The sequence below is a fragment of the Netta rufina genome, assembly GCF_964035555.1.
Source record: "Netta rufina genome assembly, chromosome: 14".
In the NCBI taxonomy this organism is placed as follows: domain Eukaryota; kingdom Metazoa; phylum Chordata; class Aves; order Anseriformes; family Anatidae; genus Netta; species Netta rufina.
Window position 1 is genome coordinate 10,843,721 of NC_140137.1, and position 72,089 is coordinate 10,915,809.

Here is a 72,089-nt window from a genome sequence, read left to right on the forward strand (position 1 = left end):
TCCTTCCAGCTACAGAACCTTTAAGCCCCATGCAGAGTAGTTAGTCCAGCTTTCCCTTGAAAATCTCAAAAAGTGCTGCATCATGCCTCCCACGCTTCAAAACTCGTGTTCCACTGAGCCTAATTATTTCACACTCGCTACATAAATCTTTGAGCAGCCTCTTCCAAGAATAGTCGTGGTGACGGCTGAAACAGAAAGTTCTGACGAGGAGTCTAACATTGGGACAATAGTTCTGGTCAAACTTCACTGGAACCTAACGATGACTTATCTCATAGGAATGGGATTTTATTTGGCACCAAACAACTTCAAGAAAACTTCAAATGGCGGCGAGAACAGTGCAGTTAATATGCAGCTGACTGGGTGTACAGAAACCACAAGAAAATGTTGAACATATTTTAAAGCATTTTAGCCAGTGCTGTTGGTGTATCTGAAATGGGGTGGAAATAGGCAGAATTCCATCAGATCTCCCTCTCTTGTTGTAGTCAACATGCCCTGACCAGAGCAGAGTCACTGGATGTAGAAATAGGAATCTACCTTCTGCTGTTGCACGGTTATTGGGGACGGGGAGCTACTTACTTATTTTTTTCCCCCTAATGATCACTAACCTACAGCAAATTCAGGCAGGGCATGTATCAGGTACTCCACAGCCCTTAATTCCGAGAAGGAACTTCAGTGCTCTGCTATTGTTTTCCCATGTGCCATTTTAACCCGACGAGTAGTATCACTTCCAGCAACAATGTGGCTTTATTCCGTACTTTGTATTGCAATACAAATGGAGCTGAATGCTTGTCATAGTCCTCTGGGCAGGGCTCCTTACTGCTGCAGAGTTTAATATTGAGATTGGCAGCACTGAGTTAGCTGATGTAATCCCTTCCATTACAGATATTTACGGCACGCCATATTACAATACAAAGGCACAGCTTTAGACACTGGAAAGATGTGACAAGCCAAAAAAGCCAACCCATTCAGAACTGAGGCTGACACCATAGGGGCCTATTCCCCTCACTGTACATTCACAACAAAAATTCCTTTTAATGCCATTAGGAGCATACATGAAGCAAAATTCAGGTCAGGCATAAGCAAACGGAAACTCCACTAAAACTCCACTAAAGTCACTGTTATCCACGCCACATCTGACCTTAGATCTGTCTTTAACATTAGCTGGTGACTCATGATCACCAGCATGTATTGTCCAAAGTCACTCCTAGGTTTCCCCATTCTTTGGCCAAACATCACAAGCCCTGGCTGTATTGCAATGCTGGGGGAAGGAACATCAGAGAGAAATGTTTGTTCCTCTTTCTAGCAGCCTCGCTATGCTCCTGCAGTAGCCCAGGAGCTGACACAGTTGATCGGTGAGCTATTAGAAGTCAGGAGACTATGCGCAGCTGATTTATACTTTCAGAGCCCTGGGTATTTCCTGCTTGAATGTCTTGCTTGCCGTCAGCCCCCAGCTGAAAGCAAGGCTCGTCAAGCAGCTCTTTTAGAGTTGAGGGTAGAGGCTGAGTGACTCCCACCTGCTTAAGAGGCCGTTTCTTTCCTGCAGCACTCTGGCAGGAGCTGGGGCACGTTGTGCAGAATTACCACTTGCCTTGGTTTCAGTGGAGCCTCTTTGTGTGGAAGACACTGGAGAGGCTTTGCGCGTAGCTGAGGAGTTTCTATTACAGAACATCGAGGAGATATACCCCACGGTGCCTGCTGCTTGTAATTGGAGGGGGGAAAAAAAATCTGATAATGTGGTTTGAATGCAGTGCTGTGTTTCAGATGCAGATGAGCCCAATGTGGGTGCATCTTTGAATCTTTCCATGAATTTTTTGAAGTTAAAGGGAGGTCGGAGCCAAATCGATTAACTGAACAGTATCACTTGGTGTTTACTTTTATTTGTGAAAGAAGTGGTAAAAAATTGGCTGTATGAAACAAATGTTGTTTGCTATACCATTAAATCAATTTCTTGCCTTTTGCAATGGCTTCTAAGTGCTGTTGGTAAAATAATGTTGCTTTTCCAGTATATCATGTAAAGTGATTTCAGCTGCAGTTCTTCCATTCTTGACCTCTGCACTGCTTGTATTTCAGACAGTTTTATACATTTATTGATTACCTGATGTACTATTCTAATTTCTAGGAAGTAAGAACATAGCTCTTAAATCATACAGACTCTTTGAAATGCTTTAATTTCCTCAAGTAAATAGAGCATATTTTGCCAGGAGCCTTAAATGTATGATGCATGGATCTGATTCCACTTTTACACAGGGCTTATACTTGCATAACTCCCTTCACTTCAGTGAAATTACTCCCGATTAGCATTCAGAATCAGGTCTGAAGTATGGGGAGGAGGGTGGGTTAATGCCATTTTTTCCTGACATTGAGTGCTTTAAAAGCACTCTGAGACTGCAAACCATTACCATTTCTCTGCAAGTGCCCTCTGAGAGGATTGGGAAGGATTGAGGGGTTTTTAACCAACAAGTCACTCCAGGTCTTTTGGAGAACAGTGGAGATGTAATTTCTCGATACTGGCTATCTGGTGATTGTGGTAAGCTGGTGGTCTCACCAGGTCCAAGTGGACAAGTGTCCACACCAACCATAGCTCTTGAATTAGGTCCCTTGCTGGCCGTCTGGAAAGAGGGTGGTGAATGGGGCACGGGGTTGGTTCTTTTCCCAGCCTTTGCAAGTTTTCCTGTCAACCATATGGAAAGCATTCTATAAAAATGCTTTACGAAATTGCATTATTTGCCTCCTGCAGAATTGTCATGCTCCAGCAGCTAAATACACAGGCTGATATTCTCTCAGAACCCCGTCAAACTCCCACACTGTGGATGACTGCTGGAAGTTATAAGCACTCCCAAAATAGGGCTGGATTTTCACAGTGATAATTGAGAGCCATAACTTTCCACCAGGCAGGCTCTGTAGGTGGAAGCAGCAGCAGAGACAGCAGTATCAACGCAGTCAGGGCTTTTTACCAGGATGTTATCTAACTTTATTACAGTACATATGCCACAATCCTATCAACATATAGCCTTTCTTTACTGGATGTCTCCCGTACGTGTTCAGGGGCCCACCTTTTGCCAGTGTCAGAAGTCTTGGGGAGCTGAGAAAAAGACTTTGTCCTTACAGCTGCCCTAAGCTCTGGTTCAGAAAAATGTTCTTATTCAGGACAGCACTTAAGCTTTATGGACATTGCTAAATCCTCTTGGCCTCAGTGAACTGATGACTAGAAAAATAATGTTCCTGCCGGGTTTTGTTTTCCTTCCAAAGAACTGAAAATGTTAGTGCTGAAACCACCACCAACCAACCACTCATTAGCTCAGATCTGATGTAAATATCAGAGTATTTAAATGCAAGTTAAATAACAAGAAGCCAAGCAGAGCAATATCCTCAGTCACCGTAAGCAATATCTGTTGTTCTTTGGGGACTACATGGCTAGAAAGATTGAATCAAAGAACACTTATGGGTCACATTTTTATCTGCTACACCGCTGTCTCAATCAAATAACACCAGAGCTGTGTGGTGGTAGCTGCTGTGGAGATCAGAAACTGCATATAGATATTCTGTCTATCAAGTTCTGAAAGTGCTGTGATATTTCAAGTCAAAGAGCAAAGAAAGAGAGAATAAATAACACAATTTATTGCTGCAGATTATTTTTATGCCTGGGTGCTCCATTTAAAAGAATAATCTGTAAATGACTTATTATCAAGAAAAGTTATTTGTTTGCACTAATCAAGCCTTAAACTTGAAGGCATAATATGGATCTAATTATTTTTAACTAACTAATCAACATGTTTCATTCATAAGTTGGGATTTATCAATATAGCACATGAAAGGGGAGAACATATTATTATTTCAATTTAGATAATATGCAAAAAGCTCTGTGTTTGTAATGACCTGCTTTCACTGAATATAATCAAGCTCCAAAGCTCTATTACAGGCTGGAAATAGCAGCAGCTTACTTTAATGAGATTTCTGGCTCTGGGCCCCAGCTGTTCTACGCAAGGCTCTCCCTTTGCTCTATGACCTACCAATATGTGCTGTCACCAGTAATGAGACAGGACCTATTTCCTAACATGGGGAAAGACTGGAAAGCATGAGTTCATTCTGCTGTCGGTGGAAACACACCCTCTTTCCCCTGCAAGGCAGAAGGAGGGGAACACTGCAGATGCAACGTCCCCCCTCCCTTGCCAGGAGAATATAACGTGAAACCCATAAGGTAGAGAACTCAAAGGTGAGACTGAAACTCTCCTCTTAACTCATCGCCCTCGCACACAGCACCAGCATTCATTAGATACACACAGAATCTGTCTCTCCCCTGTGAAGTACCCCGGCAGAGGACTCCATCTGCGAGGGGAAGGGGGAACAGTAGTGGCCTCAGACTCTGAATTTTATGGATTTTGTGGAATTATGCTCATCTCAGAGCTGCACTGGGAATCTGCCAGGAGCCGAAGAGCTGCACTTAATTTGCCTAAAATGGAGCAGATTACCACTGCTCTCCTTTTCAATAATGGAGCTGCAGCCTGGAGACTCCAGATTTCAGCCAGCAGCGCTGCACAGCGAGCTGGGCGGCCGGGTTAGGTCCTGCGGGGCTGCCTTACGCTGTGCGGTGGCTCCAGGGGGAAAAGAGTTTGCATCTGGGTCCCCTTGGGACCCCTTGCATTTGGGTCACTCTGGGTTGGACTCTTAATATTGTTTTCCTTACTCTTTCTATTACAACAGCCCCCACTTTTCAGAAGTGGGGGAAAATTCAGTTCCTGAAAGTGTTTGATTAGTTACCATTTGTATTATTAGTGCTATTTTTATCCTTAAGCTGTCACTTGCAATCATTACCACTTCACACGTGAATCTCTGCTTTTTAGGACAAAAAGACACTTTTTTTTTTTCTTTCTTCATTTTTCCCTGAATAGCATTGTTAAGTATTTCAGGAATCAGAAATCCACAAACTATTTCTGTGCCCTGGATACAAACCTCTTTGGAAAAAGCTGATGAACATTTTAGTCAGAAAATTGGAAAGTGTGTGCTTAATGCACTTTGAAATTAAATGATTTGGTGCTTTTCAATTTGTCTTTTTGCCCTTCCCAAATACCCAAAGGCACTAGCCCACTTTGTAAATGAATAGGCTATGAAATCTTATTTTGAGAAATGAAGGTGTCACCGAGTTGCTGTAAAAATTACACTCAGCACCAGTGCACTTTGTAAGCCCTGACTAATTGGCCCTTGCAACTACCCTAATGCATTCCTCCTTTATTAATAGGAATTAAGTAGCCAGTTATTTTATTTTAGAAGTGGGAAAAAAAAAAAAAGTAAAACAACAAAGAGATTATTAGAAGCTGCCTCCTTCATACGAGCAGCTCCTTTCCCAGTAAAGCTACTGCTCTGCTCCTGCCACCAGACACCTCTCCCACTCCCATAAATTTGGGAAAGGGCCCCCTGGCTGTGCCCAGGGCCCTGCCTGTTGGCTGGTGGTGGTTGATGGCAGCCCGTCCGGTCTTGAAAAGGGCTTGGGGCAGCCCTTGGTGTGCAGACTGGGCACCAGAGAGGTGTCTGCCTCTTGCTTCCCCCTGGGCTCAATGCCGGGATGCAGTTGTGATTAACATTTAGGAACTTTCAGCTTCAGAAATCCCATTTTAGTACCATGATATCAAAGTGCTCTGCAAAAGCCCACGGTGAGCAGACTGATACCCTTGTCTCCTTTTATTCCTCCTACAATTTCAGAAAGAAAATTAGCTTTCAGATTTGCATTGTAAACCTCTCTTCCTGTAGAAAACTCTTTTGTCCAGCTTAAGGGAGTGGTGTTCTCAAGCGAAAAGAAAAAAAAAAAAAAAAAAGAATTTTCAAAGGCCACATCACCAGATGCTGAAGTACAGCAATAAGAACACCACTGCTGTCACAACACTATTTCCTCTTTTAAATTATTTATGTATTTATTGTATTTTACATGAGTCGTGGAGGCTAGAGGCATTTTTGCAGAGTCAGGTCATTCTAAAGTACATTCCATACAAAGAATAGGGCTGGAAAGTACAGTTGTACATAATATTGTTCATTAATATTACATAATTACCGCACACAGAATAGTTCTCTGGGCAGTGATAAGGATTTTCTTCATAAAGAATAAAGACTCCAAGGCAATGTATGCCATTAAGGGGTTGCTTAATGTATGAGGCTATATCAGTAGTATACGTGGTACCTTCATCCAGATGCAGAAATATGACAAAGCCAGCTTAGCCAAATGAAGCTATTAGCATGTATAATGTGTTTTACACAAGACTTAAATGGTTTACTGGGTTTATAAAATCATACTTTGATATTGCAGTGACCAAGCTGAGATATGATCTAGCAAACAGCAGTTGCAGCTGCATCAGCACAAAAAAGAGCAGTTGGATTTTCTCTGAGGCCTAGAGAACACTTTCCGCAGTCTTTGAAAATTGCCCTGAAATAAAAATTTTCTTTATGTGCAGGCTAATATTAGCTACTGACAGCTTGCTCGGAGTTTGTAGCTCAGCCTTGCTGGAGCGATTGTTGAGGATAAAGTGTTGATGCAGCTTTTTGGGCCTGTTGGTTATCTTTATTACCATTGAACATGAGCAAGTTCTGTGTCTTGTGTGACACATTAGACCTAAGGTAATGTGGAGGAACACCTGCGTGACTAATAATACCATAAATGATCCCTCTACATTTTATTACAGCGCAGTGCACTCATCCTAAAGTCCTTATTTTCTAAGTGTAGTGTTAATTTTGAATTTTGATTTAATTTAGTAAATTGTCTCCCAGTGCTGTAGAGTGTTGTATGGACATGACACGCCAATGTATATTAAAATAGAACTGGAGACTTGGACATCCTGAGAGGGCTTTTGGCATTCAAGAAAACATCAGGCCTCGATACAGCTTTTGCTGCACAAGATCCAGTTGATAATTCTGTTCCTAGAAAAACGACTTTCTTTCTCTTTTTTTTTTTTTTTTTGTTTGTTTGTTTGTTTTTTAATGTAGAAGATGACTTTAAATTTACAGCATTGAGATTTGAATTCTGTTTCCCCACCAGCAGTGTTCAGAAGGTGCCTCAGCCTGATGTTTCTGTAATGGGCAGTGTGTGCAGTGTGAACGCCTGAAGTTCACATGTTGAGTCACTGCGGGTTCACCTTTCTTTCCAGATGACACCATGACAGCTGCAATCAGCAGATGCATGAGAGTTGACACTCCTTTGATTAAAAAAAAAAAAAAAAAGAGCTTTGCTGGCAAGGCGTTTTCCATAAGGAGTTCCTTCTAAGCTCTGCAACTCATTTCTCTCAGCTCAATAGAGCCCTGATTTGCTAACACTGGGGTGTATCACACACTGCACATCTGCTCTTCTAGAGTCTCCCACGGAGAGCATTCTTGTTGGGGAATCCTCTTTTTCAGGTTTAGTTTATCTTTGAGCTAATTCTATGAAATTATCGCTAATGATTCCACTTGTTATGGCTCATATGATCTTTCCAAGGCTGTGCAGCCCAGCTGACAAAGTTGTTCTGTTGTGCACTGAAGATATTTACCCTTTGCTGTGTTTTACTCAGTGTAATGCTGAAAATTCAGATGGACACTATATTAGATCCAAGCAAACCATAGATACCATTATTGTTTCTGAGTAGATGTGAGCAAATAGATTTTTTACACTAGTTCTGCCATCCTTAATTTTTGCTGCGACCTAAATCCCAGTTGAGCATTTATCAGGTGATGTGTTACTGTCAGAATAAAAGTGGACAAAGAAATACAATCTTTGGCAGAGACCTGTATGTTCCCACTTGTAAGGTAGTCTCCCAAGGGCTTTGGGATCCTGGAGATTGGTTCTGGTAGGAGCTTGCTGGTGCCCCTATAGCAATCATCAGCCACAAATGCCTGATGATGCCACAGTGGCCTGGGAATCCTCTGCTGTAAGGTCACTGGAAGAGTTGTGTTGCTTCCAGAAATGAATCCATTACGTGTTGCTTGAGATTAGTGTGAGTTACCATAATGACTAAAAGTACTGCAAAGGTAAGTCAGTTTGAAAACCCTTGGAGGTGAGAGGTGTACAATACATGGCAGCCAAACTGCAGGGGTCTACTTGGAAGATGTGGCAGTAAATCTGGATACTGAATTTAAGTTGTACATGAGCAATGGCTGCTAGAAAAACTTTACCCTTTCCTTTCTTTTGAGAACATTTTTGAAAACATTTTTGTTGTTGAGGCAAAGGGAAACTCAATATAATTATTATTATTTTGTTTTAATTATTTAGTTGGCCAAGATTTTTATTTTTTAATTATGGATCTTATGTTTAAAGTTTCACCCAAAAGTTAGGCAGAGAAGAGCAACCAAGCTCGCATGAGGAGCAGCTGGGGAACTGGAGTTGTTTACTCTGGAGAAGAGGAAGCAGAGAGAAGCCTTCATTGCTCTCTGCAGCTCCTTGAAAGGAGGTTTTAGTGTGGAGAGTGTCAGTCTGTTTTCTTAGTTAGTCTCTTTCCTTCTTAGAATAGAAGGAAATGGTTCCAAGATATGCTAGAGGGGGTGTAGATTGGATTTTAGGAACATTTTATTCATGAAGAAGGTGGTCAAGCATTGGAACAGGCTGCCCAGGGAAGTGGTGGAGTTTAGTGATGGGACCTGGTAGGTCAGGTTGATGGTTGGACTCGATGATGTTGAAGGTCTTTTCTAACCTAAGTGATTCTATGATAAGTTACAGGAAAATCTGTATGTCACCTACTAAATGAAAAAGGATCAATCTGACTGCAAAATTTGAGCATATGGTTTGAGATTAAAAACACAAAACAACAACAACAAAAAACAACATAAACAACAGCTTCCGCTTTTAGCTATATATTGAAGTACAGCAAGAAGGAAGTTTTTAGGAATGCTTGCCACTATTTTAGTGTGTCTATAACAAAAAACAACAATAATAATATCTCCGTTACACCATGGAAACTAGCTCGGTTTTGCAGTTAGGCAGCTGTGAAAGACTCTCCCCTCCAAAAGAAGGTGGCAACTGAAATTCTAATGCTATTAATAATAAAGAATCTTAAAATGTTTGACAATTTTATATGCTAATCATGTAGCTGACTTGATGATTAGCTTCTGCAAGACTTATGTGGCAATTCAAAAAAGACCTTTTGGTTTTCATGCATTCCAAAAAAAACTCACGCATTATTTGAGACTCTCATTACATCATCAATTCATCAAAGTGGCAACTTTCTCACAGGTTGTTAAATGCAGTTATTTATAGACACTACTCATTTTCTTTAGTGATTTATTCTTTGCAACTAAATGTGGTGACTGCAATCCCTTTATATTGTTCATTTTGTTGGCATTTTTTCATCAAAGAGGTTGAATAAAATGACACAAATCCTGCTGGCAGCTGATACCATCAAAATGTCAGCTGTTAAGAAACCTCCCATGTTTTCAGCAAACCATGTTTGTCAAGTGAAGTGATTAAAGTCAGATTTTGGAAGTTCTGCTCCTATCACTCCAAGGGATCTGCATCTACCCTCATGCATTGCAAGGGTGTGCCTGAAATTAAGGCCATCCACTCAGTCTTTCCCAAACTATTCATGTAATAGCACTGTACTCCTGGAGCCAGGTTCATAGCTTCTTGACACAAGTGCTTGTTAAGTCTCAACCTGATGATGATGATAATAACAACACTATGACTAGAAAAGTACAGAAGAAAATAGTACTTATTTATACATGGGTTCACATAGGTTGCAAACAGTAAACAAAAGGGGAAGTTATAACCCAGTAATTATGCATTCACAATGATGTTTTCATGGTATGTAAAGAAGGCCATTTTCACATGTGGAAACAAGGTATAAATGACTGCAAAGAAAAAAAGATCATTAAAAAAAATGCTTGAGATGTACTAGGTTTGGTAAAAATGTCTGTACCATCCAAACTCACAAGCAGGTGACTGCTCGAGTTGGAAGGAGTCTTGGAGAAAGTGGTAGTGAGCACCTCCACTACTAAATGAAAAATTTTCAGGACTGTTTCTATTCTATGTTGATTTTTCTACTCGTATTATCTACATTTAGCTATTTTAATTTGTAGATGTGCAAAAAGGGCACCCATCTCTAGAAATGAGCTATTTTGCAGAACTGATATGTAGTAGACAAAAGTTTTGATGTCTGTGCTTGAATAATCCCCATTCCTGTGCAAAGAATCAATTTTAAAGAAAACAAGTGCATGTCAGTTTTGGACCTACGATTGTGCCCATAGAAGCCAATCAGATGTGCAATAGATGGTGTTATCCCTATGGTAACCGCAGTTGAAAACTGGAATTTCACTACGTGTTCTTGGCAGGCAGAAACAACCAAGACCATTGCTTTTATACAGATTTGCTAAGCAAGGTGAAATAATAATCACTGACTATTTAGTAAATACCATAGCTGTATAAAATACACACCGAATTGATATTTCAGACTGCACAGCTTGCTGTAAGCTTTTTCAAGCATTAGAACAGGCAGCCTAGGGAAGTAGTACGGTCCTCATCCCTAGGGGTATTTAAGAGACGTGTGGCCATGGCACTCAGGGACGTGCTTTTGTGATGGGACTCAATAGGTCAGGTTGATTGGTGGACCTGATGATGTGAAGGTCTTTTCCAGCCTAAATGATTCTATGATTCTATGAATACACACTGACTTTCAGTCCAAAACCTTTTAAAGTACATCATACTCAGCCCAGTGTTGAGGAGTGTGACAAAGGGGCTTCTCTGCAGGCCCTATGCCATGCCTTCTCCTTGCCTGCCTTACACTGACATGTCTAAATTGGCTTCCTTCTGGCACGGTGTTGTTGTCTGTCTGTAAAGCAGTTGCCTTCAGTGAGAATAGTGAATATTTAAAAATATCTACATTCAATATAAGCTTTTTCAGGGGTAACTCCAATTTATTGCATATTTATTTGCTTCTGTACATATCTTTCACTAGATTTTTTGCCTCTTTTAAAATAGAACTTTCTTGGAAAATCCTTTACAATATGTGAGATAGAGTTTGAAAACAGACTTTTAGATCAACCATCTCAGAATTTTTTTTTATTTTTTTTTCCCCACATCTTTTTATCGTAACTCTTTGTATCCCATTCCCATATTTCAAAACCTAAGATAACAAGTAGAAGTCAGGTTCTGTGGTATTCTCCAGGTCAGTAGCTCTGGATGCTGTTACATTATTTCACTGACTTTCCCTTCCACCTGGGAGATGGCTTGGAGGCAGCAGCCTAGGGCAGGACAGTATAGGGAGGGCAAGGTCTAGTTGAGGGGACTCGGATCTTAATTGTTAAAAACAGGCAGCATTTCGGATGTGATTTAATGCTTAGATATTAGACGCGATAACAGAGGAGGAAGCAGCGTCAGCGGATATCAGAATGGCCCGACCGGGCCCTCTCTGCTCCAGTCCTGCAGCAGAGAGGACACCGTGCCCTCCACAAAGATGGCCGCACGGGCACGGCAACCTCGCTCAGCCCAAGATGGCCGCCGCGCCACCACCCACCGCCTCAACCCGCCCGCAACAAAGATGGCTGCTCGCGCCGCGGCAGTGGGCGGAGATCGAGGGGAGAGGGGAGAGGGGAGGGGGCAGCGCCCTTACCCAAAATGGCGGCGCGAAGCCGGGGAGGGGCGGGGTCGGGGCGGGGAGGCGGGGTCGGGGCGGGGCGGGGGCAGCGCCCGGCGGCGGAGCGGAAGTGGCGCGGTGCCTCCTCCAGCTGGTTGTCATTTCGTGCGGCGGCTCGCTCCTGAGGAGACCGGGCTCGGCGGCGGCCGGGCGGGGAGCGGCGGCGGCGGCAGGAGAACGAGAAGAAGAAGGAGAAGAAGGAGAAAAGAGGAGGAGAAAGGAAGGAGGAAGGAGGGAGGCACCGGCTGCGGCACCGAGGCAGGAAGCGGCTGGGGGGGGGGGAGGGAGGGGAAGGGAAGGAGAAAAAGGGGAGGAGAGGGGGTTTGAGGAGAGAGAGAAAAAAAAAAATAATCATAATCATAATAAGCAGCACGGCGAGGCGAGCGGCAGCCCGGGACCCGTCGCGGCCAGGCTCGCCGGCTGCTGGAGCGCTGCTGTGGGTGCGTGGGGCGCTGCCCTGCTGCCGTCGCCTTCCCCCCCCTCACCCTCAGGAGGCAGCGTCCCCCCGCCCGGAGCCCGGCTGGTTTACATGAGGGGGAAGGAAGCCCGCCTGGAGCCCAGAAGACGCTCAGCAGGGGAAGGACTGCTCCCAGGAGCCGCCACCGCCGCCTCCTCCGCTCCCCGAGAAAGCCGGCGGCCGAGCCCCTTGCCCTGAGATCTGCGGGAGAGCCGCTTAAACGCCTTCCATGGGGGAGAGAGGAGCCCGGCCCCCCGCCGCCTGCACCTTCCCCTCCTCGCCGGAGGCTGCTCCTCTGCTGAGGTAAAAGAAACAAAAAGGAAAAAAGGAGGGAAAAAAAAAAAAAAAAAAAAAAAAAAAGCTACCCCCACTGCAGGACACTCGTGAGGGTGGGGGGGGACACCGCGGGGGGAACCCCACAGTGAGCCGGGGCCTGGAGAGCCCAGCCTGCCTGCACCCAGCCCAGCCTGCCCGGCTGGATGAGGAGACCCTGAAGGGGGGAAAAAAAATAAAAAATCACCACGTCCACGCACATCCAGCCTGCCCAGAGGGAACCCACAGATCCGGCACCAGGAGCACCCTCCCAGCTGCAGAGAGAGAGAGCAAAGAAAATCGCCTTCCCCTTCCTCCCGCACAGCTCGCTGTCCCCTCCCTTCCCTTTTCCCGAACGCTGAATGCTGATTTCTGAGATGAAAATCTTCCTCCGCGGACGGCCAGGGCTCATGTGAAGGACACGCAAATATTGGATCATAAATAAGAAGCGAGTCTGGCGAGCTCAGAAACCCAGCCCAAAAGGAGCAGCATCAAGAATCCACCCTTCTCCTGCACAACTCACTCCCCACCCAACACACACAGAATACTAATTTCCTGAGATAAGATCTTACCCCTTCTAAACAACCACACGCACACACACACACAGAGTGTATATTATTGCTACACATAATAGGTTAAACACAGCAGCACGGTAAAAAGCCTCCTCTGCAACTCACGCCTCTTTTTCACCCCTCTGAATGCTGAAATCCTGAGGTAAATTTTTTTCTTACCCACAGCAAAGACTCTTTTTGAACAGGACAAATATATATTAGATTATAGAGATGTATTAAATTATTCCAGATTTAAATCTATTTTTTTGCTGCCAAGGGGTCGGGGGACCAGACGTCATTGTATATTTTTTTTCCTCTTAACTCATTTATGGGCGAGTCAAGGCTGCTGAGGAGGAAAAAAACAGGATAGTTAGAATCTCTTTATCCTTATTCCCCAGAAGCTTTTTCTCTCATTGCTGTGCGTTTCGTTTAGAAAAAGGAAACCTCTTATTTTGTGAACCAAAGATTTATTTTTCCCTTTCTCCTGGCTGAAGGGAGGAAACGGGCACCAATTGACACATTTAAATAGTTGAAGAAATCTATCTTTTGCAGAAACAGAAATCTATATCCAAATCTGAAATAAATAGCGTGGAGGGAGAAACTGGAATATCTAGCTAAAACCAGGATACTTAATAATCTCTCCTCGGAAGAGGAAGAGGTAAACACTAAACATTGACTTGTTCTTACACAGAGGATTCAAACCCTAAATATAATAAATGGGGGATTACGGGTTTGGAGTGTTAGTGCAAAACAACACTGGAAATAAGTCAGCTTTTCCAGTCAGATTTCATCCACATCTGCAGCCTCCACACCATCATCAAAATGCAACCCCCAGCCCTGCTGCTTTTATAAATAATAACACAGCTGCCAATGGCAGTAGTGCTGGGTCAGCTTGGCTCTTTCCTGCTCCAGCTGCCCATAATATTCAGGATGAGATTCTGGGGTCAGAAAAATCTAAAACTCAGCAACAGGAAAAGCAAGAGTCCCTAGAAAAACAGCAGCTTTCCCCTAGTCAAAGTCAGGAAGCAGGCATGCTCTCTGAACCTGAGAAAGCTAAAACTGAAGAAAATCAGGGTGATAATTCTTCGGAGAACGGCAATGGAAAGGAGAAAATAAGAATAGAGTCGCCGGTGTTAACAGGATTTGATTATCAAGAGGCTTCGGGGCTAGGCACTTCGACACAGCCCTTGACATCCACTGCATCTTCTCTGACTGGTTTTAGTAACTGGTCTGCAGCTATCGCTCCTTCTTCCTCTACAATAATCAATGAAGATGCAAGTTTTTTTCACCAGGGAGGGGTCCCTACTGCCTCGGCTAATAATGGTGCTCTGCTGTTTCAGAATTTTCCACATCACGTCAGCCCTGGCTTTGGTGGTAGCTTTTCCCCTCAAATCGGACCCCTCTCTCAGCACCACCCTCATCACCCCCATTTTCAACATCATCACAATCAGCATCAGCAACAGAGGAGGTCTCCTGCAAGCCCTCATCCGCCTCCATTTACACACAGAAATGCTGCTTTTAATCAGTTGCCTCATTTGGCTAATAATCTAAACAAGCCGCCTTCTCCATGGAGCAGCTACCAAAGCCCATCGCCGACACCATCTTCATGGAGCCCCGGGGGCGGTGGATATGGTGGGTGGGGTGGGTCCCAAGGTCGAGACCACCGCCGGGGACTGAACGGAGGGATAACGCCCCTGAACTCCATCTCGCCCTTAAAGAAGAATTTTGCAAGTAATCATATCCAGTTGCAGAAATATGCTCGACCCAGCTCAACCTTTGCTCCGAAATCGTGGATGGAAGACAGCCTGAATAGAGCTGACAACATTTTTCCTTTTCAGGTGAGTATTCTCTGTTATATCCATAATAAAAGTAACAGGAGTGCATTAAAATGCCATAGAGGGGTGGGATGGGGATTTGAAGGCACGGTGTGATTGTATGACTTCTGTGTTTGCAACTAAAAAAAGCCACACGGCTAACTTGAAATGTCATAGTAATTACACTCAGAGCTGTGAATCATGTGTTTCTTGGTTGTTGTTTTTTTTTTTTAACAGCAGTGGTCATATAAATATCTATATCCCACCAGGCATCTATAATTAGCCCGTTTCTTTCAGCTTAATATTTATTCACACGAAGAAATAACCAAAGAACAAATGTAGTTGCAAGTAGCAAGTACACCTACAAAAAGGAATAAGGAAAAAAGTGCTGCCTGATGAAGTGTGAGAGATCTGAGGCCTTCTGAAGTATTTGAAAACCCACCACATCTGAGAAAAGTATTAAGCGATTGTATTTTGCTTTGCAGTACCATATGGACTTGTAGTGCAACAGAATTTTTGTAGCATTTTTTGGAAACTGTTTTTTTTCTTTTTTTTTTTTTATATGGTGGTAATCAAAACATTTTGCTTTCCGTAGCGATGGCAGCAAATTCTGGGTACAGGCCATTAAATCACAACCAGAAATAGATCTGGACGAATGTCAGATGGTGGTCTCCTGTGTTTTCACATGGCCTCATCCTGATAGGGGATAGCTTGTCTGACATTTTGCTCTCTCCTTCTAGGCTAACTTTTTAGGAATCTGAAAAGAACTGTATACTGCTGATCCTCACTGGCAGTAAAAATTAAAACTCTTCACCTGACCATTAGTTAAAACTTTTTTTGTGTGTGTGTGTATGACTTTTGTGAAGTCCTTTAATGTGGATTCATAAGCCCAAGAATTCTTTGACATTTAGTGTTTTTTTTTTAAACATCTTCAAATGAGGGCAAAAGTGAAAATTTCAAAATGACTGCAGTATTTCTAGCCATGGTGTAAGAAGCAGGGTGACCTACTTTAAAATAATTTGAGAGATCAGGAGATAAGAACTGTGCAATATGCCTCATGTTATCAACCACCCTAGAGAAATATAAATATGTGTAAGAATGGCACGGTGGATTCGGACGTAGGAAAGGTTTAGTTCTCCTGAGTGTAACCTGTTCAGTTTCTGCTGGGTTTGCAGGGCCAGCATATGCAGCCTTCAGACATCAGGGCAGCTGCTGGCACTAACTTTCCATTAGAGACCTTTTTTTCCTACTGCAGAGCTGCTAGCTGGTTTGGTATCAGGTAGAGCCCATGCAAATTCACAATGCATCGCATAATTGATGTTAATATGGGGATTTCTAATTAATATAACGAACCTGTGTCCAGCAAACTGAATTTATTCACTGAAACCAGTCGAAAAAGGGACACAGCTGGAGTCAGTCTTTTTTCAGCCTCACTGCAGCAATACTTGGCTCGCAGTTTAATTCATTCTGTACCCTGACACGTAGCTGATGTACAGAGTGACAGAATGAGATCGAGCATGTTCTTGCTGCTGTGTGTAAGGCCCAAATGTATGTGCTCCAATAGAAACGTGCTTGGTCCGATATCAAGGAAATTTGAGGAAATCGACAACGTCAACCTTGGCTTTTGGGTTGTGTTCCAAACATAAAATATCAGACACGCTTATTTTGGTCGTGGTAAAGAAATAATTTTTGTGTAGCATGTTGGTATCTGTTTACTTAAACGCTGAGATGAAGCTGTACATGTCAAGACCAAGTCTGACACTTCTTCATGCCAAGAAAAGGAAAGTGTTGGAGTGAAGTGCTTTCCAGTCTGTTACTATCACTTCTGTGAAGAAAAGGGCAGGGCAGCAAAACAGGACTTCAGCACTGCAGACCTAGAAAGATGCTGATTAATTTTGAAGCCATCTTGGATGACTGCTATTTATAACTTTTTTTTTTTTTTTTTTTTTTTTAAATCTCCTTTGGTTACTTGGTCCTTTGTATTTGGAAAGCATACTGGATTTTTGAATCACTGGAAACAAATGATGTAAAATTTGACCATTGATGTATTTTTTATTTTTTTCTTGATTATGCTGATTATATTACTGATTCAAAGCAGAAATAAGGAGTTTTGCTTATTGTATTTTTGTGTTTATGCATATATATGTATATATTACATGCACTATCCTCCTTGATGCAATCATGTGCTGGACAAGGCTATTTTGTTACTGGAATCTTCTTAGATTCCTATTTAGGAAATAACTGAAAGCTGTCTTTGCTGCAGCAACATAATGGGGTAATTTGATACAACTATCCCTTTCATGCAATATTTATGTTTTGCTGCTTAAATCATTAACAAGTGTTGCAGCAGTCTAGTGAAAATTAGTACCTTTATAAAGCAAGATGTAAACCAGTAATTGCAGATATTTGGGGATCGCTTCTTTTTCTTTTTTCCCCCAAAGGTTATCTTTACTCTAAAGCCTGGTGAAACAGAAGTCTGTGTTTTGATGGAAATCTTAGGGTAACCAAGCGTAAGTGCTAATTTCCTCTTTGGAGAGGACAACATTGCATAATGTCCCCATGAGCCACTAATGGGAGCTGCTGCTCACTTCAAATACTTCTGCCCCTGGCCCTGGGACGCTTGAGATGAAATGGGCATTCCAAACGGTGCAGATAAAAGGAAAATGCTGCCTTGAGATGCTTGATAATCTTACAATTTGGTGGTGGCCTGGCTGGTATTTGAGAGCTTCATGCAAAACATTGTGGTGTTTGTCACCACTATTTTTCATTTGGAATTCGGTCTCGTAACACTTCAGAAGCAGCACGTCGGTAGGATCCTCACGTTGCAGAGATGGAACTTGAGGCGAGGTCAGGGAAGACTATTACCAAATCTGTTAATGAAATTAAGTTTCGATACTGTGTTTTAACCACTCACTGGGCAGCCTTCCCCCTTCAAAGATATTTTGAAAAGAGAAAAGCCATTGTTCTTTGTGTATTCATTTTAAAAGGAAATGGTCTCCAAATGAAAGAATGGTTCCTGAATAAAAATTAAAAAAAATAATAATGTGTTTTTGGATACAACAGCCTTCCCTGGGAGTTAATAAAAGGAAATATCTTGACTGTGACTGTTACATCTTACAAAGCTACAGATTTTTAAAATTATTCCCTCTATTCCCTCCTTGCAGCACTGGCAAACTGAGTGTTCAGTAATTGCATTTTACTGCAGCGTTGCCCTCAAGATTGTTTTGGCTTTCCTTTTGCTATGTACTTGCACTTCCTCATGAGAGTGGAACATCCTGCCTGTTATGCAATGCATAAATCTTGCTTTGATAGGCATTTCCAGGTTTCCAGATCTCATCTTCACATGTGTGGTGCTGTTTTTTAAATCGGTCTTTTGAAGGCACTAGCAGATTAAGCAATAGTGTTCAGCTTTCTGTAAAAATAATTCAAAATAATTTGCGTTTCTTCCTGGAATCAGGCTTGACAATAACTGCTCATTTCAAAGAATTTTGTACTGGAGAGCAGTTCATTATATCCACTTGTTCAAAAATGTTTTTTCCTTTCTTCTTCAGTGGCTAGCTTCCAGGTATATAACCCCTTCCAAATCCACCGAGGGGCTGTGCCAGAGGGACTTTCTCTCCCTCAGGCAGATATGGAAGGTTTGAGAAAACACATCCATGATTACAGACTGTGTTTTAATTCTGAGCTATACGTCATGATTTGTTTGCCCATAGAAATGGGCTGATTTAATAAGCATGTTAAAACAAACAAATTCCCAGGAATTTGGAATTAAAAAAAAGCCCTCTTGAGTGCATTTGCCAAGCTTTCCTCTTGGAAGAATTTTGCAAGGAAATTTCTTTACCATGCCTTTTTATTTTAATATCTGTTCTTTGTTGCTGAAGAGCCTTTCCATAGGGCTGGTTGCAGAAAGTGAGGCTGCTGCTTTTGCAGAAAGTTTTGCAGGCTTTTCTTCTCCTTTCTAGCCGCAGCAACCGTGCTGAGAAATTTCAAGCTATCATTTTAGAGTAAATACTCGAAGCTGGGTTTTTAAATGTCTGTTCACCCCTTTTTTCTATGACTCCATCAGCTGTGCAGTAATTAGTGTTTTGTGTGCTGTTCCCCACAGCTATTGGCCTGTGGAATGAGGAGCACTCTAATGTGGTATGACATGCACAAGTTAAGTACTGTGGAAGTTAACACTGTTCTTGTTTTATAAACTTACTACTGACGTTAATACGCCGGCTTTGGCCCTCCTGTGTGTTTTTGACCTCAGGGTTTCTTTTTAAAGGGAGCTTTTGTGAAAAGCTATTTGAATTATGTTTGTATTTTCCAAAGATTAAAAGGAGTACTCTTATTAAGCATTTTGCTTTGAAAATGAATTGCATACTTAGCAGCCCAGCACAAAGACCGAGAACACAAGATACTGTAGAACATAATTTATAGAAGGTACATGAAAAAAACTTAATATGTGGCTAAAATAGAATCAGGCATGTTACTGGAAATTTTTATGGAGGTCTGTAATTTCTAACACTTAAAAAAAACTTCAAGTTTGACAAAAGCAGAAGTGCTCCCTCCCAAAAAAGCTCCTGTGTCATCCATCCGCCACTTAACTTTTCCAGCTTTTTCATATTGTTCCCCGGTGAAGCTCTAAGAGATGCTCAGGGCAGCATCCAGCAACATCCTTTCAGGAAAAACCTGTTTACTCCAAGCCTTTAATTCACTGCAGACTGGATGGGAAGCTGGAACAGGGCCTTTGCAAGGCGGTGGGAAGGAGGAGAAGCCTACCCAGAAGTATAATCAAGTCCAAATTTGCTTTGCAATTAATAGAAAGATGTCAAACTGCTGTTAGTGCCTGCAATGTACCTCTCCCAGCACGCTGTACTTTGCCTGAGACATCAGGCTCTTTAATTGTGGGAAATGGGTACGAGGTTTCCAAAAGTTTCAGGCTGCCTGGGCTATAATAAGGGTAGCAAATGCAGCTGTCAGTTTTCTACTTTTCACAAGTATTCTGATTTGACAAAGATTTAAATAAATAAAGCAAGCCCCAGTTTTCTAATTACACCTGCTTCGTAAATCCTGCTTAATCACCTTCAATAAATTGCCTAACTCGGTGGCAGACTTTGTGTTATTATTGATTCTTCAGTCTTCAGAGAAACCAGATTTCCTAAGATTAGGTACAGCCTCAGCTACCAGCAGGTGCTCATACCTCGCCAGGCTTTACTTTGTGTGCAGTTTGGGGTTTTAGCACTGGTGGGCTCATCTTGGGAAACACTCAATAGAAACTCTGAACTTCTTGAATATTAATTGTTCAGGTGATGATAGTGCCGTGGGTGCAGATTAAATACAATGGGTCTGCACTTTAATTACTAAATTTAGACCTATGTTTTTTTCTGATGTATAGGAGACCTCAGGTATGGGATTTCTGAGTGTCAAGCATGATTTTTCTGTTCATCAAAAATCATTTTTAATATCTTTTTTATAGCAGCACATCCTATACACTTGTACATGCTTGCTACCACATGACTTTTTTTTGGAACAAAATGTCTTTGAACTTTGAAAAATATAAATGGAATAGCAATTAAAATTCCTATTTACAAGTGGCTCCATTTTTCACAAGACCTCTAAAGGTAAAATAACGTGTCTGGATGTCGGTGGGGAATAGCTTGTGGTCAGAGAGGTGGAGTGGTTTGCCCATACTGCATGAATCCCATGATGGAGTTGTGGCTCTGAAGTCCTGGGTTCTACTGACTGTGCTTTAACAAGGAGATTGCATTGTTATGAGCACTCTACTAGTTATAAATGGTTTCCTGCCACTGGAAGAATCAGGATATTTTTGATTTTTCTGTAGACAAAGTTGGACAGGGTTTAGTTCAAAATTGGCATGTTTGCTGCTGTAGAATATTGACCATTTTGATGCTCTCCCTTAACCAGATCTGCTAGCTGCCACCTCGTATATTTTGTGAAAACAATGCCACTTTTTTCAAAATGATATTTAATGAATGTCTTGTAAAATATTGGATGACATTTTAAATGTAGTCATGTATTAAGACTGCAGCTTATTTTTTTTTCTTGGTCTTGCATTCAACCTGATGTCTGTCTACCTCTCTTCCAGTTTCCCAAGGGTAAATGTGAGTGCCCGTTGAGCTCTCTGATAAAACAAACTTTTAGATATAGTAAAACACACTGTTGCAAAGCTAAGGTTTTGTGATCAATCTGTGTAAATAACATCAGATTGTAGTTAACTTACTTTGTTACAAGAGTTTATATACTTTGCTTTCTTCGAGGGTAGTCATTATCCCTATATCTTTTCCTTACAAATAAGTAAGTAAATAAGAGTACAGTAAGCAGTCCATCTCCAAGGAAAGCATTGTGACTTTGTGAATCAATCCATTAAAAACATCATTACACTGTTATTAATTTTCTTTACAAGAAGTATCTTGAAGAAAACATCACTTTTTTCTACTGAGCACAGCGTGACTCACTTGCTTTATAACTTGTAATTAATGTGTATCTGAGAATAGCTCTTTCCCAGATTTAGATACCAGCCAGTGATCAATATTTTGATTGTTGCAGCTTTTTGATGTCATGGAATTAAATGCAGAGTTATACATGTATCCAGTAGTACAGCCACCACCGCTAACATGGCTTCAGTCCTTAAATATATTCAGCCCTTAGATATATTGTGTGTAAGTTACATGTGTATTTTGATATATGTGTAAATACTGATAGAATGTGCTGATCATCTTGGAAATTAAGATTGGCAAAACTCACACTACTATTTTCAAAGCAGTCTCAGAATAAAATGTATTTAAATTTTACAAAAAATCTAAAAAAATACTACCAATGCTGACTTTCCCTAGTAGCATGGATCCTTTCAGTAGCTTGGTAGGTAGTCAGCTAAATTAGTGGAGTTCTTTTATAATAAGATTCGTGGAGTTCTTTTATAATAAGAAGTGTGCAAACTGCTGATTTCATTTCGGCTAGTTTTTATTTAGGTCATTTATAAGTGAGACATATTTTCATGGGATAGATGTGTACAGGTTTACTTATATGCCAAGTTCTTGAAATTACTCTGCATTCCCAGAGAGGTGGAGCACTGCATTCATTTCAGGAACATACCCAAACTCAGTTTAACAGTTCATAGTGGTTCCTAGTGTTGTGTTTAATGTGGTTTGCTATCTAATGAATGGGTGGAGACACGGAGGAGCAAACTGTTTCAAACAGCTGAGGAATGAGACTCATCTTCCCACAAAATAGTACTGGATCAGCATCTCAAGAGCGCTCTAGCCTGTGACAGCTTTGTTGGTTACTGTGACAGGTTGCTGGGACCACTGGAGAGGGGGAATTTGAATGCAGGCCATATTTCAGGCGTGTTCCCTAGCCAGTCCCTCTTTTTATGTCATTGTTAATGGCTGCAGGTAGGAATACAACCAGTTAATCTTTGTGTTGGTGCACAGCGCAATGTTTTAAAGTGTCTGCAGTATGGTTAGAAGCGTATGGACTTTATGCTAAAAGGGGAAAACTGTAACCTCCTCACCACGCTGCTTCCATTGGAGAATATGGTGTTCCTATCAGCTAACCACTTCAATTCCATTTTACTTTTTCCTCCTCAAATGTTTAAGCTCTGTTCTCAATGTTAAATACTACCTACTGCAGCAAAACCCTCTGTTTGTTACTATAGCTCAATCCAGCATAACAGATATTTTAGAGACCGGAGACTGTCTTAGGGCTCATGCAGTGCAGCACAGTACATCAGAAGTCATTTGGCTTTGGTTTTACCCTTTGTTTCTCTCAGACAACTGAAATGCTAAGTGCCACAAATTCAGCAGAGACCTGAGACTGCTCAGTTTCTGCACCCCGTAAGAATTTTACAGCTGTTCGTAGGTTGGAGATGAAGTTAATTCCACACAAAGGAACACAAGGCAATATGAAAGGCAGAATAGCAGAAAGGAAGCAAAAGAGGACCTTCTGAAGCATGTTGGGTTTTCAGAAAATGTTCTCATCTGTGTCTTAGGCTATTTTTGTCACTTTAGGAAGACTGCTGAAAATGTAGAGACTCTTCCAGTATCCATTCCCCAGTTATACAGCTGCTGGATCCCAGTGGGTCCAGCATGCAGACCACAGGACCCACTTCTCCTCAGGTATTTTAGTGTAACTGAAGTTTGAAATATTCCAGAACTAGTAATGTATAAACCAAAACAATAAACTAAATATTACCAGAATATCGCCATATTACTAAGAAACCAGTAGGAAACTTGTGAAACTAAAGAATCCAAATGCTTGCAATAGTTTCTCTAAGATGCATCAATGTAATGTAGATGACCAAGGAAATAAGCGCTGTGGGGAGACAGGGCCACGCTATGCTTTTCATAGCAAATTTAATTTTGGTCTAGACTAATCAAGCAAATGGTTCCCAACTCTGATCTTTCTGATGCTGTTTGAAATTCAGCACATCCGGGTAGAAATACTTCGCCAGTCCTGCGTCAGTAATACGCTGTTCCAAGGAAAGGAAAACTGTCCGAAAATTTAGTTAGAAAACAGGATTTTTTAGCAGTTGGAATGTAACTTACAAATTTGAAAATGGATCAGGACTCTACTAGCTAGTGGATTCCTGCTCTTAAAATAGTATTAAGTGGTTAAAGTCCAAGGTGACTGATCGTTGTCTGATATAAAGAATGCCTCTCACAGCACTGCCATCGATACTGCTTTAGCACTCCATTACTGGCAGTAGGGGCATTGTGGTGTTCAGCTGTATATCAGAGGGGCATTCCCTTTCTGAATTCACTAGTTTGAAACATGATCAAATCTGGATCTGTTTGCTTTGGAGAAGTTTCAGCTTCACAGCTAGAGTTAAGGACAAGAAATGCATTTTCACTGCATTAATAATGGTAGTTGCAGAGAAGCAGGTTAGACCAAATAATGTTGTAATCTCCTGCCTCCTTATGTCAACAGATACTTTCCATGCTTGATTTCAGTTTGGAGATGAATCTCTTAAAAGATGCATGAAATAAAACCTTTGGAAACAATATTGGAGTCCTTGGACTCAGGAAAATTAAATGTGAGGTTGATTAACATACAAAATTCCAGCAGAGTGTTTCTACAAATCTCTAAATCAATAAATAAATGGATAACAGGGATAAGTGAATAATTCCGTGAATGGGGGATTTTTTGTTTCCGTTAGCGACCTTTGGTGATAGTGTAAAGATTTCAAAGTTTGGTTATCCTGAATTTACTAATTAAAATGCAGTGCCAGGATATTTTGTGTTATGTCAATATAACATCAGATTTGTGAGATGCAGAATGTGTTGTTTTAGTTGGGAAAACCTGAGACATATCTGTGTCTTTGGTTAATATGAAGAAATATGTGGTAAATACACTTCAAATGGATTGATATAATGAAATGGTTAGGCACATTAGACATCTTGCCTCATATTTTCTGAAGCCTTCAGTTTGAGTAATGCTTGGAATATCAAACTTGTGAATTCAGGGAATTAAAAACCAGAGGTAACTTGGTCAAGTAGACCGGTTTACTAGGTGGCACTACTCCTTGTGTGAAATACTTTATAATTATGCAGAATTTGATTTGACTGTGCAGAAATAGATTATTTAATTTTATGGGGTAGTAGTTTAGGTGAAGGTAAAGCTATGTGTTTCTGGAATTCAGATTTTCTCTAGTTCGGGCTGAAATGCCTGTTTTATGACTTCTCTTTGCAATTTTCTCTCCCAGGATCTATCTTCACCTCCTACCTGTGAACTTAAATTATTTTTTAACAAAGTTGAACTGCAGAGCAAAAAAAAAAAAAATAAATATAGAATTGGGGTTTATTAAAGAAATAATTGGTTATGATAAATATGGATTGGATTTATATTCAGAATATTCTATTTTTTTTTGTGTTTGACTTCAGGGGCATATAAGCATGTGCTTTAGCTTAAGTCTGCTGTAGTGATATCGAAAAAATCTGAAGTTTTTATGTTTTGGGTAGTTTTTGTTGTTGTTTTTGTTTTTTTAACACTGTGTTTCCTAAACTGTGTTTGTTTTTATTTGCTTGCAGGATCGTACAAGGACTTTCGACATGCATTCACTGGAGAATTCACTAATTGACATAATGAGAGCTGAAAATGATTCACTGAAAGGTAAATTTAGCAAGAGACTATTTCCTGCAGTAAATAATTGGGAAGACATGCTTACTTAGGATAAGAAACTTCAGTTTTGGTTAGGAAAAATAAAGTTATAATGTGCACCGAGTGCATGTGGGTCAGCTTGGATAGGCCTCCTTTTTGCAGTTGTCCCTAGATGAAGCGATTGCAGCACATGAGCACTGGAGTGTGTTTTGTCTTTATGTAAAACAATGCGAAACACAAACATAAGCTGATCTTTTGTGTAAGTTGCCAGTGTTGTTTTTAATAGATACAATGTGTGCAGCCTGTAAAAATGATCAGCTTCAGGATCTTAAGCAGATCAGTGAGACATAACTTTCTGCTTTGTAGTGCTTTCCTGCTTGAAGTCATAGTTCTTTCAGTCCTGGGGAAGAGTGAGTTTTAAGTACATCATTTTGAGAACACCGAGCATTTCTGACTTTTTAATCCCTTTGCCTTTCTTTTCATTTTTGCCACCTTGAATTCAGAATTCTTTTTGACATTGGGAAAGAAAAGGGGGTATGTTAAACTGACTTGTAGTTGGGACTTACCTTTTTTTTTTTTTTTTAGCAAAGGTAGTATTTCTTTGAAAATACCTCAACTTACAAAATACTCAAAGTAATGTCTACATCCTTATCTAAACCTGAGTAGAAACTACTTATGGGTTAAAATTCAGAAGTTTAGTTTCTTATTCTGTAAAATGAGGAATCTACATCAGTTTGAGGGTTAATTGTGTAAGTGAAAGTAGTCAAACTCTTATTTCTACTCATTTGTACTCCAATGATTCAGTTTTGTTACCAGTCATGAGACCACTAAAAAACAAAGCTGGACTTGTGGTTTCTAAAAGTAAATTTCTTTTGATATCAAGGCCTGTGGTGTTAATGAAATCTGGCATGTTCTAATAGTGACTCTTACTCAGAAGACTGACCTTTGATTAATTGGCAATAACTTGTTTGTTGCATTCTCTTTGGTCTGAAATGCAGTTTGCGTTTCACATCCCCAGTACTGTGCAGTAATACAGGGTTGATTATTAATCCAGTATGAGAAATATCAAGAAATACTTTGCTATGGAAATGACAAGGGGAGCTCAATGTGTACAGAAAGCAATGCTGGATGAACTAAAAATTAAAAAAAAAAAAAAAATAATCCCTATTTATGTGGTTGGGGGTCAGGCTTTCATTAATGACAAGTAGTAAAGGCTTTTGTCTGTTTTATGATCTGCCTGGAAATGGCATTATCCTATGCCCCAGCACTGTGCACTGAACCAAAAGTCAGGTGCCCTTCCTTGACTGCAGCACCTGGGATTCGCTCTGACACTTTCTGTTCAACTGTCGGACAGGCCCAACCAAGGTTTTAGCTACTCAAATCTAGCAAGGTAGCAACCCAAGGTGACAAATAAAATCTCCCTTTAAATTTGAATTTAACAAAGTCAGATTGATACATATTTATATTCAGCAACTAAACCAGGGTAGTGTGATTTTTAGATTAAATGCTTTGAAAAGATTCTTTGCAATTGCAATCTTTTATTTTTTTGAGTGCTTTCAGTGTTTTAAGGATGATGGAGTAAGTGTATCAGCAAAGAACACATAGTTCTGATAGACGTTAATTTCCTGCTTGAGCTTGGTTGTTAATCCCCTCTGCAGAGTCATCTGCGCTTTGTCTCGGGTTTCGTGGGCATTGCGTCGTACTGATGGGAACACAGTGATACCAGTCTGGTTTTGTTATTGGTATTGTTTCTTGAGTTCTTTACACATCTTTCTGTTTCATGCTTAGTTGTTATAAAACACTAAGATGAAAAATTTAAGTGCCTACGTGAAGTACTTCATTGTTGAGAAGTCTCTTCATTTTTCAAGGGTCTCCTCAGCAAAAGCATTAAGTTTGCATGTGGTGAAACATGCAGTACGCTGAACTGGACTGCTGCTTATCTGGCATAGCAGACTTAATGCAGTAACGTATTTGCTGTAATGCAGTTAGGAATGGATCTTTATTCAAGCTCTCATCTCCTGTGTTGTGGTAATGCTGCAGTGATCCTCTGTAGGTAAGGCAGGATTTGAAAGGAGAAGAAATACCTTTAGTTAAACCAACTGATACAGCTGGGAAAAAAGTTGAAACTTGCTGGTACAAAACATATTTCAAGTCACGTCTGAAGAAGGGCTCGTGTGACCACAAACCTTTTGTGTCGCCTTTTTTTCCCATCAACATCAGTTGGTGTAGGATTATATCTTAACAGATTCTGTCTATTCTGTTTTCTCTCTTTGTCTTGCATCACCTTTATTTAAACTGATTGAAAGGAATCTTTTGAAACTTTGGATCTAAAACTCTTAAAATATCACAAATTAGTACTGTCAGTTCAAAATCTTACTTTCCATTTCAAACACCTGCAGTTAGATAAGCAGATTCATATGAAGTTTTTTGTTCTGTGTTTTAACTAGGTTAATCTGTGCATATAATGCTTTTAAACTGAAGTTGGCTACTCTCATAAGGGAAAAGCTGCTGGGTTTGAGACTTTAAAAATAGCCTGGGCAAGACACTAATAAAGCATGCTGTAGAGAGCAATCTCAGAATGGCATGGAAATAATTTAGATGATCTAATAGGTCTCACTGCTATCTTCCAAGTCCTTGAGAGGCTTTAATATTGACTTAATATGAGTTTAGTATATAGCACTAACAGCATCCCTTTCGTGCTGTAGTGGACTTCAAGAGAAAAAGGTACTGTGTTAAAATACACCTTCAAAACAAGAGTGTGGACAAGGTCACAGTTTGAAATCCGCTGGCTTTTAGACCTTTAAAGAAATCCTTTTTATCTTTAATTGCTATGTTCAGAGTAGCAGGTTTGGGATAACGTAAAAATTACAAGTAGAAATTCTTAAAAATTCCATTCACAGTGTGTACCTCTTGACTGAGGTGATTAGCTGTCCTGGCCTTGGGCTTATTTAGGAGCCTAATAATTATGGTCTTGTGTTGTCTTGCTATATGAAATAGTGTTTCCTGCTTGAGGTTCGAAGATAAATATTAATTACCATTGATGTACTATACTCAATATTACCATTTAGCACTTATGATAGGTGTTTTACCATTTTTTCCTCGTTCTAATGTATATTTTTACCCCTGCGCGAATCCTTTTCCTTTGCGGAGCAGCTGCCATTTCAATATGTTATTTTTATCCACACGAGCAAGTGTGCTGCATTCTGCATAGCCAATGACAATCTGCAGAAGCCCTTCCCTGGAGACTAATTGCATCTTCTTCACAATGTATTCGGCCTTCGTGAGCTGAGCCCGGGATCCAGAGACTGATTTTTGAATCTGGGTCTTCCAGATGGCAATTTGAGCATTACTTTAATAGTAGTAGGTTGGCTAAATATTTCCTTGTTAAATGACACTGAATGTCTTTAAATACTTTATGGCAGCAGGCTGCTTTATTACTGAAATATCCTATAGTTCAGTTCAGGATATAAGGTTGTTGCCTGGAAATTGTGCAAAATGAAATGGATTGAACCAGACCAGCAAATCCGCTTCTAGCACTGTGAAGCGCTCTAAAATTGGGGTGTGAATAGCTCGCTATCTGTCTGAAAGCTGTGTGGTGAAAAATGAGGCTAAGGATTCTCATGCACAAAAAGAGAGGCTTTAGAGGTAGCGTAAGGTCAGAATATACATGCAGACACTGGTAGAGCAAGTCAAACAGCAGCTCTACATTTTAGAGATGAGAAAGCCAGAACGATGAGAACTGACACCCTTCAGGATTTCTCTGAGTGACATGACATCTACCTAACTGTATATTTTAAGCAATCATCAGCCCCTTCATGTTGATTTGAAAAGCTATTTCAGATGTGAAGAAAGTAGGTGAGGATTCCACAATGAACCTTATGAAGTGTTCTTTGATCAAAGGGATGAAAACTGTTTTGACGGCATTTTCAGAGTATTGGGGAAGAAAGTGAACTAGTTGTTTCTTTTCTTGTTCTATGGATTATGCAACATGTTTGTATTAATTGAGTAAAATAGGCCATTTGGTTTCCTAAATGACCCAGAAAATCAGTGATACTGGTGAGAATATGGCCCAATTTTTTCCAGGGTTCTCAATAACAAAGGCTACGATTCTATTTGGGTAAGTGGTCCTCTATGCTCACACAGGACAAACTGAGCTATTTTACAAGTTAAAACAATACATTTTGAGGTTCTGTTTTGTTTCCAAACCATCTTTATGTTTTCATAGCAATGAGGAAAGCTTTAAGTTGGCAGCTGAGATGAATGTTTCTTCCCTACGGTTGTTCTGTGCGAAGAGGTACGCCATCTGTTTATTGAGTCCTGCAAGGCAGAGGCCTCTGGCAGATCTGTGCCTTCGCGGCCTGACGCTGCAGGTGTCTTTATGGCCTCTGCTGCCCCTTGTATGGGAGCGGGTTCCACACAGGACCTGTGGTGGCCTCACCTCAGACCACGCGAACAGAATCACAGTTGGTCTCGTTTGTATGCCTTACATCAACAGTCTTAACAAAGGATTACTCACCTGCAACTTGGACGTATCCACCTTACTGTAAAATGTGCAGAAACTTTCACTCGACAGCACTGAACGCCAACACAGTTTGCTGCAATTGTCTCTGGGATGACTTACTGTATCAGGTGTTTCTTGCTCGGGGTCTTCCTGAATTTTGCTGGCGACATTAGTAACCAGGAAAGGCTAATGGGATTTTCAGGCTGGAGTGCATATGAATTAAGAGTAAAACCAATTGTAGCATTATCTCAGAGTGCTGCTGAACTGGATCTGGAAGCAATAGCTTCCAACCTTTGCTAAAGGGGCTGTGATAGGGGAAAGAATCTGGGTGAGTTTTATTTGTAATCAGCAGCTCCCAACTATGTTATAATCCACTTTCAGTTGAGTTAGAATGGAAACTCTAGCATTGCTATTAAATAGGGGTGTGCTTTCTTTCCACATATACCAAATACTCATAATTTGGGGGCAATATTCAATATTTTCATTTTTAAGTCTTTTGCTATGCTTTTTTTTTCCAGTTCCTCTGCTGGTAGCTGAAGTGTATGTTGATTTAGGCCAGCCTTTCCAACGATGGGACTTTACCAGAGCCTTGACTTAAAAACACCCAGTGAGGCAGTAGGGAGGTGAAATCCCCAGGGCAGCCAGAATTAGCAGAAATCTTCCATTAGTAAATATCAAGGTCAGGCCATAGACTGGCCTCCAACCTTGTGCAGCAGCGGTCGCGATGTCCATAAGGCTCTGGTTTTACATGTGCTGCCTATTCCCGATCTTCCAACTGTCTCATTTACGAGATTTGTTTTTGTGCCCTGAACCAAATGCCCCTCTGTAAGAGAGGCTGAATCTGGTGGGATTTAGGAAGGGAAAACTTGATTTGGGAGGCAGAGCAGTGCCTCAAGCTGCCAACTCTGGGCAGGCTGTGGGCCCAGAGGCGGCCCTCAGCAGGACCCAAGGTTTAGCGGTTGTCCTGTGGGCTGGGGGCTGCCACCGGCTGGGGCCTGGACAGCTTCTGGCAGACCCCTTCTGAAAGCCCCCTTTTGCCAGCCCCCTCCTGGAGGGTTCCTGAGGTGGCCAAGTCCTGGGTCAGCAAGGGGTAGTGGGGTGGGGAGCACCGGGTGCTTCGGCCCCTCTGCTGAAGTGTTGAAATGGTGCTTGAGTGGGAGCAGGCATTGGGTTTGGTGTCTGCAGTGAGCCAACGGGGCAGTGCCTGTAGGGTTTCTAATTTATGGTACTCTGAAATTGGCAGTGTTGAGGCTGATGGAAATGCAACCACAGCCTGCCCTTCCCTTGCAGCCTGCCCCAAGGCCGCACCGTGTCATCGGGGTCAAGGTGTTTGGGATTTTGCCTTGGATTATTCCTTGGCTCTGGCATCTTAATTCTCTGCTATCAACAGCAAAAAGCCAAGCCCCATTCTACTCTCCCTGAAAATACTGTGCATTGCCTAATAAATAATTTACACCATATCCATGTGCCATGATGCATATGATTTAAGGGATAAAGCAGTAGGCAGGGTACTTCTGCTTTCCTTTCTGCCTGCTATAAATCTTCATCCTGCTGTGAACACTGCAAAAATCCCAGGACAGGGATGCAGTATTTAAGATGTTATAATAAATGTCTTTGCAGTCATCCAGAATTATTTGGGAAATGTACTGAAATGTGCTGGATTATTATTTGTTTTCAATTACAGAACATAACTGTTGGAAGAGGTGAATTACTGTTTATAATAAATTAATTCCTCTGGATTTATTGACACTCTCAATTGTATGTATCTCAAAAGTCGTATGTAGCTTATGGTGCTGCTCAGAGCTTGGGGATTTTTTCAGAATTTATTTGCTAGTGATAACATCTGCATTTCTACAGAAGTATAGGTCTTGATGATGCAGGTGGCAAAGAATTAGATGTTTATACGTCAGTCCTTCAGGATTTCGAGGTAAGGTATTAATTCAGCTAAGCGAAAGTAACACCTCGATTTATGCTGTCAAAAAGTGAGGCATTGAGCAATGAGCTAGAGGGTATTAATGTAACCACCCTATGAGGCCAGGAAATTCCTTCCCCTGCCACCACAGAGCAGTACAAATATCCCAGGGTTTTCTGATCCTGGTCCAGCTTTGAAATCAATGTGAAGATTCCTGTTAACTTTCATTAGAGTATGAGGCCTATGTTGTTTTTATCCAATCTTGAAAAACATTTCTCATAGGCCCCTTGCCATGCCATCCCACCTCTGGGGTCTGCATGGAAAATTAAACACCTTTCATATTCCTTAAACAAGATGTTTCCTAGAAATATATGTCCTGCAAGTGGTGGGGCAGTTACTGATTTTTAAAACACTACAAAACGTCAAAAATATTGCCAAAAGTTCCAATATCTAAATCAGTGATTTCATCTTGAAAAGCGTTAAAGCCAACGGAGTTGTACAGAATACCATGTCAGCAGCCTTGCTAATCTGAGTAAAATCTTTTCTAAGGTTTTCTTGGTTTCTTTTTTATATTTTTGTCATCTTTTAGAGTTTAATCTTCTGTCTTGTTCAATATTACTGTCCACCAAATGCTTTAACTTTTTTTTTTTCTTTTTCATTTTGAATTCTTTGATAGTCTCTGGCCATTCTGGATCATCTTCAAAGGAAGCCTTTAATTTGGAGCTGTATTTCATGAGTAGTTTCTGTGCTTTGTTTTAGAAGACAGAGAGTTCGCCCTGCCTCTCTCCCCAAACTGCTGCAACTACCTGTCTTTGGTCTTTTTGCTTTGTTCACTTTTTTTCCTTGATGTTGAATTGTTAGCTCTTTGAGTCCTTTGTTAGCCACGTTTTGCATACTCTCTACCATCATGTTTATCAAGTTAGAAATGGCATGAAAGGAGCAGAATGAAAAGCCCAATGTGCTTTTCCTAAATGTGAAGATAAAGAAGAAATGGGAGATATAATGAAAAGGGAGATGGGTTTTAAAGAAAGCAAGCAACAAATGAGGCATAAGTATAAATGGGAACAAGACTGTAACAGCACCACACTTCAATTTCTGTGGTCTGTTACATGCACTCTTCTAGAGAAGAAAGTCAGGTAACACCGGTTAGATATATGGTTGTCTTTTGGGACAGGCTCTTCTGAAAGTATCTTTGCTATTACAGAAGATGATCAGAGCATGCGAGATCATTTGGATTACCTGCTAAAGGCTTGCAAACTCTGTGAAACATTTTCACTTGCAAAGCAGCAAAATTTCTGTGATACAGCTTCTTCCTCGCAGCTACTAGTATGTCAGTGGTTTTCTGTTAGTGGTTTTCTGGCTAGGGTTCTGCATACCTGCAACAAATAAAATTTGGTTTCTTTGTCTTGAAAGCCTGGGTGATATATAATCATATATATATATATATATATATATAATATAATAAAGGAGTTGATTCTTGAATGCTTGAATGCAGAAGACTTTAGCTTGCCTGAAATATTGGCTGTGATAGTGGGGTGTGCTTGTCTAGGAAGAGCAAATGAAAAGTGCACATACAAACAAGTACAGCATTTCCCACATTTGAGACATCTGGTTGTGTTTCTTAAGCATTCTGAAATGCTTTTTATTGGAGGATTAAAGAGGAAAAGGTAGAACTAAGTTTTAAATGTGGTTTATTTTTCTGGTAATAGAAATAGTGATTCAGATAAACCCATGCTTAACTTTTGTGTCTAGATTTTGCTTTTTGAAGAGATATTAAGAGCCCATAAGACTTATTTTTCCCATTTTTGTTTGGAATTCAAAACAAATTATCTAATTCTTTTAGGATTTATATTGTGTGTCCTAAAACCACCAGCTGCTCTACCTAAAAAATAAATTCAAAGTATTTCAATTAATTTTAGTAGCCTCCTAGGAATATCATACTAAATCAAGTAATCCAGAAGCATTTTTTCATAGCGGGCAGTCTCTGCATATACGTGAATGACAATGCAGCAGACTGAAATCTGGTTACTTAAGATATTTTGAGAGACAATTGTGATGTATATAGATTTGTGTATTCTTTATTTACTTTAGTACTTAAGCATTAGGTATAACAGTAAGAACTTCTGGAGAGGGGAATCTGAAAATACATCTTACAGTAGATTTATCCTTACTTATCCTAATTTATTTATTATTTGTTGGAGCTGTGATGCTAGGAGGTTTGGGGTTTGCTTTCAATATATAAAACAGTTGGATTTTCAGATGAGTGGCTCAGTCATTTGCATATTTCTAGATAAGCAAGAGGTGAGTGTCCTCACAGGCACGCAGAGCCAAGTTCTTTCGCTTTTACTTTCTTAGGAATCCTGTAAACAGGGATCCCAGCTCTGCAGTCAGATTGCATATAGGTGGGAGAAAAGGATGAATTTGGCTTGTGGCATGTGGGGACACTTGTGGTAGACAAAGTATATAACATTATTCATAATAAATTATTTAATTTGAAGTTTTTTATAGTAATGTTACATAATAATATTTATCTTGGCACTCGTGTTAGTGCACAAATGGCTAGGGAGATGGAGTCAACTTTCTGAAAGCATTCTAAAAATGCCTTGGTTGTTCACGTGTGATTTTAAATTGTCGTAATAAATAGTATTGCTGTCCGGTCCTGTATACCATATTGAATCTAGATGGAGGAAATAACATGCTGACACATTTCAAAATGCAGTTTTCTGTTAATTTTCCCATTAGGAGTGGGGAAGTGTGTAGTACAGGTTTTTTTCAAATATATTCCTGGAAAAATCAGTGTCTTGTTTACACTGCTATTGTGAAAACAAAAACTGGGGAAATGGTTTGTTGCAGAGCCTTGAGCGTGCGTGATAGGGACTTGCTTGTGTTACTGTTTCCTTATTGTTTGGGAGTGAAGTAAGAGGATGCTTAAAAAAGGAACAAAGCCGTCACGTTGCATTCCAGGCTGCCTTGTGATCATTCCTTCCACAGACAAAAATAAGTTGCTTTGAACTTCTTATTGTACTTAAGGAACTCCGGTTTTAAATCTTGCAGCATGTTAGTATATGCCAATGTAAATTGAGCTCTTGAGAGTCACATGCAGGAATCGCATTTCAAGTTATTCATTAAAGCCTGGGCATAATTCAGCCTGTTCTTTTACATAAATTGTTAGGCTGATGGTATAGGCAGATACCAGCATCTCTTGAGGGTATGCTATATATAAAGCATCCAGGAACAGTGCCTGTGAACCAAGACCACAAATGGAAGGTTTGTGAACTTTCTGCATCTTTACCGTGTTTCGATAAATTCAGTAATAAGTTGTTAGAGGCTACCAATCATTTGTTATTGTCGCTTAGTAAATAAATCCTGCCTACCAATTTTTAGCATATGGCATCCTATTGTTTCCTTCCTGCTGTCAGAAAGTCCATCATTAGTATATATTTTGGGCCCTGCAGGAAGTCACATTTGAAGTAGTTCTATAGCAGAGAACTTGATTTGCTCTTTACTGGCGAAGTTGTGGCATGCTTCTCCTTCTCCCAGCTGTAAACTCTACCTTTAACTTTTTATTTTTGAAACGAATACAGTAATAACTTACATGTTCAAAAGATAAATGCTGCCAATTATTCCATATCGTAAACGGGGAGAGGTAGTGAGGGAGAAGATTGGATGTTTTTGTAACTTCTTATCTATTCCCTGGAAGTCATACATGAATATAAAATAAAGCTTAGCGCCAGCAGCAGTAGGGCGGCTGTTTTTCTGAAATACACGTATAATTCAAACTAACATCCATTTTGCAGCAGGGGGTTCTGCCTCATGATTTGCTTTTCTGCTTTTGATTTTTTATCTCTGACCCTGTGGGGGTTCCTGGAGGGAAGGGAAGAAATACATTCAGATATGAGTGATATTTATGGGTTCCATCCGGATTGATTTGCTATAACCCAGTTTATTAGAATGGGAATTATGGAGAAATATCGATACCTTATAGACAAAGTTGTAGCTACGTGCAGGGTTTAAAGCAAGTCTGTTTTGGAAAAGATGTCTCTGTGTTATTCCGTTTGGTGGCAAAAAAAACTTCAAAGTTACCTTTGAAGCTTCTGTATTTTTGAGATGAGCGAGACTCGGTTTGTCACCTTTCACGAGGAGTTAAGTTGCTGTTGAAATGTGTGAAAGATCATCTTTTGAGGTTCAGCCCGCGTGGCACTGTGTTAGTCTGGCAGACTACCTGAGAACATCAGCTCTAAAAGGATAATAATGGTGGTAGTTTTTAAAGCTCTCAGACAAACCTAAACCTGGCATTTTAATAGTTACCTTTTATATTTTTTTCCTCTTTTTTTTTTTTTTTTTTTGAGCCACGTCTAGGACTTTCTTTCCCAGTTGCCCAGCCTGGGAATTAGCTTGAGCTTCTCCTGGAGGTGGATTTGCATGTGTGTTGGGCTGGGCTGGCTGCTGGGGAAGCCTCTGGTCCTGCCTTGTGCAGTGGCAGCGACTCCTGGTACCTCTGCAGCTTCTGTCCCAAATGTAACTGCACAGACCCCTCGGAAAGGCAGCTCTGCTTAGGGATGTTAAAGCCCCGAACGCTTGGAGTGTATGGGACAGGTCTTGGGAACAGTAATTTTGACTCCAGTCTTTCTCAGCTTCTCCACCTGCTGCCCTCCCCATTATTTGGTGCCTAAAGTTGCCTGCAACCAACCCATTCAAAGTTATTATGCTGATACTCTGTGCTATGCAGCCAGGTGCTGCCTTTTTGCATTGTAAACCCAATTAATTCAACATTATCACAGGTGAATCGTTACGATCAGAAGAGCCAGCACTAGAAGGTTTTATAGCTGGCTTCTCTTTAAGGTTTGGGAATAAACGGAATGTGTTCAGCTTTTGTGTGTTGGCTGTGTTTTGTGTCAGTGACCTGGAATTGAAAATGAAGGATTCTAGTCAGATTTGTATTCTAGTGCTACCAAACACCAGAGACTTCATTTCATTAGTGGTCTCGGCAGAATTAATGGGTAAATATTTGTCTTCAAGCATCTGGTTTTACTTGAAATAAAGCATAATACTTGCCTCTACCATAGTACTCTTGTTTTTCAGCATTTGCTTGGTCAGTTTGGATATAAAATAATGCTACATTTCTCATTGTGTTTTATATATATATTTTAAAATACATAGTGTCTTAAAAAGTAAATAACATTTTTTCTTCTATGTTTTTTGGCATCTCTGCTGCTTAATTTTGCAGATCTGCATCCAAAGTGCTTTCTTGATTTTACAGTTTACCCAAATGTAATCTGCTTTTCTGTTTTCATGCTGACTTTGACCCTGCTAAAAGTGTGACAGATATGCAATCTCCAGATACATAGGGGTGTTTTAATTTTTCTAAGGTTATCTTAGGTAAAGAAAATAATGTTTGAATGTTTTTCATGCTTTGATGTTCAGTAGTGTTTGAAATCTACATCATTTGGAATCTCTCTTATGTCCCTTTTTAGTACCTTGCTTTTGACAAAAGTTTTTAGAACAGGGATCACATCTGACAATATGATAAAGATGTCTGTGACTGTAAGGTACAAAGTTCTGATACCGAACAAATTCACTGTCAGCTTAGACTTGCTAAAAAAAAAAACCCTGCTCATTATATTCTGCATTGACAGAGCTTAGATCATGCATCCATCATCTGTTTTGTTCTACAGCCAACATAAACTATATCATGTCCTCTGGATGATTTGACAGAAGTGAGATTATGTGCTTGAACTGAGTAAAAATTTTTTACTCATATGCATGTCTTATGTCATGGAAGCATGGCCTAATTATTTTTTCCTTAACGTTGTAGAACTAAAACCAAGGACTGCATAACAAGCAGTACTTTTCCTTGACTTGACAGTCATGCAACACTTTATGACTCTATCCACTTTCTGTTGAACTGTGATCAACCCCGGCTGCCCACAGGGAGTAGTAGGGAAAAAAGATAATAAACTACCCTAGCTTGTATTTAACGGTCTTGTTCGTAGCACTGTCAAGCTTGCTACAATTTCAAAATATATTTCAGTACAGAATGTTTTAGAAATAAGTCTGTGCTGTCGAAATGTCAAAAACGATACAGGCATAATTTAGCTTTGAGCATTCAGTTGGGCTGCTCATTCCAGGGTATTGTTATGTTTATTAATACTAATTAGGGATGCTTTGTTTGGATGCTTGCTTGGTTCTCATAGTCGTGGTGTGGCCTTAGCAAGTTGGGATGAGACACAAGATCCAGAGCCTCCTGCTTGCTGATCCCTTTGCTTGAAGCAGTCTGTCTCTTGAGCTGGCCTTTTTGTGTAAATCCTGCACAATTAATGGAACAAAATACACCTGTAAGGGTTCCCAATCTGAAGGGTGGAAGGCAGCAGGAGCCTGTAGAGCACTAGCTACTCAGCCTGGGCACACATGTTGCAGGACAAGCTTGTAGTAAGGTTGGGGTTCAAGTGACTTAGGGCTCCTGCATGTATCCATGCTTCCTCAGCAGGATGTCTTTGCCACCAGGAATGGTGTACTTCATGCAGAATTGCACCTCTGGTTACTCACAACATGCTGGCAGTCTTGCTGGTGCTTCCTATAGAGAGAAAAAGCTGAACACATTTATTAAGCACATTTGTTAGGTACAAAAAATTGTTATTTTAAGAGAGACGGAGAGGGAGATGGTCAGGAACCCATTAAGTGTCTCAGGTGAAGAGACAAAAAATTGAGAGGGTTGCTTATTCATTAAGTTTTTTATATAAAAGACTGTAAAAGCAACAGATTTTTGCAAAAATATCAGAGGCTTTTTTCTTAGAAGAAAGAAAGAAGTGTGGCAAGGAGTGCTGAGGTGGCAGAATATATGTAGCAGCTGCTAATAGCATTTCAGATTTGGGACTGATTTTACTACATGGTTATTAATAAACAGTTGAACTGGTTGCATAAACACTTTATCTTTCTCAGGTTTATAAAGTAATTCTTGCTCAAATATCCTGTGAGTTTAATAAATCTGTCATAGACCCTTGATGCATTTATCTGAAATGCTAAAGAAATGGAGAAAAAAGATAGATTTGAGGAATCCAGCATTGCAGTTGTCTCATTTCTCAGCATGGGATGCTGAACATTAAATCTTTTTCTCCTGTTGGTAAAGTTACCTTAAGGCTTCATTTGTGTTGCAGCTAGCTGGGGTAAGATGTCTCTTAATATGCAATTATGAAAGCCAGAAACAGAACTGGTAAATCACAGTTAGCTGCCTCCCTGCGCTGCCAAGAGAGCATTCTTTTCTTTCAGTGCTGTATTACATTGTGCAAAATTAGTGGCATGTGATGAGCTCTCAATTCAATGAGCAGGGAAAGTTTGTATCTGTCGTGCACTGGGGTAGTTTGTAAGCTGTGGCTCCTGAGAGATGCTTTGAAATGTCAGATGTTGGGATTTGTGGGCTAGATGAAGCAAATGCAGAAAATAAGGAAATTAAGAAAAACAAAACAAAACAAAAACGTTAGTACTTAGTTCTCAAAATCTCTTCAGTAGTATTTGGCACTGGAAATACTTCATAGCTGGTGAAGAGGTTTTTTTTTTGTTGTTGTTTGTTTTCCATGCTGGGAAAGGAGAACAAAATCCTATTGTCTTGAGTGACACAGGTGGCAAAGCAGTGAGGAGTCCGCTGACCTAAATTGTGGTCACAGATCCGCAGCGAGAATCGCGGCTGTGCTGAACGCTTTGCTGCCAAGAGTGGGTGTTCCAAGTGAGGGAGATGTGCGGTTTTGTTAGTAATTTAGAAACCACAGGCAAGATTTTTATGGCTTTATGGGCAGGGCTGTTTTTGAAAGTGCTTGACGTTTTCTAAAACGTGCAAATGCTTCTGAGCTCTGTCAGAAAAGCTGGAAGGTTGCTGATTGCTTTCCACGAAAGGCGAGTTTCTTCAAACTTTCTGCTTTGAGGACTGAATGAGTGTCTTGGATCCCTAAATTAGAAATTACTGTGGAAAAACTATACTTGTAAAGCCCTTTAAACTTCCCCCACGAAGCTATCTGTGTGAACACTCGAGGGTATGCTCCAGTCTGAAGACTAAGGCTTCGTTATTTTTGATTCTTGATGTTAATTGCGAGCTTATCAGCAAGACATCAGAGACGCAAATGATCTTACAGATGCTAAATAATCATGAAGTAAATTAGATTGATATGATTTTTATTTTGAAAGAGGAAACTGCTCGTGTTTTGTTGTGGTTTACAAATATTTAAATGCTTAAACTAATTGTCAGCCTCAATTTTGAATGAGGAAGCAAAATAAAATGTGCGATGTGCTCAGAGTTGCTCGTAGTACTTGCCAGCAGAATCCAAGTTCTGAAAACAGTTGGCCTCCTTTCAGATATGGATTTTAATGAGATTGAAACAGAAAGAATGTGCAAGTTTGATTACAAAGTTTAACCATGCTCTGACAACAGGTACTGGAAGCCAGCACCGAAAAAATGCTGTATTTACTGGTGGTAGAATTGATTTGTTTTGGAAAATGAAAAGTAGGAAGCAGTGGGGAGCTGTTGCATAATTCCAGTGAAGTACGAAGTTACTAGGAGAGATTCTGTACCAGGCTGCGGGAGGTCTGACAGGCAGCTTTAGTGCCCCGGACGTTTTCGCCTTGACTTTAGGTTTTTCAGCTGCCAGTAATAATTTCAACCAAGGATTCTGTGGGTTGTACAAAACATTTGTTGCAACCTACTTTCAAAACAGAAATAAACACAATTGTCTTCCACGTTTCTTGTGTTAGGGCTTTTCCCGGATTTCAGATCAAGATCAGTGTTAAGACTATGCTTGATCTTGGCCAGGCACGGAGCATGGGGCGTTGCAGGATGAATGTTAGCAGACCTGGTGCATGAGGAAAGATCAGTTTACTTACATCCAGCAGAGGAGGAAGGATTAGATACTACAAGAAATGTGCAAATTAAGAACTAAAACTGTTTTCAGAAAGTCTCCTTGAGTATATTTTGTCAGCTTCAAATCAACATGCTTCACCAAGAAGTAAGAGAGATGGTGCAAGGAAGGCATGGTATTATGGGTGGGATGGGAGGCTAGCTCATGAGCACCATCTGAAATAACCAGGCTTGAGAATCACTGAGTTAGTATAAAACGAGGTCTTTTGGTCCTTATAACAATGTTTGATAGGCTGTTTTCTTTCTCATTTAACATGCAGCAAGGACATATGGGAGAAGGCGAGGTAACAATATTCCTATTTAATTTTCTAATGTTGACAATGTCTCATGGGAGAAAAACATTAAGTTGTTACTAGAAGGCAAACTCCAAAATATAAGATTATAAACCATCAGTTTCACATACGTTTATATAGTTTGCATGCCGTAAATAAACATTTTTACTGAATTAGGTAGTACTCCACAGTAGTGCTATGGGGGCTGAAATGATCACAGTCCTTTCAGTGGACATCATCCATATGATTTGTTACACTGCAGAGCTATGTTGCTGTTTGTGTGTATGTTATGAATGCTGGAGAAGCTTATTTTGGTTCTTTGGGTGCTGATGGTTTTCTCGACGCAGCATAGACTATAGCAAATATTTGTCCTGGCCTGTTAGCTTGAAGAACCAGATGCTGCAAGCATGCACGTTGAGTTATCTCACAGCAGTGGGAATGCTAATGAACCTAAAAAAAGATATGTTTAGGTATGGAGAACTGCTCCCTTCCAACAATGCCTGCAGGACTGGGGTCTTAAGAGATGAAACAAATGGCATATGCATCAGTTCATTAGGGGAAAACAAAATAGCATTGAAGTCTATATTCCAACATCGTTGTCATAATCCGAAGCCTGGTTTGCCTAGTTGCACAAGTAGGCCTTATAGATGACTGCTATTTTAATCAAAGGTGTAAAAAGATTCCTGAAATTTCCAATAAAGAAAGCTGACCAAGTCTTCCATATTTTTATTCATATAAATTCTGTGGACTGTTGATTTTTTTTAATTTTTGTTTTCAACCTGTGAGCTGTTTGATTTTTGCATGGAAAATGTCTGCATATTGGAACCGGTCAAATTTTCAGTTTGCAAGATGTTTTTTCATTTAAAAAAATGAAGTACATTATAGTAATTTATTTTCAAAGAAAGGAAACAGAGCAGTATAAATTAACCTTAGTAATACACTACTGTGATAGATTGTAATGAACTCTGAAAAAGCAGACATACTATAGCATAGCATAGGCTATGTAAGAAAATCTACCCTAAAACTTGTAGCACACCTCATTTATTGCTTACTTGATGTATATTTATTCCTAAAAAGCTCATTAAATGAGTAAAAATCTGTTCAATTTGTTGTCCAGCTATTGAATAGTGTAACTACAGAAAGAATTCATGGATAAGATCAGTTTGTGTGCTCTATTTATGATATTACATAGTTGCATTTATAAATTAGAGTATCTTATTAAAAGGTAATATTATTAATGAAATCTATGATAAAGGATTATCACAGAAGAATATTGGAGGGGAAGCATGCTTACAACATTTTCTCTTAGAGTGAGTCCATTAACGAAACTCTTTTGTAATATCTGAGTAAACTTCCTTCTTGGAATGGCACAGTATTGCCTAGCTTTCAGTCTTCACTTGTGGTAAATTACAGTGGCCCTTCCTGTTCTTATCAGGATATTTTAGTTATTTACAAGTGGGTGGCTTAGGATATGTTTTGTTATCAGGTGATTTACATGTGTAATACATCTAGCTGGTAGAAGTCTTGTTTTCCCATCTGCACCATGAAATTTTATCTGTTCCTTGTAAGAAGCTGTTCATTGGGAAATGATATATATGGCTTAGGTTTTAGTGTCTGCTAGTGGGAAACTCCCTAAAAAGGGCTTATATTCTCTTCTGTTTTGAAATCTTTTTAAAAGGAATCTAATTAGGAATGTGGAATCCATGGAAAATAGTCCATCTGAGCATCCATTCAAAATACCTTTTTGTTTCAAATTTTCATTAGTTATGGTGCAGTTATGAAGAAGCTAGTGACCTTTTTCTCTGAAATAGTACATTTGAGTTACTAAATGATACTGAAAAGTAGAAGGGTCATGTAAAATTGAGAACATAACTGCTCTTTAAAAGGGAAGACTGCAAACAGTTCTATTGCCAATGCAGCAGCTAGTGCATATTTATTTTTTTATTTAAACAGTGTGTGCTTTGTTCTGTTAGTATGTTTGTTTTCTTTCTTTTTTCTTTAACCTCCCCCTATTCAGGTCAGTCTTCACTGTTTCCAATGGAAGATGGGTTCTTGGATGATGGACGTGGGGATCAGACTCTTCACAGTGGTTTAGGATCACCTCACTGCTTCTCCCATCAGAATGGAGAGAGAGTGGAACGGTATTCCCGTAAAGTCTTTGTTGGCGGACTGCCACCAGATATTGATGAAGGTATGCTCAGAAAGTCTTATTCAGAAAAGCTCCTTTTGGCTTAATGACAAAAATGTGGTGTGAAAACTTTTGTCTGTTAACTACTGAATGATTGTTTTTCGAACTCTACAGAAAAGCTTTGATGTGTAAATGGATCTTTGTATACCACCACTTTCAGTTCATGGCAAATGTGAGATAATTCAAACTAGTTTTGGCTATAGCAGTGTTTTGCTGCTGAAGAACAAAAGTACATGTTATCACACATTTATCTGACTTTTACAGTATAAATGTTACAAGAAGGAGGTGCAAAAATAAACAAGTAAATATCTCCTGTTGAAACTCACAAATACATTGCAAACATTTTATAGTGACCAGAGGCTATTAGTAGGAAAAGTATCGCTAGTAGATTTATAAAGTTTATACAAACCAGTAATTCATGTTTGTAGGTTTATGTGTAGTTTCTTAGATGTGATTTTTAGCCGTGATCACATCCTGTGGCAGTTTCTAATGGATGCATGGTGAAGGCCACATTTATGAAGCTTCTTTTCACCAGAAAGTTCTGTATTTTTATCTGTCAAGTATGGTGGGATAATGGTTAAAAGAACTACAACAACTGTAAATCTGTAAAGCTGCTTTTCCTTAATTACAGAATTGTTTTAATACCCACTTTTTACATCAGGGAGAGTGACTGTGATACTCTGCAGCGTATATTCCTGCAACATGACAGCCTGACTTACATGTCAAGCATAAGCATTACGTTTATGCTGTTTACCATGGTTTATGCTTTCAGCACTTAAAAGGTCAAATATAACACAGTGTTTACAAGATGGAAAATCTTATTACATTTTTTGGGTGGTGGTGGTTGTTTTTGTTTATCATCTTTGTTCTTTCAAAAGCAGATGAGCACAAGAGTAGTTTTGTCTGTTCAGACCCTAGTTATTGAAACGTAAGTCTTCATAAACTTCATAAACATTGAAACATAAGACTTCATTATAACATTGCTAAACCTGTGCTAGGAGGGTAGCTTGAATTTTTCAGAGTTGCTTCTGTCAGCACTTTTGTTAAATGCACAAGTGCGAATCACTTACATGTATAATGGCTATGTAATAAGGTTTTTCTGAAAGTATTTCTAGAAAGCATTTTATGTATGTGTTTTAACATGAAATTTGTTTAAAGAGCTGTTCTAAATGAAGGTTTATGTTCAGAGGTGTGTAGTAAGTATTGTTTTCCTTGGTTTAGATCCTCATCAGCGTGTAACCTTGACACACCGCCACTGCTGGGTACATTCCTGATGATCTGTAGTGCACAAAGTGGCTGTCAGTACAGTGGCTTGTCAGTTGCTGTTTCATTAGCAATGTCATCAGAGAGTGTAAACAGACTGAGAAGAACATAACCAGTAGCACTTTCTCAAATTTCGAACTCAGAGTCAGAGGATGGAAAAATACTCGAAATTGTTTATTAGGAACCCCCATTGTGGAAGGCCCTGTAGTACCTTAAGCAGAACACAGCTAAGCAGTGTTCAATTTAGATGGTGCTACAGCAAGGGGAAGTTTGTTCATTTTGTTTCCATATTTAATGAAAAATTCTTGTTAAGAGAGCTTTTAACTAGTGGTGGTTGAAATGTTTTTGTGGAGAAGGGCATAATCACTTAATTTCAACAAGAACAGAATTATATCTAGTGGACTTCTATGGGACTAGGATATAAAAATGTTTACTAGCAATTTTAGGTGACAGGCAGTTTTGAAATGGATGCAAAAATTGCTTCTTGAAATAGTAATACATTACTTGCCATGTCTCCTATAGCATTACATAACGATGTCATGTAAGTTTACTCTGTGTTAGTTGGAGGTCAACCTCAGATAGTATTTGCTGATGTGGCACTGGCATGTGACATGAACAGGCGTGGCTGAGTCCTGTGATAGTCCCTTCGTTTTTCTCCAGTCTTTCTGCAATTATAAGACATATTGGGAGAGCTGATTGCTTACTAGCAAGTCAGCAAGTTGTCTTTCTGCTCTTTGTGGAAGAATAGTTGAACAGGGGGTTATAATCGCTGTGTAGATGCAGTGACTCGATTTCTCTGAATTAGTGGGTTACAAACTTTTGTGTATAATCATCAGTAAACAAAAGCTTGATCTTTGAACTGTTTTGTTTTCTAACATTTATTCTGAATTGTCATAAAGATTTCCCATCAGCAATGAACGTTGCTCTAAATTGGTAAACCGTTAAGAGTCATAGAATATTTATTTGTAGGATGAAGCTATCTGAAGTCTGTGTTCTTCAAGTGTCTTGCATTTGATTGATTTTAATTTCAGTTGATGCTTTTTTTATACTTTCATTATAGATGAGATCACTGCTAGTTTTCGTCGCTTCGGACCTTTGATTGTAGACTGGCCACACAAGGCAGAAAGCAAATCTTATTTTCCTCCTAAGGGTAAATATCTGATAATTAATATCATATGAGAATTCTAGAATTCATTTTCCTTAAAAAGTTTCCATGTTAAGCTTTTTTTTTTTTCTTTTTCTTTTTTTTTCTTGTGATGATGACCCAGTGTTTAAGGGAAAAACAGTTGAATCCTTGGGATTATAAACTGATGGATTTTAGAATGTGGCTTTGCAATTATTCTCCACTAAAATGATTCTTCCGTAACTTTCCGTTTTAACTTTATTTGGTTCCCCCCCCCCCTTTTTTTTTTTTGGTGTGTTGTTACTTGTTCTGCTTTACTCATTTTTATAAGAATAGACAAAGCTAGTCCTCTGTAAAGGGGCTAAATGCTGTCCACAGTAGCCAGGGAAGACTTATACTTTGTATTAACAACTGTTGTGGGAAGTGTGCCTCCGCAGCTGTGGCTTTTGTTCAGTTCTTGCTACTGGTTTATCCTTCTCAAAGGAAATGGGGAGAGGATATGCCGATCAGCAATCTCCCTGCTTTCCGTCATGACTGCAGAGGGCTTGTATATGGTAGCATGATGACATGGTGCCAAGCATAATTTTGGGTTAAATTACTGTGCTATAGGTGAATAGAAGAAATAAATTGTGTTTGTTTTCCTTTTGTAGGATATGCATTTTTGCTGTTCCAAGATGAAAGCTCTGTACAGGCACTGATTGATGCATGTATTGAAGAAGATGGAAAGCTCTATCTTTGTGTTTCCAGCCCCACTATCAAAGACAAACCGGTAGGTAGAATTTTCAGGGCCTGCACAATTCCTGTATGATAACCAGAAATCATTCTCTTCAGATGCCTATTTTTCAGTCTTCAGAGTGCTAATGTTTACATTTCCTTAAATCAAATTAAGTTCTCAAAACGAAGATCAAGTTACATATTTTTAAAGTAGGCATCAGCAAGTTTTTACGTCTAGTTACAATTCACACTTCTGTTAAAAAAGGGTTTGCTAAATTTCACCTTTTTTTTATAATAAATATATTTTCAGACAGGTGCTTTAGGCTTATTGAATAAAATGTAGAGTTCATATTGTCTATAGTGTTGTTTGTAACTTGTTTTTACAGAGACAAATCCAAAAAACATAATACATGGAACTACAAGTTGTTAGTACAAACAGTTTTGTGGCCAATGCAAGTCTGTTAATAGTTGCAGAGGCTTCAGCTATATTCCTGTGCTTCAAATTTGGCCAGCTGTAAGCAAATGTACAGCAGCTAGTTTTGCATAGTAAATAAACATACAACTTTGCACATTGGAGCCTGTTCCATTGAGATAACGGTAGTCTAGTGCTTACACTTGGCTAGACCAACACAAATAGTCTAGATATGTATGCAGTAGTGTGGTTCGTACAGCACAGTTCAGTCATGATTAAGTAAGTGCGTAAGTAGAGGGTGAGTTTCTTCCCAGAAATTTGGGTAACAGGGAAGTGGTGAAATTTGGTACGATCAAGTAGTCTGTCTTTAACAGAGCTTATTGCCATTTCATTCTGAGAAACGATTGCTGAACAAGTAGAAAGCAAGTTAAAAAAATAGTGTGAATTAAGAGGTTTTCTTCTGTGTAGGATACTGTTCTAATTTATATTACTAAGATACCTTGAATTGTGAATGGTTAAAAAAAAAAGGCTTTTTGTCCATAGGTTCAGATCCGGCCTTGGAACCTTAGTGATAGTGATTTTGTTATGGATGGTTCACAGCCTCTTGACCCACGAAAAACCATTTTTGTTGGTGGTGTTCCTCGGCCTTTACGAGCAGGTACACTGAGTGTTCCGCAGCACTGGGCATGTTGAATATGCAGTCTGATATGGGGAGCAAGGGGGGAGAGAAGTTGGTTCAGCAAAGGAACTATTACATGTTCTTGATGCTCACAGTGGGGAACATGAATACAAATGGACTGTTGTATTTGATGCTTTTTAAAGTGGAGAAAATTTTACCAAGTCTACACTGTTTCATTTTCCTTTCTGGTTTAGTGGAACTTGCAATGATAATGGATCGGCTCTATGGAGGGGTGTGCTATGCTGGAATTGACACAGACCCTGAGCTGAAGTACCCAAAAGGAGCTGGGCGGGTTGCGTTTTCTAATCAACAGAGTTACATAGCTGCTATCAGTGCTCGCTTTGTTCAGCTGCAGCATGGAGAGATAGATAAACGGGTAAGGTCTTCAAGCATATTCTATTTTTGTTCAGTGCCTTCTCTAGAAATGGTTTTCCATGTAAATGTGTGTCATTGTGAAGACTGTAAATGTTATATCAGATTCATTGCATATTTAGGGCTAGATTGTGCCACTTAGATACAACACAGAATAAAAATGAAGGAGTGGTGCAAAGCTATTGCTTCTGGAACGTGGGAGGCAACTGTGAAGCAGACTTTCTCAAATTGCTTAGCATAATGGGAAGCATGTCAGCTGCCTTCCCCTTTTATAAGAATATCGCATTCGTCATATACTCCCATTGCAAGTATTTGTACTTGTAGTATTTGTAGAACGTTAGGGAGGAAAGTATCTGCCAAGGGTGGAGCAATTCTTACTCCTGTTCTGCATCTTTTTAGAGAGAGGGCAGAATCTAACCCTAGCGTTACACATTGTGTGCTGAATGGTCCTAAAGAACACCATGGTAATGCATTGTGAACTCCTTAGCGTGCATTACAGCTTCACAGCCATCCTGCACAGCTTATGTAAAGACTGTGCTCAGTTAATTGTTTCAATGATAATCTACTATAATTATTTCTTGCTTTATTTTATTAATTTGTTAATATAAATTAATGGGATATGCCAAATATATCTGCCATTTGCTTGCGTCTGCCCTCCCATCTATATAAAATGTGACTATGCCAATTAGAGTGATCTTTGGGCCACAATTTTGATAAATTGGGATCCTTACATCTAGTGTTCTTTCTAACTCACATGCTTGGTCTTTGGATTTTCCTTACCTGACTCATTATTGATTTTAATTTGATTATTACTACAAAGGAACCCCCCCCACACACACTTTGCTGATGATCTGATTATCATTTCACTTCTTCTTTGGCTATAAAGCTTGGGTAGAAGAATTATAACAACAGTTTGACTCAGGGCATGCGAATTGGAATGTCTTTGTTCCAGTCTTGGCTCTGAAATAACTTCTGTATGGCTTTGAACAAATAATTTGCGCTGCCCTTGTGCAACTTCTGCTTGCATAAGAAGACACTTGGGTGAATAGGTCCATTGAAGCTGTTGGGACTAGAAATTGAAGTAAGTACTTGTGAACTCTGACAAAGATTTTGCAATCTGTTTCCTCTTCCTTCTCGCCTCCCACTCCTTATTTCCCCATTCTGTTTGTAGTTCAGAAGAAATGTGGGGAGATAAGTGCTTAGAGAGTTCATTATAAGAGTAGTTGGTTGCATAAAACATAAAAATCCAACAGTTGCAATGCTACTTTTTACTAAGATGCTATTTATTAATTTTTTTCTAATAAAGTTTTTTTTTGTAGAAATAAAAATGAAAGTAGTAACAAGAAGGGATTTCCTGTATATTTAGGCAAGGAAATGCTGCTAGAGGGTATGCTCTTCAAAGAGGTAATGCAAGCTAAACGCTCAGTGGCCTGCAGCACCCACCACTACAGAGCTTCTGATGCATGCCACCATCCTAACAGTGCTGGATGAAGTTGCTGTAATTTAAGCTACTTCTTGGGAAGCCTCCATATATGTAGCACAGGTAACAGTTGCAGGCCATATTGTGAATACGCACTTCAGCACACACCAACTGAATGTGTTGAAGACTCTGACTAATACCCATGCTTTGTAAACTTGCACTGAAAACAGTGGTGTAGTAACAGGCTAAAGCAAGCAGAGATGTAATTTAATTACCTGTACTGTAGTTTGGCCTTTAGGTTACAGCCTAGACCAGCCTCTGAATACACAGGTACAGATGTAATGAAGTTGCCATGTTAAGGAGGCCTGCGCAGCATAGCTGTAGTTTCTCCTCTTAGCACTTGGAGAAGATGCTCGTTATTGAGTACCTGACCTCAAACTGCTTAGCAAACTAGGTGATGAAGAGAGAAAGCGATAAGATTCGGAATCTTTGCCTCTGCTCTTTTACATATTCATTCTGCTGAGCTGGCACGGAGGGGTGTTTGAGAAACAGAATTCTAGCAATGGAATAGGGAGAGGAAGGCTGCTGTATTGTCTCCAAGCAGTTTGTTTGTACTGTTAGCACAAATGCCATCAAACTACTGCAGTGCCCTGCCTGGATTGTGATAAAACTGGGTAAGTTTAAAAATATGGGAGCTTGTGAATGCCCTTACTTGAATGAGCTGGCACGCCACTGAGATCTGTGAGATGTAGAAGGGCCCATTCCTAAGCCAGATGCAGAAATAGCAGGATAACATAGAGACACCAGTCACAGTCTGTATATTTGAACATGGTTGTGAAAATACGTAATGGCACAAGCTTCAGAGACAGGCACTTCTAGAACAGGAACTTGTATGTATGCTTTTTTAAGGGGAGGTTTTGTGTTGCGCTTCTGAAATGTCACATAGACCTCTCATAGTCCTAGGGAGCAGAGGAGTGGGAGTGGAGGTGATTACTGGTTATGAGGTGAAACGGAGCCTTTAGGGGATGGCAGTGCTGCAGCTGTGATTTAAACACGTAGGCATGTCTAAACGAGCTGTGCTCTAGCCAGCTTGTATACCGAGAGCAGCGAGCATTGCCTTCCTGTCACACAGTAAGCATTCTGGAGTGCTGTGGGCAGGGTTTTGTAGCCCACAGTACAGCAGGCTTGTTTTTGGTATGCAAATGTCTAGATTAAAAGCTAGTAGCCTGCAGATGTTGCAGCGTGGATGTATCCTTGGAGCACCAGCTGGTAAGTTCCTGTGAGTCATTATCAGTTAAGAACTTGAAGAAATTTTTCTTCTCCTTTTTCTTTTGCTGTGCTGAATTACTTCTGCTCATCTGGCTCTTAATGCCAACTGCATTAGGTAGTCATCAGTCCCATTTTAAGCTTCATATTTGACACCAGCAAGATTAGATGGGTCTCTTTTTGCTGAGTGGACTAAGCCACAGAAAAAAAAAGAAAACAGAAAAATATGTTAATGATTTATTTTTTCTAAGTTGAGAATTCAGGCATTGCAATTTGCAGACTATATGCATATTTAATCTGTAGTTACAGTGTTGTGTAAACAGTTTACATTCCTACCTGAATGGGTAGGAGCTTAACTGTGCATCACCATACTCAACAATAAACCCCCAGAATTTTCCAGTAGTTTGATGTGAATCTGTATATATCAGCTCTGTAACAACACGTTTGTTGTTCCTTTCTGTAAATAAATGACAACATGTGTGAAACTGATGCTAAGCATTGGTTTCTGTTGTTTTTTTTTGTTGAGGAAGATGGTGGGAGCAGGATTGTTCTCAAGTTAAGTGCCCAGGGTTTTTGGTGATTAAGGGCTATGATCAAGTGTAATGAGGAGGATAATTCTCGTCTGTGTTGTTCCCCACTAGAGGACTGTGATTGCAATCCTGCTAGAATACAGACAGTATGTGTTGTGGAACTGTCATCATCTACATTGTAATTAAGAATTGTAAAACTTTCTTCTCATTTTCTGTATACAGGTGGAAGTTAAGCCATATGTCTTGGATGATCAGCTTTGTGATGAATGTCAGGGGGCCCGTTGCGGTGGAAAATTTGCTCCATTTTTCTGTGCTAATGTTACCTGTCTGCAGTATTACTGTGAATATTGCTGGGCTGCTATCCATTCACGCGCTGGCAGGGAATTCCACAAGCCCCTGGTGAAGGAGGGAGGAGATCGCCCAAGACATATTTCATTCCGCTGGAACTAAATGATCACTGCAGTGCTCATATGCAGGCCTCAAATTAAGTGCACTCTTCTGTTATCCTGATTATCCCTACCCCACCCTGCCCTTTCTCTTATTCAAGATAGCATGTCCTTTTGTAGTAGTCTGTAATTTAACAATAGTATAATGAAAGAATGACCTATAATATGGGTATTTTGTAGAATCTTGTCATTGAAAACTGTATTGGGAACTCCTTTTCGTATTGATAACATGTTGCAAGTGAGTTGCATTCTCTTGTCTTTACTACGGAGAGAACACTTAATTTCATGCAACATTTTCTTAGAGGAGAGAAAAATATTAAGAAAAGAGAATTGAAACAATAGAGTATTTTGTTTTTTTTTAATTAAATTATTGTTAATAAAGAACATAAGAATACTTTTATTAAAATAACCATGTAACAATAACACTATCAGTCTGTTCTGACACTTTCCCCCAGGGAAGCCTGTTTTTGCCTCTCTTTTTGTTTTGACTTCACATTTTTCCAGCAACAGATGAAGTTAACATTTACCTATCAACAGGAAAGAGCATGTTTAAAGCAACAAAAATGCATGAGCAAAGTTGAAGCAGCATTATAGTAATGTGTTTTTTTCTTTCTTTCTTCCTTTCTTTCTCTTTTTCTTTCTTTTTCTTTTTTTTTTTTTTTTTGGTGTAAATCTTTTAAGGGTTTTGAGGCTGAAATTTTTGCTCGGTATATATCCGACCTTGCCTCTGACTACCACCCACATCCAAATTAGTGATGAGATAGGCAGAGCTTACTATATTTTCATCAAAATTATTACATTTTAAGAATTCCTGAATGTAAAAGTTGAGTAATGTTACTACTGAGGGGGGGGGGAGTGCACTTTTTTTTTCCTTTAAGAGAATTCAATTGTCTGGTTACAGCCCTAGAAATCCTACCAAAGCTAGAGTAATGACAACTAGTTAACTGGCATTTCCTCTCCTGAAGGATAAATATATAGATTTTATTTTTGATGGCTATATATAACATAACTCTATATCCTAATATGCTAACATTCATCAGGGGCCAGCCTTTGCTCTCCATTTTGACATGAAAAAGTAGAAAACCTAAAGATACCTCAAGGATATCGCTGATTTTTACTGAAGTTTTGATATTCAGATGTCACGCAAAGTAAAATTGGCTGCTTATTGGTTTCCCATCTTGGATGTAAAGTTAGTTTTAAATACCCTCTAACTTAGTTGTAACAGAAGGCATGAACCTAAGTAGTTTCCAAGCTTTGTTTTGCACTGTTTTCTGAATTATTGCATGAAACAGTGCGAGCATGCATATGCCTTTCTTACTCTTCCTGTAGAAAGAATTCCAGCTAAGGTTCCTCCTCTTCAGAACTTAATATGGAGAAATAAAGAAACACAGGTATTTGAAGTGCCAAGATTGCTAAGTTAATGCCTGCTTTATTATAAATAAGTTCTACCTTGAGAAGCATTAACACAGTACATGTTAATTGAATGATAAAGAGTGGGTGCAGGGGTTTAGTTTGAAATAGATGAATGAAGGAGTAGTTCTGAAAATTATTTTTATTACTTTTGAACTAATGCCCTGGCCAACTTCTGAAATGATTATTTAGCAGTGTGCAAACAAATTCAGTGGCAATCTTCTAAGCTGCCTGACCGGCATGGTACCATCCTAGATTCTCTCAGACCAAAGACTTGCCTCAGCACTGCTCGGAAAACATCTGCTCCGTTGAAAGCCTTTGTCAGCCCCCTCGTCCTGTTCCCCCAGCCCAGATTATCTTTATGAGAAGTAGTTTTTATTTTCAATACAGGCTTTAATGAACTATACCTTATCGAGTTCCAAAGGTCAAAATGGAGACATTTGCTGTCTACTAGTCAAGTATAGAAAGGGAGCTGCTTTTAATGAAATCCCTGAAAATATTGACAACAGTAATGCAAATGCAGAGTGCTCTTGTGTAGATTGTCAGGGACTTTTTTTTCTCTGAAGTACATAATTATAGTTGGAATGTTCCTTTAATTTTTTTAATGCTTGTAGGTGGCTTGGGGTGTGCTATTGTGCCGATCCTACCCAGTAAACAGGTGAGATGGGTTACCATTACAAGAAATAACACTGTTTGAGAACTAGCTTTGAATAATAATTTTCCCTTTGTACATGACCTGCTGAATTTCGGTACAGTGTTTTTGTAGCTAACTTATTTTGTCATGCACATAATGTATATTTGTTATGCACTACTTTTGTATATCTTGTTTTTCCAACAGTGAGCATTTTTAGGCACACTTTTCACTGACGGGATATCTCTTTATGCAATACCTCAATTTTTCATATTGCAAAGAGTAGCTTTTTGTACTTTTATTACTGAGAGATCTTCATATACTTCATTTTTTAATATAAATAATTTTAATAAATTTTATTTTCTTATATTCTGCTTTTTATACATTTCAGTGCTCTGCATACATTTTGAATTATGGATGTTGTGCACTGGCAATGCTATTTTAGAATCTGCAGAGAAAAGAAAGCATGTTGCTTAAACATCTTAGCCCAGCACCAGGTATTTGGTGTACATATAATTTAAGAAATAGTATATGTAAAGTTGAGAATTAAAGAAGAAAAGCATGAAAGTGACAAATGACACTGTCTTTAGACCCTGAAATTTAAATGCATAAATATAGTGTAGAATTTAAAAGTAAAGAAACATCAGAATTGTCTACCGCTTCTTACTAAGTTTTTAAAAATTATACACAAATGCAGACGTTTTTGGTGAATGTTTAGCCATTTTTAATATTAATAAAAAATTGATGTTAGGTGTTTGATGCAGAAATGTGTCTGCTCTTTTAAATTATATTTAAAGAATAAAAGAGAGCCTGCTAGGTGGCAGGCATGTAATGTTAGTATGCATGACTAATGTAAGAAATTGTTATTCTACTAATATTCACTTGTGATTGTGTGACAAGCGTGTTTACAGATTATTTGGTTACACTTCGATTTACAGGGCATAAACAATTATATACATTACTCTGTACTTAAATAGTGATTACATGTCCTTCTGATTACATGGGATTTGTAGTTGGGGTTACCATGTAGCTCCAAACATAATTAACATGTAATTAGTTTACCAGTCTTAGGGTATCACTTCAATTTGCAAAGGGGTTAATAATAAGCATGTAGTTTTATCACACTAGCATGGCACTGGCCATGTATTTACAATGTAGTTACAGAGTAATTACATGGTTATTTTTGCAATGTAAAATAAAGTGTTTCTGATTATTTTATATGTAAAGGAACCCCACTGCCCTGTGCTTTTTGGTATAGTATATACTTCTCCATACACAGACCTCTGCAGAATGCAAATTTAAAACTTGCAGTGAATGAATTTAGCGTTTTATAAGGATGCTGTTGGAAAGACTTGATAATTCACCCCTTTTGTTTTTAGAAGAGTTAAAACCTTCTGTTATAAGGTGATTTAAAACTTGAATGTGATGAATTGTGGCAAGTTAACTTCAAGTTATGTGCAATACCTATTTCAGACTTCTGGAAGATCTTTGCAGTGTAATTCTTTGTTTTTAATTGCAGACATTTAAAAATGTCATTTTCTACTGTTCTAGTAAATCCTCTTTCTTGCTGGTGTTTCTAAAGAAAAGAATCAGAAATCAATCTTTCTACTAATGTAAATTTGAGATTATTTTTAAAAAAAATGGAATAAAAGGTTTTGGTCATTTGCTTTATTTTATTATCTTATTTTAAAGCTACTGTGATAGCATTGTAAGAATTGGGACAATATTGTATTCAACTGTTTTATTTTTTATATTTTTAAATTTTAAAGTATAATTAGTTTTTATAATTTTCATCAGATTTTTTTGTTATATTTTTTGGAAGTGAAACTTTTAGCAAGTGGGTGTCTAGTTTTTACTAATCCCTAATATGTTTTTCCCCCAATGTATTGCTCATATTATCAGAAGGAAAAGTTATTTAAGTATGTCAGTTAATTGTACTACTTGGCTGAATTTCCATATAGTTTTTACTGTGTATGGGGAGGTTGTAGTATTTATTATAGCATTTTAAATAAGGGTAATTCATTTTTTATTAAAGTCATTTTCACGTTTAAGTTCATATTTTTGTATGTTCTACTCTAAGTTATATAACACAAGTTACTTTTTTTAAAGAGTTCATTTGTTGAAGTGCTAGTGAAAAATTAATGTTATTAAATAGTTTGCAAATGACTATTTATACCAGTATGCATATAATTTTTAAATATTTGTAATGTGAGATGTTGAATGAATAAAACTTTTAACTCAATGCTTCTTCTTAACCTTTTTTATTTTAAGCTTCCTGTAGATACATGTTCCTTTGTGGCTGAAGCTCATGGGCCTTGGGAAGTGATTTTGATGAAGTGTATGGCACACGATATGCGATGTGTAAAGTGCCTAAGGCTGAGCTCCGTGGCCCTGTTCTGGTCAAAACCTAGGGCATGGTTTTGTAGGAGACGTGTGAGGGAGGTTGTAACCACTTGAGAGATGTCGAGTGCCCTGTACACTGCATTAAATTGCCACAAAAATAAATGTGCAGTGCTGCAGAACTGGAAAGGGCGATGTCTAGAGGACTGTAGAACTGTTGTCTGTTGAATCAGGCCGTAAGAAACATCTTTACTGCTTAGGTCCAGATGTCTTTAGGGAATGTTGAACCCTATCTACTTAATTTTGTGAATTTGGTGCTTTTTGAGAAATCTTTGTGTAGCTCTGGAAAAGCCTTTCAGCAGTTTCAGCACTGCTGTTTCTGTTTTTTCCTCTGCCTCTGAAGTGTATCGGCCTAGCCAAGAATTATAGTTTGATCAATTTCTTCTACTCTGTGCTCTCTGCTGCTAGTTCATAGGGACAAAGATGAAAACCACTACACAGCAAAGAAGTCAAGCTAACCGTGCAGGTGACATATTTAATGAGAAGAATACCACTGAGGCACATGCAATGCATGACTTGACGTAAGTCAGAAACCATTGTGCAGCTGGGACAAAAAGATAACTAAGCCAGGGCCCGTGAAGGCCAAGCATGGCATGGACAGACAAGGATTCTTTTTTACTTGTCTTGCAGTTGTAATCTGATACTCCCAGAAGGAAAAAGTCTGGAATTTTCAAGAATGTTCTTAGATGAGCTTGCTGGTGGCAGCCTTTCATTTAAAGTATCTCATCTTGAAATGTCTGAAGTGTCTTGTGAAGTGTTGCCACCTTATGGATCTGCCCTTTGGGGACTATTCAAAAGAGTTTTTCATCCTCAGTGGCTGCCAATTCCCCCAATATTTATTTATTTATTTATTTATTTATTTTCAGTTTCCATATTTTGGTACAAATAGCTAAGCTTCAGTGTAACATAATTTTGATTGGTCTGGTAGCTGCTCCAAGTGGAACTGTGAGTTGAAACATGCATGTGTACCTTGTGAGACAAACTCCTGCCCCAAATAAAATACTGGAGTCAAAATTGGTATATTGCTGCAGTGGCCAGCACTTTGTTATTGGCATCTGAGCTACTAATCTCTTGTGCCATCATCTGAGGGATGGTGTTGTAAATGTTTGATAGATGTTGAGTATAATTCTTTTCCATGGGTGCTTCAGGAAATGCAGATCTTACAGAATTGAGCTATAATGGGATTAGTTCTGCAAGATGCTAATCACTTGAATTCCCATTGGCTTCGGATGATGTAAACTTAGAAGCTAATGCCTTTTTAACAAGAATCAAAAAACTGCTGGTAACTCCATGCATAGATTTTCAGTCCCTTGAAATGGCTATTTAAAAATAAGCATAAAATGCTGGTAAGCTTTGGATCAAAAATTTAAGAGGCTAGATATGGGATGTCTGCCTAGCAAATAATGACAATATATAAACGGTACTGACCAGTTACTTGGCTGGTAATAGAAGTCTTCTCTCCCTATTCTCTGTGTTGGCATTGTTAGGAAATAGTTGTAGTTTGGCCTCTCCCAGAGTGATAACAAGTTCTTGATATTACTTTCAAGTGCAGAGTGGTCTTTCAGAAAGCATGTACTCATCAGTGTTTTATCTGATAATGGTTTCTAACAAATACGATAGGCCTGAAATTTGTCTCGTTGGTATGAGCTTTTCCCTGATGGTGGCACAGTGATGTCTTCCACAAACAAGGCACTCCCAGAGTGATTTTAGTTCACAAATGATATAAACTGAGAGGTGGTTTATCAGGATAAATCATCTGATTTACATCCGGGGGTGTGTAAACTAATGCTAAACTTTTTCCCGTCTGAAGACTGCAAAATACTTTGTGAATGTTTAATAAATGAAATCTCATTACACAGGCAGAGTCTAAAAAATTCACCTCAGAAAAGGTGAAATATCACAAGTCTGGAGCGTTCAAAACTGAAAATAACCACACTTCATAGTGAGGGCTTTGGCCGATTCTGAATTGCTGAGGAGTAACTTTCTAGGAAAGCTGATATAACGAATCCCTTTTGGGTTTCAGTTTGTCCAGAAACTATAAATAAATGCTAGGGGCAGACTCCAGAAGGTGGAGATATGCCTGCGGGGTAGAATTTCAGAATTTCCACAGTACATGAATCTCAACTATTTTCTTTCAGCACAAACTGCTCACTGAGCACAGTCAGCCACCAGCTTTCTCTTGGGTGCTACTTTCACTAAATGAACTGCTACATTCCACATCAGTGAAGAAACTCAGTTTGGGTGGAGATGGATAAAACCCATCTAGTTCGGAGTTAAAGGCGAAGGTATATTTTAAAGAGAGTCTCTTAGCTGTCAAGTTGTTGTTGGACAGTTTCTACTGTCTGTCCTGATTCTCCAGCTGCTGTTTATTCAGTGCTATGAAAGCCTGCTCAGGCGCAGTCCAAAATGCACATTGCTTGCCTACAGGAAATCTAAGACAAATAATAGCCTCAGAAAGGACAGATGAGGAAAAAACACTGACATCTCTTCCTCTGTATAAAATAAGCTGATTCAGTCCGCCGGCATGAAAAACAGCCTCTGGGATAAGAATATACTTGCAGCTGTCCTCCTAGTCATAGAAATTGAAGGGGGTAGAGGGTCTGAATCGGTGCTCTAAATACGTTACTGAGCTCCCTGTTTAAGATGGAGAGTCTTTCCGAAACGTGATGCTCTTGTTAGTGCTATCAGATACCACCTCCTTTCATGACGCCCAAACTAGAATTCGCTGACTTTTTGTAGGTCTTGTCGGAGAGGGGCTTTTGAATTATAAATATTAATTTATTTGAATGTAGCTATTATTAAGGAAAGCCCCCTCACCCATCTTGTTTACTGAGCTTGGGAAACCAGTGTGTTACTACTCTGTTCAGGTTCCTTTCCAAAAATTTGCTAGTCAAAAGTTCTCAGTTCTCTTTGTGTACATAAAATATGGAAATATATAAAGTTTGTGTTTGATTGTTTTTTTTTCTTCCTGAAATTTAATTTTAGTGAGTCATGAAAGCTGAGAGTAAATCCTCTGAACACAACACAGGTACCGGGGAACTGTGAGAACAGGTTTTTGATTTTGCATGAATGTTGATGTTTAAAATGGACTTAGTTTTGTTGCTCTTGGTGATGTGGCATTTTTTTGATTCCAAATCTGCATAGCAGAGTGAGTTGGTTTGCTTTTCATGTGAGCAAAGAACACTGGTTTCACTTAAATGGCAGACTGATGGTGTAGATGCAGTTCTCACATGCTGTGTGCCTTAGCAACTCTTAACACAATTTTGTAATCTGTGGGGGATATCAATTCACACATAGAGCAAAACATTAAAAAAAAAAGTCCGCCAACCTTCTCCAACCTAATGTTTGAGAAATTGTTTGCTTGATCTAAATCGCCATCTCACACTGCTGCTGACTCATGAACCAAGATCAGTTTGCTTAGTGATTGTTTTTGCCTTGCTATGCATGTGAAAGCATTAAGTTGTCAGTTTAGCAAAGTGCCATTTTTCAAGACAGTGCTTGTCGCTTTAAGCACTTTCCTGGTATTGGTTTGTGTATGGAGTACATTCTGAATTTTCTTTCAGCGAGTTAAATGTGATTTTTAGGTTTCTGAAGAACATTCTCATCGTAAGCAGCAGGCAGTAGCCCCCAGCTTTGCTTCAGCAGGCCAGCTGTTCACAGGCAGATGCTGCTCTGTACACACTGGCAGAATCAACTCAGTTCTTCAGTCAGTAGTGAGGAAATTTGCTCAAGAGTTGCTTTCACAGGAGGATGTGTTTGGAGGAATTTAATGGCAGAACAAAGCAGGGACTGCTTCAATTTTCTCTGCAGAACTGGCAATCCCCAGAGACAGAAGCCCTGCTCTGTTCCTTTCCTGGCAGCATCCTTTTGTCTCTGGAGTTAGGAAGGGAATGAATGTTCAGGGACTGGAACAGTTGTGCTCAGGCCCCAGTGCCATCACAGAGTGCACCCGCTGCTGAGGAAAGAGTATGTTCAGTGCTATTTATACTGTACTTACACAGAACTGTCTCTCTTATGCAGACAGGTGCATTGGTGGTTACATATTCTTCCACACTTTGAGAAGACAATCTGGAGTTTTATCTCAGGTAGGCCTGACCTTCCCCATCTGCTTGTTCATGGAAGGTCTGAGTATACATTTCCCTGAATTACAATAGTAACATTCAGTATTATAATCTCTGCAGCCTAACTTTTGAAAGAGACAAGGTAAAGTATTCTTATCACCGACTTGGAAACAAAGGGTGTCACCATTAAATAAAAGCAGTTTGCACATTGACATGGAAAAGATAAATCAGAGAAACTGAAGTTCTTACCTGACTTTTGTGATATTCCCATGACAAGTTTTTTTCCAGTAAGAAGGCTGTTGTATTCTGGCGTTACTGCAGTGATCATTTTGCCTTTTTTGAGTCACTCTATAGTTTATATTTCAGATTGGGAATCTTTATTTAAATACCTTAACATGAAGTTCTTCCAAACCAAGGGTTTCAGTCTCATTGACTTGGGTTTTAGTTATAAAGTCCGTGGTTCTTCCCAGTGACTTGAAAATCTCTCAAGGGGGTGCTCAGGCTTTTGTGTAACAAACTTGGTTTATAATGTGCTAAATATTTTTATGTGCAGCATGGATAAATGGGAAAATATGCCTCTCCTTATGAGTGGTGCGGATGAAGTGATTCCCACATGCATGGTTTGTAAGGCAATCTGAGATATGCAGGTTCATTAATATGAAATGCAGGTGTGTTAAAATGGCAGCTGGCCATTTTATGCCTCTGCTGCACTGTGTTGTTGCTTACATAATTAACTGAGATCTATTGTAAATTATGAAATGTTACAAGTAAGCAAAAACTGAAGGCATAATGCATTGCTTAGATTTACCAGAAGTGGTGGGTTTTGTTTTCATAATGATTCCTAGTTATACTAATAAATGGTCTCCGGTGTGTTCTGTAAAGTAACCACCTTCTAATAAAATACCTCACTCCAGCGACTCTTATTAAGTCTTCTTTGAGGACGACAGATACCGTAATTGTTTGTCCTACTGGTGAGGATATAATTAACAAGGTTTGTCTGTAGCTGTTCTCGGAATTAGCATACTTTCTACATTAAAATTTTGGTTAAGAGTGTTAAAATTCATATTTTAGATGGATTCACAATTTGAACTTGATAACGGTAATGTAGTATTTAATAAGCAATCTGCCTTGCCAGTATTATGTTGAGTAATTCTTTGCAGTCCACAGCAAACAATCCTCACAGAGAAACAAATCTCAAACGAGAATGGGTTTCTTTTTTGCTGGGGAGTGACATGAGATAAATCACCAAATGTGCATGCAGCAATGGCCTGTTGGCTCTTTCCTTCCTCCTTGGCATAAATTGTAGGCATGCTACCACCAAACCTTTGTTATTTTAAAATGGTATTTGAGGTTAACAGAAGATGATGCATACTTGACCAAGTAAAACTGAAACAAGAGAATGCGGGAAACAATGCACGTTCTGAGCTGGAGAAGCTGACATCTGAATACAAAACAAACTATGACGAGGTGCAGACTGAAAGCTACAGTCGGGTGTATTTTTAACTAGACAGTTGAAGATGTGGTGAAAAACTGAGAGGTTTGTTCAAAGTAGCAAACACAGAAGTAGCTGGTAGTCAGTTCACATGTGGAAAGGAGCGTGAAGAAGTGTCCAGTTCTGCAGATTTCTCAGAGACTTTCGTGTTTGTTTTTGTTTGTTTGTTTGTTTTTTGTTTTTGTCAGCAGTAACAGATTCTACATGGGATCTGAGATGAATTTGCTTTTGGAATCAAAGTCCTGGCAATGTGCTATTGAGGAATGTAGACAAAATGCGTCACAAAAGGGATGTGTATTTGTATTACAAAACACAAATTGTGTGGAAGAATATGCCGTAAATACAGGTGCTGAGAAAACCCACTGATGTGGCAGCCCCGATGCCCTGAAAGGGCCACAGGACAGGAGCAGCCAGGTGGCAAAGCGAACTCCTGGTCAGGATCATGCAGCAGCAAGTGGTCATGCAAAGTGTGAAGAGTCATGTACTGAAAATGGGTGCTGTTTAGATTTATGTGCGTGGATTTATGTTCTCTAGGTGGTTGTGGATTGAGACCTGTGTATTTCAGCAAAAGAAGCACTTTCTTAACCAAGTCTTTGTGATTAATGGACATGACAAACTTTGTATGCTGGGATCAGTTTTTAATGAAGTTATTTGTTTGTTTCCCTCTGAGCTTCATTCCCCCAAGTTGAACACACCGGCTACCTCTCTAGGCTAAGCTGTCAGCTCAGGTCTTTGAAAAGAAAGGAGTGAGGCGTGAGGCTCTGGTGCCTTCTTTTTCTCTCTCATTTTTTTCTCCCTCTCTCTTTTTTTTTTTTTTTTTTCCCTGTGTGTGTGTGTGTGGCGGGGGGAGAGGGAGGACAACACACACACAGTCTCGGTGGTTATATTATATAACTTCAACCTCTTTTTCATTCCATGTGCTTTGGATCCTGTAGTAGATGTCCTTTTATCATTGGAACATAACAAATTACTCTGGCAAACTGTCAGGCTGAGCTTCTGGAAGTTATTTCCCTCTTTTTCAACTGCATACACAAGATGCCTTTTTCCGACAGTGTATAAAATAACTGAAAATCCTGGGATACTTCGCAGAAGAGTGCTGTGGGTTTTTCCTTCCCCTTGGCTCCCCTGCCTACATCTCAGGTTCCTGCGGGGACACGGGAGGCTCTTGTTTGGAAGGTAAGGCTGCCATCTCGTGGGGTCCTTCTGCACAGCACCCTGCCTTGCCAAGGGGACAAGGGGACAGCAGCTCTGGAGACCTTGAGGGCTCTCAGCATTATGGTCTCTGAAAGCTGGGGAAGATTCCAGGGTGACAAGTTGCTGGTGCCATTCATGTGCTCCTGTTGGTGAGTCAGAACAAGTCTTCTCACGGACTTTAATTTGTAATGCTTTCCCTCCTGAGAGCTAAGGTTGCTGAAATGCTGAAAAATAATACAGAGCAGTATTTCAATGCTAAAGCAAAAATCAATGAGAGGACGAGAGGTGTGCTGTTGTTTGAGAAATCCTGCTTGTCACTGACAATATGTCCTAACCACGGTGCTGCAGTGGGACTCATCTCATTAGAGCCTGACAAGGAATGTCTTGCTGTAGTGGTGTCACACAATGCTCATCAGCTGTTGCTAGAAGGACAAAATGACAACAGTTAATTAATATTCCATAAATGCTGGTGGCTGGAAACCCACCCACCCGTGACCCATGCACTGGCAGGTAGGCTGTTAGTTTGGGATATACTGGTGTGAAAACTCACGGTATTAACACAGGACCATAGAAGGGCCCACATGAAAGGGGTGCCAATTATTCTTCTTCTGGAAATTGCACCAAAGATGGACTGCCTTCAGCCTGGATTGTCAATAATTTGCATCAAATACATCAATATATGACTTCAGGCTGTGTCCTTTGTGCTAAACCTTTACTGAAAGAGGGTAGATTGAGATTAGACATAAAGAAATTCTCTACTCTGAGGGTTGTGAGGCAGTGGACCGGGTTGCCCAGAGAAGCTGTGAATGCCCCATCCCTGGACATGTTCAAGGCCAGGTTTGATGGGGCCCTGGGCAACCTGATCTAATGGAAGGTGACCCTGCCCACGGCAGCAGGGTTGGACAAAATAATCCTTAAGGTTTCTACCAATCCAAACCACTCTGTGATTCTATAACGGTGGCCAAAGGCATCCCTGTGGAATAGGTTGCTATCTCATCTGAGGAGTGAGTTATAACCAGCTCGTAGTGGGCTCATCAAACCAGGGGGATGCTTCCTGGACAGCTGGAATTTTGTGATAAACCATTTTTCTGTGTACGTGACAGGAGGGGTGTTCTGCCGGGCCCCCACACCATGCCCATGTATCCCAGAGCACAGTGGCTGGGCACCCACTCCCTCAGCCCCCGCCTCCCCAGGCTCTCCTCAGCGCCCTCCCGGCCTGTCCGCCAAAGATGGAGCCTGGCTGCAGCCAGGGGAGGCCGCTTGTGCCACACATTTATGTCAACAGCTTTGGCTCCCACCGCTGCGGTTCCCTCATCCGCTGTGGCAGGGGCTACAAGTGGGCTGATGTGGGCCAGTCTAGGATCCTGCTTTCTGAGCAGAGCCCCGTGGACAGGAGCAGGGGGCATGGGGCAGCCAAGGCGCGTTGGGACAAGGCTGACCCCAAGCCATCGGCCGCTGCTGGCAGGGTGCAGGTGGTGGAGAGCTGTGGTGGGTTGAAGGACACCAGCCTGTGCCGTGGTACGTGTTGCTGGGCCTGGGGACCTCCATGCCTTGGGAGAGCATGGGCTGAGGTCAGGCCCTTGCCATGTCCTTCTCTTCTCAGGGGACACCATTTCTGTGTGGTGCTTTGGGCTGGCATGTTGTCCCAGTCAGACTGTGCATAATGGGAGGTGAAAGTGGCACAAAGGTTTTTTTGACATGCTGTGGACAGGTAGACTGGGTATTTAGGGAGGGATTGGATTGTGGTATTAAACTCAACGTGAGTGAAAAATTCAGTCTTTTTGCCCCAAACTCTTATTCTGTTGAGCTGCAGTGTCTTCAGCCTGCAAGGTGAGGTGGCTGCAATGCAGCACAGCCTACCTTGTCTTTTCCTGGGATGAGGCCAAAAATAACCAGCATCTGTGGAGCTGCTCTGTTACACCTTGTAGTTCTGTGCCCTTTCTGCCTTTTCTGAGGAGATTCCCCTCTAACCAGTGTGTCACTGTGCTGCTTGCTCCTTCCTTGCTGTAACAGCCTAAAGATGTTTCTTAATTTTTTTTCTTTGTGGCTGGGACCAAAGAAAGTTGGGATGGGCATGGGTGTGGGTGCCTTTTATTTATTTAAAGCACACAAGAAAGATTAGGCAGTTTCCCACTGTTTTCAGTCTGTTATGAAACATAGCTCTGCTGCACAAGATGAAATGGAGAGAAAATGGAGAGCGTGACCTGGCTTCTAGAGAAGAATCCAGGGCTGGGGGTTGGAAATGCTGGGTGACAGAGATAGGGTGGTCCTGAGTGTTGTTAACTTGTTGATCTTCAGATGTTTTATTTTCTTTCCTTTTTTTTTTTTTTTTTTTTTTTTCGTTTTTTTTTTTTTTTTCTCTCCTTTTTAAAAGCCATTTTTTCTGAAGATGACAAAGGGAGATGCTATATTAGGCTGTCATTAATATCACCAGTTCTGCTGTTTTTTTATCTGAGTGATGGCAACCAGTGGCTCGGAGACAGCCTGTGACTACTGGCAATTGGAAGTCCTACTGCAATGATGTGACTGGCAATGGGGCTGTGGTGGCCTGGAGAATGCTGGTTTACCCTAAAGCCATGCTGCAGGAGGGGATGAGCCTGCAGCTGTGACTATGTTCAACAACCCCACATGGATGTACCCTTTCACTCATCTGCACACCTTGCCTGCCTGTCCAGCAGCTCCTGGGAAGCCTGCTGTCCTCACCCTGCTGGGAACTCATCCCAGTCCTTCCTCCTTGTGGCTGTGTGTCTCAACTCCAAGAGCCCAGCCTTGCTTCTCCTTGCTTCTGTTTTTTTAGCACTAGCAGAGGTGATTATTGTGATTTCTTGCCTCAGTGTACTCACCATTTCCTCTTTCAGCTGAAACTTTTGTAGCTGCCACACTGAGGAGATAAAAAGGGAATTAAAAGCTAGTTGTATTGCCCAGAAACATGTTGTCTTCATTTGTGGTTGCTGTACTGTTTTGAAATCTGTTTTGTGAAGTTTGTGAGACACCCACTTGCCACATGGTTATAATGTAAAAATGGGCAAGATGATGGTATGATGTGAGGACTGATGTTCTGTAACCTACTGGGACCAGAAATAAGCACCTCTGGAAGGATGGGATGCTACAGCTTCCTCAAGAATTTACTGTAAACACTCAGGATATGCTATCTAAACTCTCTTCTTAGATGACCTTCAAAAGGAGAAGCCTGACACCTTTGACTTTCCCTGCCCATCAAGAAACGTTGAAAAAGTAATTAAACGAAAGAAGAAAAAGGTATGAAATGTGGGAGCTGATTAGCTGCCTTTGCATTTGAGAAAATAGCTTCCTGCTTGCTCCATATATGTCTATGTGAGAGCATAAGGGAGATTAAAAGATTGAATTGGTAGTCTGTTTCTGAAAGCCTTACTCACAGAAAAGAAAATTGGAATTATTTTCTCTCTTTCAGGGCTTTAAAATTCTGGCTCTCATTCAATAAAGCTTTTAAGTATGTGCTTACCTTGAAGAATGAGAGTATTCTGTTGACTTGAAGCATGTACTGAAATGCTTTCTTGGATTGGGGCCAGGGTGCTGTACACCTTGCTTGGTGAAACCTGGCAGGAAAAAACTTCTGCACCTTCTCTTCCTCTTTTGTTTTAAGCAAAGAAATTCCACAGGTTACAAAAAAAAAAAAAAAAAAAAAAAAGAAAAAAAAGTCGAGAACAATAGGTACTAATACTATAACAGTAGCAATATGAAATTACTTTCTGTTTCACAGATGTATTTCTGTTCCTGTTCAGTAGTTCAACAAATGCTTGAAATTTAAAAAGGCACATTTATTAAAACAGTAACCCATTATGAGATTTTGTAATGTGTGAGGTACAAGTAATCAGCTAGACTATAATATAGTAATGTCACAGACACTTGATTTAAAACCAGAAAAATACTACTGACTTCAGAGGAACAGCTAATAACATACTATAATATCACTCTTCTAGTACATTAAATAGTCTTCAAAAAGAATGAGGAAAATGTATTATGTTTTAGCAATAAACGTCCATGAGAAAGGAATTATCTTTAGATTTAAACTAGTTTCACGGATGGGGTCCAGCAAAAGTCATAACGTTAGCATGTTAACAGCCATTTATATTTCTTAGTCTGTTTCTCTTTCTGAATGCCATTGTCAACAGTTCCATTTTAATATTCTTAATGCACATTTGAAATATGCCCACTATAGCTGGAGTTTTATGTCTCTAAAATAAAGGTCATCAACATCTATAAAACAGATAAATACTGACTTGATATCAAATAGTCCAGGCCATTGCTGTGCTGGGATTTGGCATGGGGTCTGAATTATGCCGTTGCTGAGGGATTAAGCAGAAAAGCTTTTTGTCCTGGTAAAAATGAGCAATCTTGTCTTATTCTCTCTCTCTCTCTCTCTCTCTCTCTTTTTTTTTTTTTTTTTTTTCCTCCCATTTTGGATGACTTTGAAGATAATTTAATGGCTCTGTGCAAGTTTGCATAAGGTCTTCTTATCTAGAAGTCCGCAAGTCCTGGATAAACAAGAGTGCTAGGCCAGAAAGTAGGGTGGTATCTCATGTGGAAAAATTATGGTATAATTCAAAGGTTTTTTTACTTTTAAATAAGAGATGACTTCCAGTATATCCCATGTATATATCCTTCCACCACTCCTTGACATCCTCGCCTCTAATCCTCTGACTTTGTAGTCATGCTGGAGAAGTCTGCCATATAGGAGATGTTTTGACACAAACTTTTTATATGCTTCATCGAGAAAAAATCTATTTTGTCTTTCAGTACAAAGTCTGGATTAAAGTCTGGAAAGTAATTTCAAAAATGCTTGAAGAAAATGAAAAGTTCAGAAGTCGACTGTCTGCTTGTAGTCAGTTTAATGGAGAAGGTAGGTAATGAACTGAGTGTATTTGCTATCCTAGAGAAAACAAGTTAATAATGCAAGTCCTCGAGGTTTAAGATCTCGAGGTTTAAGGTCCACTAAGCTGTTTGTTTTGTAATATGCTTTACAACTCAGAAATTACAGAATTCATTGCATACTTCATGCTCTTCTAGCCATATTTGAACAACTCTTATTTTTCATTGAGGGCCTTATGAAAAGTGTATTACTTGGGAGGAAGGACATCAGAAGTGTTTTCTGCAGTCTTTAACATTAAAAATATGAACATAAAATATGTGCAAGTTTTCCTGAACATGTTAAGTATATACATGTAATTAAACTGTTATTCACAGACAGGTCTAAGGCTGTACTTGGATGAATAATAATTTATTCCTTCACATTGGAAAATTGGAAAATAGTGGTTGGTTTCATACTGACAATAAATAAATTAGATGCTCCCCAAAGGTAACTGTAATACAATTTAACATAACCATCAAACATGTCCTCACACTGTGCCCTGAATGCAGCTATTTCATTACTGGAAAATGACTAGGGAATTAAAAGTGGTGCTCTGTACCGAGACAACTTCAATTAGAGACATTGAAGTTGCTACACAATTTGAGATAATACAGTGTATGCTTACAAATGTAATCAGAATTTCTGGCCTCACAGTCTGATGAGTTTTTAGGAAAGAGAATATACTAATCTGTGAAGAGTTACCAGGTAAGTTAAAAATGGCATATTCACATGCAGTGCTTCTGCTTAGTTTACATTCATGTTGACAGAAGTTTTCCACATACACATATTAAGTTATATACCAAAATGTACGTCCATTGTTGCCAATATTTTATGTTCATAATGTATTATGTTTTGTACTGGTTAAATTTACACATACATAATAAGAAAATACTCATTCAAATTTCTTCTTCATGAGAACAAAAGAAGTGCAATTTTGGTTCAGAATAGAAATACATATACCCCAGTGGCCTGTTCTCTGCAACCTACCGTGTATGTAATTGAAACAGTAGAAGAAATTTGACACCATGTCACAACATATTCTGTGATTGTTCTGTAAATGTTCTGCATTATGTGGAAAAGTACTGCTGTTTACTTTAAAATCATTTTCTGATTAATTTTGGTATAACAAGATACTGAACATTAATTTTATGGTATTTACATTCTTTATACCAATCATGATTCCAATGGCCTTTGCCATATTTCTACATAGCTCTCTCTCAAGCTGAGAAAGTCAAGACTACTAAATCTCTCCTCATATGGAAACTTTTTCTTAGCTCTGATAATCTTTACTCTCTTATCTTGGTCATCAATTGAAATGCTGTCTCTGCTTCTCTACGTGCTGCATAGTTCATCCATATTGCTCATTTGTTTGTGGTGATAAGAGACAGCAATTATTGGCAAGCCTAAAACTGTGTCTGACTTATGCCTGTACAAGTAAATACCTGTGATATCTAAGAACTCCACAGGGTCAGGCATAGGTACCCTTCCTGCTGAACTCAACCATTCCTGCTAGCCAGGAGAGGTGTTCCTGGGCAAGGTGGGTGTCTTTCACATCAGAAGTGTCTTAAGATTGTTTCTCTCTCTAAACCTGTTGCAGAAGCTGTTATAAAACTGTGCTTTACTACCTAACTTGAAGGTTTGGTCATTAATGTCTATGTGACACTTAGCAGTCAGTGAAGAAAAAATGTCTTCTAGGATTTTTGTTTGCCTGCTTTAAGAAAAAGGAGAGTGGGAGACATGGATAAAGGACTAGAAATCTTTTAGAAAGAAACTAGAAACCAAACCATATAATGTGTGATTGCTTCCAAAAATTCAAGTTATTGTAAAAAAAAAAAAAAAAAAAGGAAAAAAAGATCAAGATTTCTGCTGGTACAAGATCTCCTAGGTGGATTTACCATCTCAACATAATGGTTCCTAATCTGTTTTTCTGTTTGTTATGGATATGCAAAGTACTGCTTCGTCTAGCTTGTATTTATCTTGGCATTGAATAGACAAGGCCCATTCACTTTTCAGATACTTACTTCTTTTTGTCATCAGGAGAGAAATCATTAGCTATATATGCAATTTCCACTGATTCTTTTCTTAAAAAAGAAACAAGCAAGCAAGCAAGCAAACAAAAACCAGCCAACCATGCAACCACCACCACCAAAAAACAGCCAAATACCTATTCTATCTTTAACTGTAATTGTACCTCATTTTTCAGGAGCTTTAATTGAGAATCTACTATTAAGCCCTATTTAGCTGAAAACCGTCAATTCTAATACCTTCTTGCTAATTAGCAGATTTTACACAACACCAAATCAAGGAGATAAGTCTGCTATTGATCTGAATTTTTCATTAAACAAGAAGCAAGTGGAATAATTCTGGAAGACATTTAGATATGGATCAACAAATCTGAATAAACTTGCTTCATTTTCTAATTTTTTTACTACATTAATAGAGCTAGAAAACTAATGCTGCATTTTATTGCCTCTATAAATAGTTCTATTGAGAGAAAAAAAATGTATGTGAATTCTAATGCTACCTATTTAATCCTTGAAACGCTGCATGATTAGATTCAGTGTGACTGAAAATGGTGATGATTCTCCCACAGGCAATGATATGAAGCAAAGTTCACAGAATGAGACATTCTCCCTGGACAGGGTATGTATATAGTCCATTAATTGCCAAGCAAGCTTAAAATGATAAACAAAATAATTAAATTAAAAAGATGCACTGATACTGTTTAATATTATTAATATGTGCCAGTCTTACACTTCAGTATTACTGATGTTGGGCTCAAATATTTTTCAAGATTGTAGTCATGTTTGGGAAGCAGAAGGGTTTGTTCTCAGCAGGAAGCGTTGTATGCGTTCCCAGCACAGGGAAGTGGATTTTGCCTTCACAAAGGCATAGTCCCTGTTCCCTCACTTCAGTTCTTCATGTGTTTGTAGTAATGACTGTTCTTGCCTGTTCTGACCCAATTCTACTCTAGGGCTGGTCCCCTGATCTCTGTAGCTCATTAAAGGCTTTCTCAGTGGAGTGAGGAAATGTTTCATCACATACGTTCCCTCCTTTAACCCCAAAAGATTACTAAATGTCTAAAAACTTGGGTCAGTGTACATAAAATATACTGAAGTGTGCTATCAACTTACATTGCTATGCACAGCAAGTATTAGAGGGGAGATGCTCAGTCTGTAGAGCACAGAAAAGTACAGCAGGTAGAAATGGTTTAATTTGTAAACTGTATGGTCATGTGAACTCATTTTTTTTTTAGCTCTATGGATGCAAAACATTCTTCTGTGATCCAGTGAGCAGTGCTGGTAGTTGGCATTAATAACACTACTTTCTCATCAGAAATATGTGTAGGTCTGTTCTGGGAAGTGAGAGCATAGCAGCTTGGAGAAATAGCAAAGCTTAAGGCTACTTAGATACTATGGAAGCTTCCCATGAGCTCTAACTGTCCCCTTAAAGAAATTCCATGCATGTAGGTAAGTGGCCTATGTCCAGGCTGCCTACATGTGCAATGTGTGCCTTAATAAACAAAATCTTCTTGTGATGAAGTACAATCTAAAGAGAGTCTATTTGTTATGCTTTGTATATGACTTTTTTTTTCTGTTCATGTAATGTACCACTTCACTTTTGTTGTCTCTTTTTCTTTAGGAAGAGTCCATCTTCGGTTGGGTATAGCAAGAAAATAAAAGAAGATTCAATCCAAAAGGAAATATAAAAGTAGTGAAGTTGTTTGTTATGATCTAGTTCTTACCGAAATTGGTGGCAAGACTACAAGTGGTTTCACTGAACACTGTTTTTCTGTTGTTTGTTTGGCGTATGTGTTTCTACTGTTCAAGAGGTTTGTTTTTAGAGTGGCTTAAACAGCTCTGTTGTGAAATATTTATTTGAAGTCATTAAGTCTAGTGTTTCACTTAGTTATTAGATTTGAAAGCTTTTTAATGAGCATAATATTGTGACAGTTTGCTTGCAAAAGAATAGAGTCACACATTTAGTGTTGACTGTGTATATTTATTGGTTCTTTTTGTAGCTTGTCAGAATCATAAACAACCATAAATTCAGTAAAGCAGAACTCCACACAAGATATATAGAAACACTTTTGTTCCTAGTGATTTGAATAATTTTGATTTTATTATATTAAAATAACACACAATTACCCTTCTGTTCATTCATCCATTTATACATGAACCTCAGCAAGTATTTTGAATATGAAACCAGGTGAATGTTTTCTGCCTTACTGTTCATCACAAAGCACGTAATAATATCATCATAATCAGAAGGTGCTGTTTATCTAGCTGACTTCAATAACACAATATAATTTTCTTCTGTTATGGAGTTTTATAGTTGGAATCTTGATTGACTGTTAAAACCTTTTAAACTAGCAAATTGTGTAAATGGAACATGAAGACTGCATAAAAATAGTATGTATACAGATCTCATCTCTATAGCTAAAACATTCACCTGTCACAATTAGACATCTTTGGTTTCAATAAAAGGATGGTTTTCTCATTGCATAATGTCTTAGTGTTTGCAGATATAATGACTGCAATGTCAGAGTGTTGAGCTTTAATAGTATGCCAGTGATTGTGTCATTAAGCAGCAAAGCATTTGGAAGGGTTTAATCTTTGTTTACTTAATAGTAAAACTGCAAATATGGAACTGGAACGTGCCTTTCTGATGACAGTTTGGGCATCAAGTTTTTTTTCTGATTTGTGGCTGAGTAATATTCTGATTTTACTTGAAATAGTTGACATTTCAGCTTGGAAAAGGAAGTGAGAAAGCAAAGTATTCAGTCAAGATGTGATCATTTTTCTGGCAGAAGAAAAATGTCATAGTTCCTTGGTATTTTCAAAATTCATGTTTGGAGTCACACATTTATTTATTTATTTTTAATAAAGGAGATAGTCCTCCTCATCACCCACAGTTGTATCAATGAATTGTTGGCATGAAGAGTAGTTATTTTATAATCCCAGACTGTAAGTTGTAGAGCTGCTGCTGTAATGTTTCTTTTCTAGTGAACTGCAGCTTCAATTGGTACCTTTATTAGCACAGATTTAAGTGGCACTGGACATGAAGCTTTTGTGTTTCTGCTGCGCTGCTACTTTTTCATCCAGATGCGATGGCAATTTGAGGGGAGGGCCCATGCAGCATCAACCTTGCCATATAAGTTTATAGTTGTTAACATGCTGCTGATCAAGAGAAAGAAAT

At 39.4% G+C, this 72,089-nt stretch overlaps 1 protein-coding gene across 6 annotated transcripts; it reads left to right on the forward strand.

The window, feature by feature from the left end:
- Window positions 1–11,887: 11,887 nt before the first annotated feature.
- CPEB4 (cytoplasmic polyadenylation element binding protein 4) lies at window positions 11,888–55,097 on the forward strand. 6 transcript variants are annotated; one of them, XR_014618855.1, is made up of 10 exons: window positions 11,888–14,737; window positions 24,745–24,826; window positions 42,419–42,592; window positions 44,913–45,002; window positions 45,626–45,744; window positions 46,645–46,759; window positions 46,975–47,156; window positions 50,591–52,205; window positions 52,839–52,882; window positions 53,247–55,097. XR_014618855.1 is itself a non-coding variant. In XM_084295378.1 (8 exons), exons 1-8 carry the CDS (start codon window positions 13,616–13,618, stop codon window positions 50,816–50,818), a joined length of 2,112 nt encoding a protein of 703 aa, XP_084151504.1. In that variant the 5' UTR covers window positions 11,888–13,615; the 3' UTR covers window positions 50,819–55,097. The 6 variants fall into 6 exon arrangements, 1 of the variants encoding a protein (XP_084151504.1); XR_014618857.1 differs by having other exon boundaries at window positions 50,591–51,407; window positions 52,144–52,205; window positions 52,839–55,097; XR_014618853.1 differs by having other exon boundaries at window positions 50,591–52,882.
- The last annotated feature ends 16,992 nt before the right edge of the window (window positions 55,098–72,089 follow it).

Bases quoted from the DNA above. Each gene is read 5' to 3' on its own strand.
- CPEB4 (XM_084295378.1), top strand. From the start codon at position 13,616: ATGGGGGATTACGGGTTTGGAGTGTTAGTGCAAAACAACACTGGAAAT. The intron at 46,760-46,974 runs GTACACTGAGTG...TTTCTGGTTTAG, and splicing joins TCCTCGGCCTTTACGAGCAG to TGGAACTTGCAATGATAATG. The intron at 47,157-50,590 runs GTAAGGTCTTCA...TTCTGTATACAG, and splicing joins ATGGAGAGATAGATAAACGG to GTGGAAGTTAAGCCATATGT.